Source organism: Hemibagrus wyckioides, linkage group LG07 (genome assembly GCF_019097595.1).
Source record: "Hemibagrus wyckioides isolate EC202008001 linkage group LG07, SWU_Hwy_1.0, whole genome shotgun sequence".
NCBI classification, from domain to species: domain Eukaryota; kingdom Metazoa; phylum Chordata; class Actinopteri; order Siluriformes; family Bagridae; genus Hemibagrus; species Hemibagrus wyckioides.
The window spans coordinates 12,916,282-12,986,059 of NC_080716.1; the positions used below are offsets into that span (position 1 = coordinate 12,916,282).

A 69,778-nucleotide genomic window follows, 5' to 3' on the forward strand; every position below is an offset into this window, starting at 1 on the left:
AGGCAATATAAAAACACACATGACATTCAAGTGACACATATCTTATCCAAGCCAACAGAGTGAATTCCAGTGACATAGGCTAGCATTGTTAACAGACTTATACCTTGGAAGTTCAAGGCAGAAAAAAGTTCCTCCACTCGAAATAAGGTGTTGTTGTGAGCAGGATCTGACCTGTGCACACACACACACACACGCTTTAGGTTATATAACACTCTTAGTATTCTATGGATTTCTATTCACAAATACACATGCAAACACACAGACTAACCCCGTCATGCAGTCTCCGGTGTATGGATCACAGTCACCTGCACAGTGGCAAGGTCTGCAACCATACTCGCTGAAACCCCAGTATCCCAGCATGCACTTGTCACACAGCGGGCTGGCCACACCAGGCTTGCAGGTACAGTCCCCATTAGCAGGGTTACAACTCTCAGTTCCAACAAGGTCACACAGACAAGCTGTCACACAAGCAAGAGAAAAATATAAATAATATAAAATATAAACTATAATTATGATTGTTCATGTGTAAGGGCATATGATAAGCAAAGCCTTTAAGATTGCAGTCTCAATATTGTTGGTAGTCCAATAAAAGGTGCAATATAACCTATGGGATATATATACAAGCATTTTCAGCAAATTATTAATCCAATTTACAATTTATTGCTGGACAAACAGTTTACTATCCGACTCCCTGCACTGGATCATTTGCATAGTATGGAATTTGACCCCATTGCTCTTGACACTGTGATCTAATATGAATATTTAAAGAAAACAGATCAAGAGCTGATCAAGTACATATCCTTGTAGAACTTCTTTATTTCATTAAGAATTAAAGCTACAAATTCAACAGCACTTTCAGTATGACCATAAGCACACTTGTTTCAATACTATACAAAAACTATACTCTAAAAAATGCAGTATTTAAATCTTTCACAAATATGCAAATATTCAGAGTTAAATACACCAATCAGGCATAACATTATGAGCACTGACAGGTTAAGAGAATAACACTGGTTATCTCCTCATCATGGCACCTGTTAGTGGGTGGGATATATTAGGCAGCAAGTGAACATTTTGTCCTCAAAGTTGATGTGTTAGAAGCAGGAAAAATGGGCAAGAGTAAGGATTTGAGCTGATTTGAGTTTGACAAGAGACAAATAGTGATGGCTAGACGACTGGATCAGAGCATCTCCAAAACTGCAGCTCTTGTGGGGTGTTCCAGGTCTGCAGTGGTCAGTATCTATCAAAAGTGGTCCAAGGAAGGAACAGTGGTGAACCGGCGACAGGGTCATAGGTGCATTGATGCACATGGGGAGTAAAGGCTGGCCCGTGTGATCCGATCCAACAGACGAGCTACTGTTGCTCAAATTGCTGAAGAAGTTAATGCTGATTCTGATAGAAAGGTGTCAGAATACACAGTGCATGACGGGTCAGGGCTGATTTGGCAGCAAAAGGGGGACCAACACATTATTAGGCACATGGTCATAATGTTATGCCTGGTCTGTGTAATTTGCTATTAATCATTTTTCCTTTAAACAGACATCATGATGCATTTCATAGTCTGGTGGGTGAAGAAGCTACTTGTTACCCAAACATTTAGCAGTCTTAAATCTGTGTTTATTGAAGGATTTTCATATCATATATCACTTGTAGAAATGGAGTTATTATGAGAAATGCAGTTATTCTTCTTTTACCAGGAACATACATTTCTAAAGACTGAGTTAATGTAACGACATTTACAAGTATAAAGATTTTGAGCCCAAACATTACAAAAGAAGTAGAGGAAGAGTGCAAAAAAAAAAAAAAAGTGTGGTATAAGAAAAGAGGCTTATTCTTGTTGCCAATACTCATCATAACAGGAAGTCTGGAGACATGTGTGTGTGGAAGAGGCTGCTACATGAACACACCCAAAAAGACATGATACTGATGTCTTGGCTATGAGGTGAGGCATCGCAACAGTGGTGTGTCAGTGTATGTGATGATTAATCTGTCTGCTGCACACACACACATTAACAGCTAAACCCCACCGAGTTCTTGTTATTCTGCATGTCTCAGCTCGTTAGAAGAGCCATCAGCATTCCGAGCTGGAATAGTGCTCTATGCCAAACAGCTCCCGTGTGTTTGCGTGTATGTCTGTGCGCGCAGGCACATGTGTGAATTAATGTATTTCAAAAGTACAGAGTTCCTGAACTCTGACATGCTCCTGGCTGAGCTTCATAAATAAATATTTGAACACAAAGTGCGCACATACACACTCAGTCAGCACAGCGTGAGAAAGAAAAAGGAAAAGGAAAAAAAAAAGCAGATTTCCCTTAAACCATTTAACTGGCTTCTCAAAATATGAGCTCAACACCCTCCAGCATCACATACTGTATTTATTAACTAAAAGAAGCTTTTCTGTAACGTTCTCCCCACCTTGACAACCATTGTGTCCATAAATCACATTTAAGTCAACAACTTAGGAAAGCGTGTGTGGTAAGGTGAGGTGATGTTTTACCTGTACAGGAGTTGACAGCGGTCAGTTGTCTTTCTGGATGCCTGTAAAAGCCTGACTGGCACTGCTGACAGTGTCGGCCTGTTGTATTGTGCAAGCAGTGACACACACCTCCACTTCTCTGACCAGAAAGCCGCCACAAACTTCTGTCAAAGTGGCAGCTCTCTGCATGTCCATTACACTTGCACTCTTGAAACACACACACACACACATACACATTACCACTGCTGAATTGTACATAAGGATGCTAATATAGAGAGAGAGAGAGGACAGGCAGTCAGACAGAAAGAGAGACAGAAAGAACACTCACTTGCACACTGGTGAGCTTCTCCAGTTAGGCCACTTGCTGGTCTCCATGGTTGGTCATTATAGAGATGATCACATCTCTCACAGTGATCTCCTGCTGTGTGATGCCGACACACACACTTGCCATGCACCTTAAGGAGTGAGACATAACATTCAAATGAATCAATTTCCAATCTATTAGCTCTCTTTTTTGAAAGGAGAAAACATGTCTCTGATATATGACTTATTATCAAGAGATGAAGCAAATAATCAAAATGGTGACTTATTTTTGGTGTTTTTTCAGATTTCTAAAAAAGCGCTTATAATTTTTCCCATTCATTATGAAACAGCTAACAATCTTGGGAGGGTGAAGGCATCTAACAACATGCTATGCGGACAACTGCATGTACACATTACATTACTCTCAGGGCTGAACATGCACTCTTATCTGCTTTTCCAGCTGAGACTGTGATACAACATGATATGGTAACAAACTGTTATCCCACATTTTGGTGGTATTTTCACTGCCAAGCGACCCACATTTTCATGAACTCTTTTGTTAACACAAGATTCAGAATCTGCACTACTGTACACAGATTTCCGACAGGAAAAATGACATTTTCAGCAATGGGACACAATGGCTTTTTCAGAAGATATAGTCAATGGATTGAAACAAGTTCACAGAATCCCTTCTTATAAGCTTACTCAGAAGATTTATTTTATAAATAGAAGATAATCTCACGGATGAGCTATGAGAAAAAATTTGCCAAACAAATTCTCGGCCAATTTGCTTCTTTGTGTGAAAGAGGTAGTTCAAATCAACCCCCCACCACCACCAATCTGTACACACATTGTCTTTCCTCGTCTCAAACGTTTAAAGACTCGTAAATGTTCCACATATACGCCATATAGATATATCTATATCTATATACTCCGTATATAGACGCCATATACGGAGCCATGATCTGCACACTTCTTTAAAATCTAAACCTTGTGCCCACTGCCTTATGTTGCTTTACGCCTTTGTGTTGTCTATCCGTCATCTGTGGGAGAGAGACTGGTATCTCCACTGCCCTGTACCCAAACAGATTCCAGCAAGAACAGACATACCAAACAAAACAAAATAGACTAAAAAATTTAAATAAAAAAAAGCATGCGAGTGAACAGGGTATAAAAAACTAAAATAAACACATGAAAATTTACAAACACTACATGCTTTGCTAATAAAAACATTCCGGCAAAGTGTGCAGAAGTCTTGTGTTATAAAAAATGCTGATAATCAAGCAGCGCATGCATCTACGCATGGATATCATCAACATGAATGAATGCATGCCATTGTGTTTGGGTTGGTCTAGAGAACGCATGTATTTGTTTGGTCTGCACTGTTAGATCAAAGTCTGACCCTCCCAGGGTACGGTGTTTGTGTCAGCATTTGTTGTTACTGTCTGATTACAAAAAGCAAACAATACAAAATGAATTAGGGAAAGTGGCATGCGACGAGGTCCTTTCTCTCTTCATGTTTTTCCTCTGTCTATCACTTCCATTGTTCCTTCCCTCCTTCCTGTCTTTCCTATCTCTTTTCAGATCTTGGCCCTCCTATTAAGAGTTTAGGTTTTCAGTAATGGTACCAGAGAATAGGGGAATGCTGCATAACAAATCAGGAGAGGAAAAATAAGACTAAAATAACGTATTAAGTTAGGCAAGCAGCCATTTGTATAACCATGAGAAATTCCTGTCAGAATAGCAACTATTCCTGCTCATTATTAACGGGTTAATCATTTCTGAGCAGACACTTACAGTTTCTTCAGACAATGCTCAATTGTATTTGGTGTTGCTGAACTGCTGAAGTTGGCTTACCTTACGATAGTAAAAGATCAACTCATGCTTGACCTTTGTTTAGAAGAAAAATTTAACAAGTCTCTCTGTGTCTGTCTAAGGCACAATTTCCAGAACAATAATTTGCTAAATGTCACTTGACATAACTTGGATTTTACATTTAGTATTTTGTTTGGTACAAAACAGCATACATGTAAACAAACACTTTTCAAAAAAAAAACCTCACTCACCACATGGTGGCCACGATTGTGTGTGGCCATGTAGCCACTGGCTGGCACACACTGATCAGAATGGCCGTGGCATAAGCATGCTCCCTTCAGGATGAAGTCGGAAATGGCATAGGGAACACTAAGAAGACTGGAATTGCTCTCTTTGAGCTGACATGGGCATGGCTGAGGCTGCAGCAGGCGCACTCGGAGGTTGGTGATGCCAAGTTGGGCACGAGCCTCTGAGCTGTAGGGGTCTAATTTGCCCCAGGGAGACAGAACACGATATATAACCTGGAAAGACACATATAAACACAGAGCTAGTTAATAGCTGTTTTACCAGTAGGTGTGTCACAATATGAATACAACTGCTGGTCCTTTTATTTCAATCTGCACAAGTATTACACCTGCTCTAAATAATAGACAGCATTTTTACCAATAGGATATTAGGCTTGTCAAAAAGGGAACCAACCTTAAATATACAAACAACCTAAATACTATGAATAGTGTCTCAACGAACACTAGTTACAAATATAAACCCTGGATAACCACCAGATGAAGTGAGAATCACCAGGATACCTTCTTGTATGCATGTAAGACAGGCTTTTCCTGAGTATATAATACTCCTAGGGATGTTTCAGAACTCATAAGGACAGGGAGGGACAGACAGGTTGTCCTCAAGTCCAACTGGTTGATGTGTTCTGATCTTACCCTGGATGGTCACATGATTTCTGCGCACTTATGGCTCCCTAATATGTAATTGGTGTATAGCCATGGGCTGAGAAACCACTTCTTTGGTCTTGTAAGCCTAGGAGAATTTCATCAGTCCTAGAATCCACACCAGGTATTGATACCACACCGTGGCCTAGCTTAATCATAATGTCTTCCACATGTTAGACTGACAGGGAAGCGGACATTCTCCGTGAATCTAAAGTGTGTGGCTTGTGTCTGCTCCTTGGTGAGGCATGTAGGTGCCAGTCATCAAGTATGGCAGTATCCTGTTGCATAGGATGGCATAGGAAGGTATTTGGAAGACATCAAAGGTCTGGAGCACTTCATCAGACAGCCTTAACAAATGAAAAGAGAGGGCCTTTAAGAAACACTCCCACCCATGTAAGTTTATAACTGGATAAAAAAAACATCCTTCTTCTAAACAAGGGTCTAGAGATCTTACTCCTCGTTTTGAAATGTGCTATCTACCATTTCAATTGTTCCTCTGTCCAAGTTAGAGCAGAAACTTTGACTGAGCTCAAGCAGCGGAACTGACATTTGCATCCCTGCAGCAATGGACAATGTTTCTGGCCGCAAATCTTACTGTCGGCGCCCGTGTGGGATTGCGAACATGAATGCCATTAATCTATGGCTGGATGCAGCCTCTTAGTGGGAGGGATGTGATACTCTCACCCCTATCAATCAAAGCAACACTAGCCAATAATGAGAATTTATGCTTTTATGTGTGACTTTATGTGTCTCAGAGGAAGGGTGTGATGGCCTTTATCCTCCCCAGTTGGTAGCTGTTGTGTAATATGGGAAAGCTAGCTGGTGGATTGGAATCGGAAATGCGCTAATTTAACAGATTTACCAATAAAGTGTGTGTGGCATGGAGAGTAGAAAACCACTCAGTCCTGTTAGTGGTGCATAGCCACAGGACAAGGAGTTGCTCGGAAATGTGGAATAATCTGAGGAGTAAACTTGGAAGTAGGGAAGATGAGGCAAAATATTTCTACAGTATCTCCATGATGTCTGATGTTCATAAGGCAAGAAAAAGAAAGGGAAATGTAAATGACTGAAAATATTATAAATAATATGGAATACTAGGTGACTTTTTGAAAGGTCTCCATGGTGATTCTCACTACCCCTGAATTGGATCAATGACTAGTAAATAAGCTGATGAACTTTTGTGACGATATTCACTAATTTTAATTGCTTATTCAGTTACTATTATTGCAACCTAAATGGATTATTACATTAAAACTGTCATTTCTATACCCTCTATCAATCTTGTTTCTGGGAGGAATGCTCAGCATCTTTAACATCCCTGTTAAATAGGTCTGTCACGTTTTGCATGCATTCTCACCTTTTTGCTGTTGGACAGAATTTTTTTTTCATCTTTGCACACACTCACCTCTCCACCACTACATGGCCTTGGTGATGAGTATTTCTCAGTACAGCCAAAGCCATCCTTGACACCAAACCAGGAGCTGCAGTTGTGGGCATATAAGTGCAGGGTGCTCCACATACGCCCAAAATCCCGTGAGCTCTCCACAGTCATGGCTGCAGGACGTGGTGAGTGGAATATCACAATCAGGTGTGTAAAGTAAAATTCCACCTCCAGGTCCAACTGCAACGTTTCAGTGATAGCCTCTCCGGCTGATTGCCACCATGTACGTGGCTGTGTGAAGGATGAGTCGGTCATGAAGGTGGGTGGGTGAGCATGACGGTGGCACACTTCACACTGCGGTACACAGCTGCCATCATCGTAGTTACATAAGTACTCTGGTGTAGTGGAGCCGCACTGTGTGTCCGTGAGCATGGGACGCCCAGTGGCCAGGTTGCCCATACGTGGATTACATACATGGTTCTCACAGCCTAACACACAAATGCACAAATAACACTTATTTTGATATGTGATATCAAATAAAATCTTTAAATTAACTTTTGGTTTATGTGATGGGCATCAAGTCAGCTCCATAAGTATTGGCACAATTTTAAAACTTTTGTACACCACCACAATGGATTTACAGTCCCTAAATGTCCACAGGATCAAAAGCAATTACAGGAACTAACATAATTATAAGTATAAGGATTATTTTAAATTTCTAGATGCAAATCATTTGCAGTCAATAATTGTCTGAAGTCTAGAACCTGTGGCTATCATCAAAATTCTGACTTTCCTCCCTTGACATGATTAACCAGACAGTGGCCTTCAGTTCCTGCATGTTTATGGGTTTTTCCTGTCTTTTTTTTGTCTTCAGTAAGTAAAAAGCATGTGTGGGTTGAGGTCAGGTGACTGACTCAGCCATTTAAAAACATTCCATTTCTTTTCCTCAAGAGGCTCTTGGGTTGCTCATAGCTCTCTACACTATATAGCTACTTCTATCAACACTCATATCATCTATAAACACTACTGACCGCTATACAGCTCCAGTGACAGCCATACATGCCCATGACGCCACCATATTAGACAGATCACACAATATACTTTGGAATAATGGACCCTTCTGTTTCTTCTTCATACTCTTTTCTTGCCAGCATTCTGCTACAAGGCCATCTTGGCTTCATCTGGCCTTTATTTTCGTGAGTTTTACCAGTGGTTTGCATCTTGTGTTAAACCCTCTGTATTTACATTCGTGGAAGCGTCCCTTCAATGTAGACAACGACACGCCTATCTCCTCGAGAGTCTTCTTGACTTGGTTAGATGTTGTGAACGGGTTTCTCTATACCAAGGAAAGAATTCATCCACTTTAGTTCCGGGGCCGTCCAGGCCTTCTGGTGTTGCTGAGCTTGCCAATATATTCCTTCTTTTTAAGAATGTACCAAACTGATTTGCCCACTCCAAAAGTTATATAACTCTATAAGAGATCTGGATTGTTTTTTCATCTTAATGATGGCCTCCTTTACCTCAACACTTCTTTTCTGGACGTGGTAGCTTAGTGGTTAGTGGCACTACTGATGGAAAGCTATAAGTCTGAATCCCAGGTCCACCAAGATTCCCTCTCTGGGCCACTGAGCAAAGCCCATAAACCTCAATAGCTCAGCTGTATAAAATGAGATAAAAATGAAAGTTGGGTGTCTGCCAAATGCGAGAAATGTAAATACTGGGTTTCCATTGAACATCTCCAAAATGCAAATTAAACATCTTGGAATAAACACCAGACCTTTTATCTTTTTATATCTGTTTTTTAATATCCAATAAAAAAAAAACACGGAAACAGATCACACCTAGCCATGAAAAAGCTTATCAGTCAAAGGTCCAATTACTTTTGAGTCTGCATATAAATGGATGTACTATGTGAAAATGGCTGTAATTCCTAAACAATCTCTATTTCCCTAAAAAGAAAATAGTGTTAAACCGCTTAAACTAAAGCTGAACAACTACATTTCAATCACATCTTGGCTGCTTCATTTTTGTTTTGCTTTTTTAAATCCATCGTGGTGGAGTACAGGGGTCCGAATACTTATGACCTGATTATAAATCAGAGTATAATACATTTATACAATCTTAAACTACTAGATGTTTTTTTATTTTTATTTTTTATTTTCAAACACATGTATTGTTATAATCATGATTACTGCTTTTTTATATACAGTTACGTCACCCATGCCTTCTGGATAAAGGATTTGAAAGACAGTCATGAGTGAGAATATTCTAATTATAATCATTAGAATATGATTATAATAATATGCTAATTATGAAGAAGCATCTTTGAATCCTAGCACTCTAAATGTCTTATCGTTCTGCCCCACTCTCTTAGAGTTCGTTAGGACAGAAACGAATATATCAAAACATGTGTGTGTGTGTGTGTGTGTGTTCTTGTTTTGATGGCACCTGCAGCACTGACCTGAACGCGCAGAGTAACAAGCGCCGCACGCGAGCACGAGGAACAACGCCCACCTCTCCATCGATGTCCCGTCAAAATGTCTCAAACAAACAAAGAAAAAGAAAAAGAAAAACACGTCTCCAATGTCTTAAAACGTCTGGAGTGAATTCTCTTGTCCCCAAAACAAGGCGAAGGAGCCGCAAGTAGCGCCAGCGTTTCTCAAGCGGCAAGTAGAAGCATGACTGCGTTAGCGTGGCTCGTCCAGGTGCGCGGGCGCCTCTGAGCTGCGCTGATTTGCCTCCGTGTTGAACAGAAAGCGCTCACCTGCACAGAGGCGCAAGGCTCGCGCCACGCCGCCATCTGTTTACCAGGACACTCGCGATGTCCGCTTGCCACGCGCGATAATCCAGGCGTTATCATTCACACGCATCTCATCTCATCTCATCTCATCTCACACGCTCGTGCTGCTGGATCCTCCTCGAGCTGAATTCTCTGGAATAATCGTTGAGTGACAGGAGCGTGAACTTTAGCTCCGCCCCCCCCGCCCCCCCCCCGTATTTAAAGGAGCATTCCCGGCAAACTCGACTCTTGAGTCACCCTTGAGTTTCATCCAAGCTATGCACGCGCACACACGCGCGCACACACACACACCAGGGCGCGACGCTAGGTGCGAAGCAAATATGACAGGGTGGGTTTCCGCTAATACGCATAAGCCTTAAACATGCACCTGAATCCTGGAATTCGATTTTCTTTGCAGTGTTTTTGAGTCATTGTTCTGTAGGAAGAAAGAAAGAAACAAAGTCCCATTCATCTACGCCAATTTTTAACCATGATATGAACAATCATTGTTATTACAATGTAATAATCATATTATTGCCATTACAATTATTTTGTCTAGCAACATAATCAAAGTATGCTGATTTCTTCCATACTGTGCAGACCTTCCGTACTTATAACCTACATAATTCCAAATCTAATCATGTGCGGTGGTTTAGTTTTAGAAGTGGTTTGATTGGTGTCAGATTAAAGGCTGGAGGGAGGCAGAAAGCGGAAAACAGGGAAAGCAGTTAAGTGGGAAATGCTAGTGGATCAAAGCCATGGCGTTCACTGCCCCTTTCCTGATTGGCTGTGTGGAATGCGGACAGGCTGAAAGGCTTTCCGCTCATAATCCGTTCATGTGGATTTGCAAACGTTGTCCTGTTTCTTAAATTAATCGTGAGCTGTTATTTTTCAAGGTTTTACAAGAGTTCATTGCTCTACCTCTTTCATCACTTTTAAAGCACGTGCTCAAGAGGAGATACAGCAATAATCTGATAGGCCGCACACAGTGTATTGTTTACAGTGCGGAGAGACAGTGTTTTATTTAGCAACTTGTCCTACTGATACAGCTCTTGGGTGTTGGTTGAATCACCAACCCTGATTCGATTTGGATTACCCTTGATAACGGTGAGCTTTGTGGACAATGAAGCTGACACTGACATGCCTGTCTATTTCTTGTAAGGTCAGGTGATTAGGTAAACATCAGCCTACATGCCAATCCCATATACATTACAAACTATTAATAATTTTACATGAAATTGCATTTATTCCCTTCATTCTATCAATACTCAATCATACAAGACTATTCATTCAGAAAAGATACTCACATTTCACTCAGTTTATACAAACAGAAGTGAAATTCAGACTCTGGAAGAAATATAATTAGTAGACATTCGTAGATAGATGGATGGATGGATGGATGGATGGATAGATAGATAGATAGATAGATAGATAGATTTGATTGATCCCATGAGGGAAGTTGTTGTTACATCAGCTATTTTGCTGCCAAAACAGCCCTGTGCCTACGAGGCATGGACTCCACTAGATCCCTGAAGGTGTGCTGTTGTATCTGGCACCAAGATTTTAGCAGCAGATCTTTTAAGTCCTGTAAGTTGTGAGGTGGGGCCTCCATGGATTGGACTTGTTTGTTCAGCACATCCCACAGATGCTCAAATGGATTGAGATTTGGGGAATTTGGAGGCCATGTCAACACCTCAAACTCATTGTTGTGCTCATCAAACCATTCCTGAACCATTTTTGCTTTGTGGCATGGTGCATTATCCTGCTGAAAGAGGCCACAGCCAGAATAAAATTCCAGGAAAGGGTGTACATGATCTGCAACAATGCTTAGGTAGGTGGTACATGTCAAAGTAACATCCACATGGATGGCAAGGTTTCACAGCAGAACATTGCTCAAAAAATGACACTGCCTCCGCCGGCTTGCCATCTTCCCACATCCTGGTGCGATGTGTTCCCCTGGTAAGCGACGCACACACACCCAGGCCTTCCACGTGATGCATAAGAAAATATGATTCATCAGACCAGGCCACCTTCTTCCATTGCTCTGTGGTCCAGTTGAAATGCTCACATGCCCATTGTTGCCACTTTGTGTATATATGTATGTATGCATGTATGTATACATACATACATACATATATATATATATATATATATATATATATATATATATATATATATATATATATATATATATATATATACGTATATATATATATATATATATATATATACGTATATATATATATATATATACACACACACAAATATAAGACTAGGAAGAAAGAAGAAAACCTTAAATATAACAAGTTAAACTAAACATAGTAGTGCAGATATGAAACACAATTGTGGATTTAAACATATTTACATCAGTATTTTCATCACAGTACACATGTGCAAACTGGCAGTAGATAATGTATATAAGTACATCTTTGGCCACTTGTATTAGCAGCTGCTGTATGTGATTAAAAAGATCAAAACATTCAAGACAGCGTACTTGTCTTGAATACTAACAGGTTGTCCTGAATACTCAGAGTTTGCACATTAGTACACATTATTTCAGCTAGGGAAGGACAGATTGATATTTAAAATTAATGCTTTTATAATGATATTGTAAAGGGGGGCTCCCAAGTGGTGCAACAGAACATCCAGAGAGTGCAAGGTTGAATCCTGACAATGCTGTGGGTTGAACTAAATCGTCTGTGGTTTCTCTCCTCTGTCCCTTGCCTCCTAACAATCACTGAAATATCTGTGAAATCATGAACATGGAAACCTGGTGACACAGCATGAGTCAACAGTTTCACAAGTCTCAGAGTCTTCACGGCTGGTAGCTTTTGTATGATTGGAATTTGCCAAGACCATATTAGGGAGAAAAATGCATGGGAGGAAACAAAGAGTAGCACATATAGCACATAATATTGATGTGTATGATAGGAACTAATGCTGCTTCCTTGATCTCAGTGATTCTGACTGTGGTATGGTTGTTAGTCCCAGAGAAGCTGGTTTGAGAATTTCAGAAACTCTTGGGATTTTTATGCACAACAGTTTCAGGAGTTTAAACCAAATGGTGCAACAAGCAAAAAACATTCAGTGAGAAGCAGTTCTGTGGGTGGAAGCATGGTTTTGGTGAGAGAGATCATGATTTGACAGGAAGAATAAACACTCTTTACAGGCACCTCAAAATACACAACATGTTAAACCTTGAAGAGGATTCTTGAGTGAGCTTCAGTCCTATCAGACAAGAACAGAAATCTAAGGCTACACTGGCCACGGACTCACCCAAACTGGATAGATGATAATTGGGAAAATATAGCCAGATCTTGATTTCTGTGTCAGATATTAGTGTCAAGAGTATGAATCTATGAACCCAACCTGCCTTGTGTCAGCAGTTCAGGTTGGTAGTGTAATGTAATGTTTTCTTGGCATACATTGGGCCCCTTAATACTAACTGAGCATCATTGGAATACCAGAGCATGAGTATTGTTGCTGACCATGTGTATCCCTTTAGCAACAATTTTCCCATTTTATTATAGCTACTTCCTTACAGATAATGTGCCATGTCACAAAGCAAAAGTCTTAGGTCAATCAGTAACAGTATACTTCACTGGCCTTCCCAGTCACCAGATCTGTATCCAATGGAGCATCTTTGGGATGTGGTAAAATAGAAGATTCATAGCATAAATGTGCAGCACACTGACATGGAGAGAACATGCAAAACTCCACAAAAAAAAGAAATTATTCTATGCACTGTTTGGCTTTTTACATTCCAGCGTCTGTAATATTTCTAAATGCATAATAAAAGGTTAAGCGTTTGGTCAAAACAAGTTGGCAGTCTTAACTTAGTAAATGATATAGCTACATATTACCAAAATTTGACTCAAACCATTTATTTCATGCATAATTCACTGCAAATTCCCTCTTTCCATACACAGGTACACTGTCTCTGTATCAGCTATAGTCTTTGGTATCATGTGGTATTGGATTAGTATTCCAGATGTAGTCCTCCTTTCTAGATATAACAAGCTCCACTATTCTGGGAAGGCTTTCCACTAGATTTTTGGAGTGTGGCTGTTGAGATTTGTATCCATTCAGCTACAAGAGCATTAGTGAGATCATATTTGTGTTCATTCAGCTACAAGAGCATTAGTGAGATCAGATTTGTGTTCATTCAGCTACAAGAGCATTAGTGAGATCAGATTTGTGTTCATTCAGCTACAAGAGCATTAGTGAGATCATATTTGTGCTCATTCAGCTACAAGAGTATTAGTGAGATCAGATTTGTGTTCATTCAGCTAGAAGAGCATTAGTGAGATCAGATTTGTGTTCATTCAGCTACAAGAGCATTAGTGAGATCAGATTTGTGTTCATTCAGCTACAAGAGCATTAGTGAGATCAGATTTGTGTTCATTCAGCTACAAGAGCATTAGTGAGATCAGATTTGTGTTCATTCAGCTACAAGAGCATTAGTGAGATCAGATTTGTGTTCATTCAGCTACAAGAGCATTAGTGAGATCAGATTTGTGTTCATTCAGCTACAAGAGCATTAGTGAGATCAGATTTGTGTTCATTCAGCTACAAGAGTATTAGTGAGATCAGATTTGTGTTCATTCAGCTACAAGAGCATTAGTGAGATCATATTTGTGCTCATTCAGCTACAAGAGCATTAGTGAGATCATATTTGTGTTCATTCAGCTACAAGAGTATTAGTGAGATCATATTTGTGTTCATTCAGCTACAAGAGTATTAGTGAGATCATATTTGTGCTCATTCAGCTACAAGAGTATTAGTGAGATCATATTTGTGCTCATTCAGCTACAAGAGTATTAGTGAGATCATATTTGTGTTCATTCAGCTACAAGAGCATTAGTGAGATCAGATTTGTGTTCATTCAGCTACAAGAGCATTAGTGAGATCATATTTGTGTTCATTCAGCTACAAGAGCATTAGTGAGATCAGATTTGTGTTCATTCAGCTACAAGAGTATTAGTGAGATCATATTTGTGTTCATTCAGCTACAAGAGCATTAGTGAGATCAGATTTGTGTTCATTCAGCTACAAGAGTATTAGTGAGATCATATTTGTGTTCATTCAGCTAGAAGAGCATTAGTGAGATCATATTTGTGTTCATTCAGCTACAAGAGTATTAGTGAGATCAGATTTGTGCTCATTCAGCTACAAGAGTATTAGTGAGATCAGATTTGTATCCATTCAGCCAGAAGAGTATTAGTGAGATCATATTTGTGCTCATTCAGCTACAAGAGCATTAGTGAGATCAGATTTGTGTTCATTCAGCTAGAAGAGCATTAGTGAGATCAGATTTGTGTTCATTCAGCTACAAGAGTATTAGTGAGATCATATTTGTGTTCATTCAGCTACAAGAGCATTAGTGAGATCATATTTGTGTTCATTCAGCTACAAGAGCATTAGTGAGATCAGATTTGTGTTCATTCAGCTACAAGAGTATTAGTGAGATCAGATTTGTGTTCATTCAGCTACAAGAGCATTAGTGAGATCATATTTGTGCTCATTCAGCTACAAGAGTATTAGTGAGATCAGATTTGTGTTCATTCAGCTAGAAGAGTATTAGTGAGATCATATTTGTGTTCATTCAGCTACAAGAGCATTAGTGAGATCATATTTGTGTTCATTCAGCTACAAGAGCATTAGTGAGATCATATTTGTGCTCATTCAGCTACAAGAGTATTAGTGAGATCATATTTGTGCTCATTCAGCTACAAGAGTATTAGTGAGATCATATTTGTGTTCATTCAGCTACAAGAGCATTAGTGAGATCATATTTGTGTTCATTCAGCTACAAGAACATTAGTGAGATCATATTTGTGCTCATTCAGCTACAAGAGCATCAGTGAGATCAGATGTGTGTTCATTCAGCTACAAGAGCATTAGTGAGATCAGACACTAATGCCTGGTGAGGAGACCTGGGGTGCAGCCAGTGCTTCATCCCAAAAGTATTTAGTGAGGGTGAGGTCAGGGCTCTGTGCTGGATATGCTTTAAGTAGATAGATAGATAGATAGATAGATAGATAGATAGATAGATAGATAGATAGATAGATAGATAGATAGATAGATAGATAGATAGATAGAAACTTTATTTATCCCAGTGGGAAATTTACATATTAGGTTGTCACATAAGTCATATTAGGTTGGTAGATAGCCAGGTGCCCATATGCTTTAAGTAGATAGATAGATAGATAGATAGATAGAGCCCTCTGTTGGTCGCATAATAATATATCACAAAAATCTCCAATACAAAGGCAGAGTATAGGTTAATTGCACACTCCAGGACAGGGGAGGTCGCTGGTGTTCATTTTCTCCACACTCTCGGTTCAAAGGTCACTCGTTGTCCTTCCCTTTCCTGGCGGCAAGGCATGCGAGTGCGCTTCTGAAACAGATTCTTTTTTGAATGAAGAATTATTTTTTTGGTATTAAAACCTAATTTACCTTTCTAAACATGGTAAGTCATAAAAGCTCCCTTTTCACTTTGCGCACAGCTTCATTCCTCGAGTACATGTGAAGAAGTTTTTATTCATTGCCAGATTCGTGTATTGATTAGCCGACTAGCCGGCTATGTCTTCGGCTCACAACGTAAGGTGTTCGTTTCTATCGACCAGCTTTATTTATCATCTAAACGATCTTGGTTCTAAGTACTCAGTTGTCTAGTATTCTTCGCACGTCAATCGTCCATTACTCCAGATGTTCGTATGGTGTGTTATTTTTCTTTAGCATTTCTGGTAGTAGTAGTATTAGTTAATACGGTGGGTTTTTTTCTCCCCACCTGTATTTCGGCAAACCCCGCCTCCTGCTTTACGATTGGCTAATGACTCTCAGTTCTGCGATTGAACCATGTAGTTGACCAATCAGAGCGCAGAACAGTCTCAGCGTGGAGAAACTAGTCCTGGATTCTTATCAGTCATTTTTAAGTTCGTCATGATTGATTATTTATTTATTTATTTATTTATTTATTTTCATTTTCAGAGTTTGCCACTGAATCCGAAGCCTTTCCTGAACGGCCTGACAGGGAAACCGGTGATGGTGAAGCTAAAATGGGGGATGGAGTACAAAGGTTACTTGGTGTCTGTGGATGGATACATGAACATGCAGGTACAGTATCTGTGTACAAACTCTACGGTGGCCCAGAAGTACAAAACAAAATGACAATTTAGACAAACCGTTAAGGTTAGGTATAGGTGTAGAATGGAATTCTTATCGCTGATTAGAAGAGACATCTGTCACTCAAGATATGCAGGAAGTATGGCTGGCAGTGACAGGATATGTTATATGAATGCAGCTCTGCTCTTATAGCACTCATTACAACTTTTAATCTGGAATAGTTTTGTCTTTGAAACATACCTGCCTTCTATAGGTGTGTGTTTAGAGATTGCGAACAAATCTTTATGCCATGATACAGTATATAACAGTATATCCAAAATCATGGCATGAATGTCCTTCCTCAAAGTAGTGCTGAATGAATTCCCATTTTTATATATTATATTGCCAAAAGTTTTGGGACATCCTTCCAAAGCATTGAATTCAGGCGTTGGGTTTGGCCCCTTAGTTCCAGTTAAATAAACTCTTAATGCTTCAACATACCAAGACATTTTGCACAATTTCATGCTCCCAACTTTGTGGGAGCAGTTTGGGGATGGCCACTTCCTATTTCAACATGACTTCCCATGACACAGAGTCCTGACCTTAACCTGATAGAGCAACTTTGGGATGAATTAGAGCGAAGACTGTGAGCCAGGCCTTCTCCTCCAACATCAGTGCCTGACTTCACATGTGTGCTTTAGAGGACTGGTCAAAAATTCCCATAAAAACACTCCTAAACCTTGTGGAAAGCCTTCCCAGAGGAGTTGAAGCTGTTATAGCTGCAAAGGGTGGGCCAACTCCATAATTCATGTGCATGTAAAGACAGACGTCCCAGTTTTGGCCTGACTCGCAGTCTCCACTCTAATCCATCCCAAAGGTGTTCTATCAGGTTGAGGTGCAGGCCAGTCAAGTTCCTCCACACCAAACTCGCTCATCTGTGTCTTTATGGACCTTGCTTTGTGCACTGGTTTGCAGTCATGTTGGAACAGGAAGGGGTCATCCCCAAACTGTTCCCACAAAGTTAGGAGCATGAAATTGTCCAAAATGTCTTGGTATGCTGAAGCATTAAGAGTCCCTCCAACGATTTGGACGGGTGTCCCAAAACCTTTGGCAATATAGTGTGTAAATATATAATGTTTAAGATTTAAAGTTGCATTATTGGTTTAAAGCGAAGGCAGAACTCCACACATGTACAAGACATAAAGTTAGATACACAATTTCCTGCTTCTTGTATATCTTGAGTGATGGATGTCTCATCCAATCAGCGGTAAGATTTCCATTCGCAAACTATACTGTTATATTGTTCTCGCCTTTGTTATTTTGTTTTGCTGTTCTCGGCCACTGTACAAACCAGTTAACTCCACATGACGTGTAGAACCTGACATGAAAAATATTTCAAGCAGCTAAGGTTTTTTAGCTAAGCTAATGTCAGAACAAAATTTTCTTAGCAGAAAAAGCAATTTGTATAGGGGAAAAATAATGTGTAAAGTGAAAGCCACTGTTAGCTGTTGCTTTCACTTCACTTCAACATGATCTAGGTGATGTTTGACTCGTGACTTTATGAAACTGTGCACAAGTAGGTTGTGGTGTCAACTCTTTTCTTTGTAAAAATAATGAAAGTAAAAATCTGAATTATATAATAAATAAAAATTGATGCACATCTGATTAGTATTTTAATTAACTTGGATTTTTTCCTGCATTATGTCTTTAATATAAATTCAGTTACAGTCATTTGTATTGAAATAGTGTTTTTAACAGTGTCACAATGGAGTTTTACAGATTTCCACATATATATGTAAACACCAGATAGTCCCTTTTGAGTCTGGTTTCTCTCAGGGTTTCTTCCTCTTACCATTTAAGGGAGTTTTTCCTTGCCACAGTCGCCTCAGGCTTGCTTATTAGGGATAAATACAGATAAGTGTAATATTAGTCTTGAACCTTTTGCACTGTAGTTCTTATGATCTGTAAATCTGCTTTGAGAAAATGTCTATTGTTAAAAGCACTATATAGATAAAATTGAATTGAATAGGGCGGGTATAAATCATTTCTCTTTTCTAACTGTATATTATAGAGTCGAAGTCTTCTGAAAAAATCTTAGTTTAATTCAGTAGAGTTTATAATATCCAGATGAAGTTATTCACAATATACAGAAGCACAGAAATAAACTTAATAGCTCCTCGAAGCAATATAACAAGTACTGATGTCATAAATGCAGATTTTAAAATGCACACAAATCAGAATCGCCTTCCATGACCCTGTCGCCGGTTCACCACTGTTCCTCCTTGGACCACTTTTGATACTGACCACTGCAGACCGGAAACACCCCACAAGAGCTGCAGTTTTGGAGATGCTCTGATCCAGTCGTCTAGCCATCAAAATTTGTCCCTTGTCAAACTCGCTCAAATCCTTACACTTGCCAATTTTCCCTGCTTCTAACACATCAACTTTGAGGACAAAATGTTCACTTGCTGTCTAATATATCCCACCTACTAACAGAGGAGGAGATAGTGTTATTCACTTCACTTGTCAGTGATCATAATGTTATGCTTATTAATTGGGTTAATAAAATAGCTGTAATCATACAGCTTTAATGCATGTTTATAATAATGTGCCATTGTATCTTTTCACTGATACAATAGAAAGTTATACATTTATGAGGCCTGGTTTTTGGTGTCAGATAGATGAGCATGCTTGTGTCAGATCAGCACAAAGATGTGTTTGGACAGCAAGGGAACGAATGAATAAGCATCACGCTGTAGATAAGCTCAAGAAACAGCTCCAATCTACAGCTAATCCTCAGCGTGTTTAAAATACACTTATCGTGGCACGTTGCTTTGGATTCGATCAAACACTGAGAGCTTTTCATTTTTCCCCTTGAGACGAAATACACTGGAGTTTTTTTTTTAATGAAGTACAATTCTCATTCTTTGCATTTTGTTGCTGCTCCTTCAGTAGTAATGTTTAGAGATTTTAGGTGACATTCAGTTCTTTTATAAGAGATTTCTGGGTTTATTCAGTACTAGTCTCGGAGAAGACTCCTTTGTTTCAGAGCACATTGCCTTTGTATAAACAACTATATGTCTATTTCTAACTTGCTCAAGCCTGTGAAATACTCTCATTCTAATGACCGTTTTCTTCTCCCTTGTTTAATGTTCAGTTGGCGAACACAGAGGAGTATGTGGATGGAGCTTTGTCGGGTCACCTTGGGGAGGTGTTAATCAGGTAACAGCAGGTTTATAACACTCTCCATGTATTGCATTCACATTGTTACAGGGCACAGGAAGCACCCATCACCTACGCCTCTATCAGCAGGTAGCTGAACGGCATTGGGTAACGTTGGAATCTGCTATCCCAGGTGAAAATAGGCCAATGTTTAAAGTGAAACCTCTTTTAAGTGAAAGAGGTTAATTTCAGCATTAAATAAGTGTTTAGCTGTGTACTATATGCATATTCTATATACATTATGCACTGTCCAGTGTATGAATTTTAGAGGGTTAGTATCGTCTCAAGTGGAACACTGAAATGTTTATTTACTAACTGGAAGTATAACTCTTATTCCAGTACACATGTTTCAAACACATGTATTGTGATGCTGCTATCTTTAGCAGAATGCAGTGAATTTTGAAAATTCTATTTTAAAAAACAAATCTTACAATCCAAAGACATTTGGAAGATGTCTTGTGCACTGGAGTGTAACCCCTCCTCCATTTCTGCGTAAGCAAAGCTGCAAGTGTGAAGTGTCCAAAATTTTTGGTTCTTTTTGGATTGTTCACTATGTTAATTATCTGGCAGTTTTTGAGTGTGAACACTCTACTCATAATATTTATACTACAAAACTGGCATGGATTAGTGCATTTAGGATTTGGGACACACTGTTTGAATCTCACATTAATTCTGTTTATGGTGATGCTGTGTACCGTAGCTTAACGCACATATGTCCCTGGTTATTTGTGCTGTAGCTGAGTTTGATGCATTTATCATAATTTCACCATAAAACAGAAAACAGAATTGGATTAATGGAAATATTTTAATGAGGTAATGTGAAAGCAGTTAGTCAAACACACACAGGCCCAGGAAGCTTCTCACTCACTTTGCCATGAGAAACACTTACTTCCACCATTTAATCTTGTGTACTGTTTATATTTATTTTAATTGCATTTTCTTGTAGATTTCATTACACAAATCTTTTGTTTCAACAAAAAAAAAAGCTCACTAATCCATCTCCTCTGTTTTTCCAGGTGTAACAATGTCTTGTATATACGAGGAGTAGAAGAGGAGGAAGAGGATGGAGAGATGCGGGAGTAACGTGGAATTATAGATTTGGGGTTAAAAATGTGTGGGTTAGTTTGTCTAGTTGTATTTGAAGTTTTTTGTTTCTTCATTTTGTGAATTCATGTGGTGTTTTTTTTACACTATAAAGCATAATTTCTGGATGCACAATGATGCAAATAAAATTATGCATTTTGTATCTTGCTTGTTTTCTTGAATGCACTTGGAGAACCGATGATCTCAGCCTTTGAATTTGGCCAAAATGTAATACTTTTTTTTTTTTTTTTTTTTTTTTTTTTTTTTTTTAATAAAAGACAGAAGTTTCTGAAAGAGTTCACTTTGATGGTTCACTATCTGTGGCTACACCAGCCATAGGGATTTATTTTGTAGGGTTTTTATTCCTCTCTCATGCAAACCATACAGTCAGGCTTGATGTATGCTAGTCTTTGGGGAAAGTATTTAATTTCATGGGATTCATTACACTAACAGTGTGTTGTGTCCTTTAGAAGAGGAGAGGTGTGTGCGGGGTACTGTTTTGAGCAGTGTCTTGTATGTGGCATGCAAATGTACCTGACACATTGGCACAGATATTCTTTACAAGAGCAGTAATCTAGTAATACTAGTTATGCAAAATATGATGGAACCATCGCAACTGGCCCACCTTTACAGGTACTCGGTCCTGCACCAACTGTGAGCCAGTAAGTAACATTTTGTTAAAAAAACTGGATACATGAGATAGATATGACAATTATTCAGTACTGACTTTTTTCCTACAGGAACATTGTGTAAATTTTCTTTTTGTGGTCTATAGAAGTTTTTACTTTGGATCTTAGAGTCATACAAAATAAGAGACCAACCCAGACATTATTAGTGTCTATGATAGCTTCTCTGAAATTGTGGCATACATGAACATTTTCTGTGGGCCTGTTATCATTTACAGAGAGCAAGTAGCAGCCTGCCTTTGGTTTGTTTCAGTCAGGATAAAGGTGAAGCTATATTAGGCCTATGGGTGAAACATGTTCTTTAAGTTTATTCATGTCAGCTGAAGTTCTCAACACTTGTTATATCACAGTGTTAGCAGGTGTGGAAATTTCCTGTGGCATTGAACTACTTTCGAACCTGAGGTGGGGTATATTAAAAATAAACCTGTATATTGATTATAGAGCACGGTGCAGGTGTCAAGTTTAGCCTTTATTTTGTAGCTCACTGGGTGTTGGATTGATGATCAGAAAGTTGCGAGTTCAAATCCCCACCCTTGAGAATGTGCCTCAATTCTAAACTGCTCAGTTGTAACGAATGAGGTAAGTGTAAGGACAGTGCCACGTTTTGGAGATAGACCTGATCAAGTTCCTGTAAGCCAAAATGTACAACACTAAATAACATCCACATTTATTTAGCTGTCACTCTGCCCAGGTAGGAGGAGCTAGATCAGTTCTGACTCCACCCCCTGAACTGTTGATTCCACAGTGAGGGCTTTTTAAGTAAGATTTTTTTAAAATGTGTAAACTCACCTACTTGGATTTAACGTCTACAAAAAAGTTATGATCTCATCTGAGAGAAAAACCTATTTAAAATAAGATCTAATATTCAGTAATAATAGTCAGTCACATTTCTGTAGCACTGCCAAGTTGCCACTGTCGGGCCCTTGAGCAAGGCCCTTAACCCTCTCTGCTCCAGGGATGCTGTATCATGGCTGACCCTGTGCTCTGACCCCAACCTCCAAGGCTGGGATATGCGAAGAAAGAATTTCACTGTGCTATAATGTATATGTGACAAATAAAGGCTATAAAAATGGTCTAATTGTATCACATCAATATTTTATCACCTAACCTAATTGAGAATTGGTGCTATTTATTTATTTATATTTAATCATCACATGGATTTGAGAGATTGGGTGTGTCACTGAATGTGTGCAAAATAGGTGAAATGGTTGATTTTCACATTTTTTCACTTGGAGACATCCCCCACCCCACAGCACCAACCATTTATTTTTCGTCTCTGTGCTCCTCCCCCTAGCAGACCTTTGCCCAGTTGGTTGCCTCATTTTAACTTTGCTAAATATTTACCTGCCTTTTCATGTGTCTGGTGTAAATGTGAACTCAGCTCTGATAAAGTGCTTGTGTTTTAAGAGGATAAGCTGCTACAAAATGTCTGACAGTCTTCGGCTTTTAGTGAAAAATGCCAAACAGGTGGTTATGGTGTGTAAAAATGGTGAACAGTTTCTGACCAAAGATGGAATGCAGAATCTGGCAATTCTTGAGAATGCAAGTGTGGTAATTGGACAGTAAGTGATTCCTGAAAGCATGAGTATATTTATGTAAGAATGTGTACACTTGCCTGGAATGAAAGTGTGCTCTGTTATGTTTGTGCATTGCCTGTGTCTATGTCTGTCTGTTCTAGTAATGGACTTATAGAAGCCGTGGGACCGACAGACTACATCGAATCCCACTACAGAGAAGCTGTGTTTGATAAAGTTTTGGATGCGACTGGCATGTGTGTTCTCCCTGGTAAGTACTCATTCTACTTTGTTAAATTTGTTAAATTACAGTGGTTTAGTGGTTAGCATGTTTACCTTGCACCTCTGGGAGGGCTGGGGTTAGAATCCTGCCCCCCCCATGCTTTGGAGGATTCCTCCCCCACTCTGAAGAAATGCAATTCAATGTAGCCTGATAGGCATCTGTGTGTTCTGTAGGCTGATTGGTGTCTGTAAACTGCATGTAGTGTGTGGTGTGAATGGGTGTGTGGTTATGCCCTGCATTCTGCCCTCCAGTGTATTACCCCTGCTTTGTGCCCAAATCCTTTGGAATAGGCTCCACGCTCCCTGTGACCCTGTGCAGGATAAGCTGTATAGATGGATAATATTAAGTCATCTAATTTTTTATTTCAGGGTTGGTTGATGCACACACTCATCCAGTTTGGGCTGGAGACAGAGTGCATGAGTTTGCAATGAAGGTAAACTTGTGGGTCATGGCACATGTTCACATGTGAAGATGTGGGTCATGGCATGCATACTAATATATTCTGTGTGTTTATGTGTAGTTAGCTGGAGCCACATACATGCAGGTGCATGAGGCTGGTGGGGGAATTCACTTCACTGTAACACACACACGTGCAACAGGTCCAGAAACTCTGCTGCAGGGGTTGAAGGGCAGACTGGAGCGTATGCTGAGAGCTGGAACTACACTGGTGGAGTGTAAGAGCGGTTATGGGCTGGAGCTTAATACCGAGCTCAAAATGTTGAATGTTATAGACGCAGCTAGGAAGACCATGCCTATCGGGATATCTTCAACATACTGCGGTGCACATGCAGTGCCCAGGTGAAAAGTTCTTTCTCATTATTGCTCACACACTGATCAGGCATAACATTATGAGCACATGGTAGGTGAAGTGAATAACACTGAGTATCTACTCATCATGGCACTTGTTAGGCACTTAGCGGGTGGGATTTATTAGGCTCAAAGTTGATGTGTTAGAAGCAGGGAAAATGGGCAAGCGTAAGGATTTGAGCGAGTTTGACAAGGACCAAATTGTGATGGCTAGATGACTGGATCAGAGCATCTCCAAAACTGCAGCTCTTGTGGGCTGTTCCCGGTCTGCAGTGGTCAGTATCTATCAAAAGTGGTCCAAGGAAGAAACAATGGTGAACTGGCGACAGGGTCATGGGCAGCCAAGGCTCATTGATGATTTGGCAGCAAAAGGGGGACCAACACAATATTAGGCAGGTGGTCATAATGGTCTGCCTGATCAGTGTATAGAGTAGTCATAGAGTAGTGGGGTGTTCCCGGTCTGCAGTGGTCAGTATCTATCAAAAGCATCCTTTAATTCCTGTAAGTTTTGGCAGCAAAAGTGGGGCCAACACAATATTAGGCATAATGTTATGCCTGATCGGTGTATACTGGCTCATGTTATACACAAAGCAGAAGCAGGTCAAATAAAGTGTTGAAACACAGAGGTCTTTTCATCTCATCTTTTCATCCTGTTCTTTATTTTCTTTCTGAACTGTGGTTCATGTGTTGACAGCTAGAATTGGATTAGGAACTGTTGATCTAATGCATAAAAAAACCCACACATAGTTTCTCTGTCACTTTCATATACTCACACACACTCTCTTGACTTCTGCTCATGTTTAGAGGGAAGACTATGGAGGAGGCAACTGAGGACATTCTCTCAGTGCAGCTGCCTGCAATACAAAAGCAGATTTCCGCAGGCAATCTGCAGGTGGACAACATTGACGTGTTTTGTGAGAAAGGGGTTTTTGATCTAAATTCCACACGCCAAATTCTCCAGGCTGGGAAAGACATAGGCCTTAACATCAACTTTCATGGAGATGAGCTGCATCCTATGAACTCTGCACAGGTGTGTACACATCCAGTAATATCTGTTTATCTATCTCTTTTATACCTCATATATTTAAAACTATGAGTGTTTATAGGTCAAAGAGATTCAACAAACACACTTCATGTGGCTCAAACCTACACATAATTAAAAGGAGTCATATAAGTTAGGTGCAAAGCAGAATCATTTCTTTTGTTATCCTACATTATGCTGTTGTTGCCATTGCTAATTAACAGGAATTATGGGAAAAGACTCACTGTAAATGGGGAGTTGAATATTAAGGGGAAAAATAGTTTTCAACTGTCTAGTTTAGTCTGTGTCTATAACTGCTTTTGATTCTTGTTCTTGGATGACAGGAGAGGAACCTCATCCATCACAAGCTTTGATGCTTTGTGTGTACTGAGATGCTTTTCTGCTTACCAAGGCTTAAATTCAACAACAATAAAACACATTGCCTTTTTGTCCTCACTCCTGATGTTAGCTTGGGGCAGAGCTTAGTGCTTTAGCCATAAGTCACCTAGAGGAAGTGACTGATGAGGGCATTGCCGCCATGGCAAGGGCAAAGACGTGTGCTGTCCTGCTGCCTACCACTGCCTACATTCTCAGGTAGAGGTTTATAGTAAAAACTGTCCTAAAAATGATCTGAACTACAAAAATAGATTGAAATCAAAATTTATATCATCCCTCAAACCAGGCTTCCACGTCCTCGGGCTAGAGATATGCTTGATGCTGGAGTTATTGTATCACTTGGAAGTGACTTTAATCCAAATGCGTACTGCTGCTCGATGGTAACGGACACATATATGTTTTAATGGTCTGTAGTTAAAATACTGTGTATTGTTTGTATGTGTGTAACATTTTATTTCTCGGTAGCCTATGGTGATGCACTTGGCCTGCGTGATGCTGAAAATGTCGATGACTGAAGCTCTGGCAGCTGCCACAATAAACGCAGCCTACGCTTTAAATCACTCACAGTCACATGGATCTTTGGAGCCTGGCAAACAAGGAGATCTTCTCATCATTAAAGCCCCACGGTACACACAATCAGCACACAAAATTCTTTAGATTACCTAAACTTAAGGCTATTAAATAAGCATGATTTGAGGCAGTTAGGTTCAAAAGCTTCATGCACTGTATACTACTTCCTCAGGTACTGTCACCTAGGGTGTAAGAGGTAGAGCTAGAGGTAAAACTTATAATAAATGTTAAATGGATCACCTCAGAGATGTGAAATTCCGACTCAAGTATTTTGAGTCATCAAAATTCTGTCTCATGGGATGAATAGTCTCATATTGTCTCACCATTTCTTTTTACTTTGTGCAGATGGGAACATCTTATCTACCAGTTTGGAAGCCACCAGGAGCTGGTGAGGTTTGTCATCATCAAAGGCAACATTGTTTATGAAAATGACAAGGTCTTGGATCTCTGAATGTAAATTGATTACACATTGATTTAATCAAAGAGAGTAAAAATGTATTAAACAATCTGCAGGAATAATCCTGACTGCTGTTATTAAGGTGCTATGAAGTCAAACATTAACCCCCTGAACAAAAAAATGTAGTAACATCCACCAATATGAGCAGCGTATACTACAATATCATGGCATGACTCTGAGGTTGCCTTTTGTGCTTCATGTCCAAGCAAAACAATACTAACTGCTCTCATGTTCCATTGACTGGACTGGTTTTAGTAAAGAAATGATAAATATGACTATTTTTTTTTTTGTCCAGGGGGCTTAATACACATCCTTTAGTGAAGATATAAATAATTGACATAAAATGGAGAAACAGAATTTCTTAGGAATAGTTCAATAACACCTAAGGCTATTTCTGTACTCAACAGATATACTAGCAATATTACTGTTAGTCAGTACACAGCAAGGTGTGTGAAAAATGGCAGATTAATACTTATCTTTCATTAATGCTTATCCAGAAATAGAAAACAGAATCATGAATCAAATGTATTTTATCTACATTTATATAAATAAATACTTTTAATGAACCTGTTGGATTTGAGAATAGTCAACACCTTTGTATGTGAAAAGGGTATTGTTCAGGAATAAAAATAAAAATTTTGTACATTCTTTTACAAAACCAAAAATGTCCAAGAAATTGGAGTGTGACACATTGCCTCTGTGCTTAAATTCTACAAAGGTCTTCAGCTGACCTTTAGCTTATGAGGATCTCAGCTTTAAATTTGTGTACAATCAGTTCCTCAGAGGAAAAGCACGGTTTAGGATGAGCTCTACTGTGTCTCCACCTAGCGCACATGCCTCCAGCACACACACCATCCTCTGATTCGTCAGCCGTGCTGCAGTGGCAATCAGATCAGCTGTGGGTGGAAAAGCAGAGAGGCTGTCATTAAAGAACCTTTGTGATTGTAATTCATGTTTACTTGCAAAGATATCGGTCAATCTGAATGAATTCATTTCCATCCTCATTTATATATACTCTAAACTCTAAAAGTACATTTTATAACTTGCACATTACATGAGGGCAGAGTAAAATGTATGTGTTCATGTGAAAAACATTAGCAGCAACTTTACAATAACAAGACGCATGCATGGACATCCTTGTAAAAAAGGCTCCTGACTCTTACACAACAGATTAGAAAAAGATTATGCGGAAAAAACATTGTCACCTCATTTACAGAGGAGTAATCCTCACTGAAATGGCTATGTGTACATAAGGCCATTACAGCCACATTTTATGAAAGTAACAGACAACGAATTTTGGTTTTGAGATAACAAGGAATAATGAAAGTTATGACTAGCAACATTCATAATTTTCTCCTATAAATATAACTAAATAGTCCTCAAAAACAACAAGCTCAGAACATTTGACAATACACACATCTCTAACAGGAGTTCAGGTTAATTAGTTTCTTAACACTAGAATAAAGATACACTGATCAGGCATAACATTATGACCACTGCCTACTATTGTGTCGGTCCCCGTTTTGCTGCCAAAACAGCCCTGACCCGTCTAGGTCCATGGACTCCACTAGATCCCTGAAGGTGTGCTGTGATATCTGGCACCAAGATGTTAGTAGCAGAACCTTTACATTCTGTAAGTTGTGATGTGGACCTTAAAGGATACTTAAAGGATACTTTTGATAGATACTGACCACTGCAGACCGGGAACACCCCACAAGAGCTGCAGTTTTGGAGATGCTCTGATCCAGTCGTCTAGCCATCACAATTTGTCCCTTGTAAAACTCACTCAAATCCTTACACTTGTCCATTTTTCCTGCTTCTAACACATCAACTTTGAGGACAAAGTGTTCACTTGCTGCCTAATATATCCCACCCACTAACAGGTGCCATGATGAGGAGATAATCAGTGTTATTCACTTCACCTGTAAGAGGTCATAATGTTATGCCTGATCCATGTATGTTTTGAATGAAGAATATAAAGCATTTTATAAGCTGGCCTGGATAAAGGGGTTATTTTTACCTGGGCTTGGAGGTGGAGCATGTGAAGAGAAGCCACCATGTGAAAGGACGGACTCCCATGTGTTGTCATGTGTCAGGGGGAGGGGCTTCCAGTGCAAATTCCCAGGAGTGGCAGGGAAAAAGATGACATCCAGCATCACTCCATCTGACAGAACTGCATAAATACACAAAAGCACAAATTCACATATATAATGTTGATTGATATGGGTCATGTGTGAAAACACATCTGTTTATCTTATCAATCCAACCTCTCACTGTTAAGGTGAAGTAACCAGTGTAACACTGGGCAGGGCTAAAGGATTCCAGCTCTCTGTGTGGGAGGACTTTGTGGAAACTGCTGGGCTGCAACCCCACAACCGCTGCTTGGACGTGTCGTCGTTCATAACAGAAGTGCCTCGGTAATGTCTCAGGGGCAACATGAACCATACCAAGGTGGAACTGCATAGGGCTACTGGGTGATGTGAAGAAATCTTCATCATCGTCTTCTTCATCCTCGTTGTCTCCAACCAGAAATTCCATAGCACCATCAAACAGAGAGAAATCTGCAGAAGGAATAAGACATTCCAAAATATAAGCTGCCCCAAACCAACTGCATTACTCCTTAATACAAACATTTCATTTCAAATTTTGAAATGAGATCATACGCTTATATACTTGCAATAATCAGAGACAATTGTGCTTCAACAAATTTCAGGTTTCTTTTCACATTTGGCCCTCAGACAGAATATGGCTGTTCACCTCTGCCTCATTTCCTTCCACGAGGCAAACAAACACTAGTTTCAACATGGTATTGTATTAGATGTGAAGGAGAGTTCCCTTGGGAAGCAGAGGGCTGTAATTTTAGCAGCTACTTCTAAAGCTTCTAAAAACAGTAAGATCTTTAATAAAAAGTGTGCATAGATCTCTCACCATTCTCTGTATCCTCTTCTGTTGATGATTGTTGAAAAGGTGGTGCCAACCTGCCAATAGTTGAAAAGAAACAGAAAAATCCAGAGCTTGCTTGCTTTCTTTCTCTTTCTCTCTCTCTCTCTCGTTCATACACATTACCTCTTCCTGGGGGTGCTGCTGGAAGCGCCAGTGGTAAATAGCAATTTCCTCTTTGTTGGAGTTCTAAAAGGGTCGGACCTGCAATATAAACAGTGTAGCTATCACAAGGCTGATACAAGACACATTATGGACAAATACACAAGAAACAAACACAAACCCTTCTCTTTGTCTTGCCACTCTAGGACTAATTTGAGCTGTTAGTGTGTCTGTATTCTGCATCCTCCCCATTTCCTGAAAGAAAGAAAGAGGAAGATTTTTAGCATAACCCATATATGTGAGAAATTCCTGATGCTGTGTGTGTTTGTACCCGTCTGCTGTGGTAAGACGCTGCCGTGATGGTGCACTGAACAACGAAGCGTTTTCTCTCTCTGTAGTGTAGCCTGTCACACTGGAGCTTCATTTCTCCTCCACTGATCAGACCTGCCTCACCTGAACAATACAAACACACAATTTCAATGTTAAGTGTTCTTCAAAGAGGACAAAGTGCTGCCAGTGTACTGTCATTCTATATTCCATTGATTCCATTGAAAGAAAAGAAAGTGTAGAACTACTTTTGACGTTTTTGTTGCCATATTCTTTCTCTCTTAGCAAGTATACCCATACTCACAGTGCATTCAGAAACTGCTTTCTCTTTTTTTATCCTTGGGTATGGAATGACCTTAGAAAAATACAATTACCTTATGAACACTCCCTTCTTTTAGTACTTTTAAAGGTCTTTTACAAACTTCCCTAAAGGAAACATGTTGCTGTTTTACATCATTCCTGGCCTGAGGCGAAATGTGTTCTGGATATCACTGCAATGGCCCCTGAGTCTTCCCCTTTACCCCCATTTCTCCTGTGTTGTTTTATGTATTGTATATACTGATCAGGCATAACATTATGAGCAGTGACAGGTGAAGTGAATAACACTGATTATCTCCTCATCATGGCACCTGTTAGTGGGTGGGATACATTAGGCAGCAAGTGAACATCCTCAAAGTTGATGTGTTAGAAGCAGGAGAAATGGGCAAGCGTAAGGATTTTGACAAGGGCCAACTTCTGATGGCTAGACGACTGGATCAGAGCATCTCCAAAACTGCAGCTCTTGTGGGGTGTTCCCAGTCTGCAGTGGTCAGTATCTATCAAAAGTGGTCCAAGAAAGGTACAGTTGCGAACCGGTGACAGGGTCATGGCCGGCCAAGGCTCATTGATGCATGTGGGGAGCGAAGGTTGGCCCGTGTGATCCGATCCAACAGACGAGATACTGTTGCTCAAATTGCTGAAGAAGTTAATGCTGGTTCTGATAGAAAGGTGTCAGAATACACCATGCATGACGGGTCAGGGCTGCTGTAGCAGCAAAATAGGGACCAACACAATATTACGCAGGTGGTCATAATGTTATGCCTGATTGGTGTATGATTTAAGGTGTGAAAATGCAAAAATGTTTTGCTGCCATCTTGAATAGGACTCCCTGGTACAACAGCTCTTGTATCTTAGTGGGACTTTCCTGGCTAAATAAAGGATAAATAAATATCTGACCCCATGTTCTCAAGGGACATGTGTTCTTAATGCATATAAAATATTAAATGAATCTGCACGGAACATCATTTACATCGAGACAACAGCATTGTCTCACACAAGGCAGAGGTAATCAACACACAGGATAATTAGAGACAAAAAGTCGTATGTGACGTATCATTGAAAGTATTCTAATTCTAATCACTGACAATATTTATAATAATACAGTCTATAGGCTAATAATCTTGTCCATGTCAATCTAATCCCCAATGCTTGGACTGGAATTGCTGAAAGGCTGGACTATGAGTATCTGTACTGTAGCTAATATTAAACAAACAATCTAGACCAGGGGTGTCCAATCTTATCCAGAAGTGTGGCTTCTGCTCGGTTGGAATGAAAGCCTGCACCCACACCGGCCCTTTGCGGATAAGATTGGACACCCCTGATCTAGACTGTCAATTTAAGGTAAAGAAAGTAGCCCACCTTGCACTGGAGTTAATTTCATATTTTATTACCGTGTCTGCTTTCCATAAAGCCTTGTAGAGAAACAGGCAGGGGAGGATAACTGAAGTATCCTCCCATTACAGCCCTCTCCAGCATGTTGGCCTCATCCACTTGTTTCAACCACTGCAGGAATTGTCTGACTGGACGGATCCCTCTGTATGGCATTGCAGAGTGGGAGCTGGTGCCTGTGTGCCATCAGACAATCAGAGCTCAGAAAAGCAAATGCTTTTGAATAGCTAGATGGTTGAGAGAGAGAGTGAGTGCGAGAGAGAGAGTGCATGTGTGTGTGTGCTACCTGTGCAGTACACCTGGGTAAATGAAGTGTTGCTCAGATAGTCAATGGTTGTAGCACTGCCAACTGTATTCCTTATTAGCTTGAGCCTAGTACAAACAATGAGTGCCACTGAGAATGAAAAGAGAAAAAGATTATAAAGATATTAGTTTTGCATTATATTAAAAAATGTGGCTAGAACAAATCTTACTTGGTTGGATTCGGCTTTGGATGTCTGGCTGTGATGTTGAAAAAAGCTTGATGGTGACTGGTTGATCTGTGGTCCCATCTTCCAACTGGAGCCAGCGGTACTCTTCAAATTCGGACCTCCGTCCATCTTAAAACAAAACAAAACCAAACAAAGGACTTGAGAGTAGAGAAATGGCTGTCTATTTAATACACACTGTGCTATGCTACTTCAACAAAAACACACGCCTGATTATTTTCACTTCGTTCGTAGAGTGATGTATGTGTAGTGCTGTCTCACCCTTACTTCTGATACGTTCTTGCCGCCCCACAAAAACAACCACACCAATAACATCACAGATGGTGCCAGGAGGAGAAGTTTGTAGCTCATTTCTGCAGAAGACATGAAGCACAGTGAACATACAGGTGCACAAAATAACAACCAAGGAACAATGAATATACACCATGTTGCCAAACGTATGGACATCTGACCGATCATCCCTAGATCCCTAGCTCCCTGGCTGAAGATCACATTCCAGATTTAGTCCTCTATTTGCTGCTATAATAACCTCTCCTCATCTAGGAAGGCTTTCCACTAGATTTTGGAATGTGGCATTTATCCACCAGAGCATTAGTAATATTTTAGTCAACTTTGTGGCAGGGGAGGGCATCCAAGGTGATACAAAGGTGATAAAGTGGTAAGGTGTCCCACAAACTTTTGCTCAAATCATCTTTATAAGACAAGAGATAACAGAGATTTGAAAAAGTCAAATATTCAGTGGTCAGAAGGCAGGTGGGTGTATCAGACACTGTAAAAATATTACATTTGCATCAGGAAAGAGGAACAGAGATTACAGAGAAACACAGACACAAGTGATATTTCAGTAATATTACTTAAACAACTTCTGTAATTAAAATATTTATCAGTGACTCACTTTGTTTCTAAATTGTCAAACACAGAATTTCAACACAGAATTTGCACAATTTTATGTTAATTTATCAAAATTTTACACTAATATATTTCATGGTAAAGTGCAAACAGAGTAATCATTTTATCAGTACTACAAAACTGCCAAAAAATTCACACACACACAACTTTGTGATAAAAAACCTGAACACATTGTGCTTTGCAAAGCAGTGAAATAAAAAAAACAAACAAAAAAACAGTGTATAATCTTGGAAAATATGACTAAATGTAATTAAGAATTTATGGTGATTGTTCTCTTATAAGAAGCACAATGTGATTGCTACTAGACAAACTGCAGGTTTGTGGTGGTGAAAGGCACATCTGCTGCAGTCATAGGCATGTATGATGAATATCTTTCAATGCTTTTATGAAGTTATAATATATAATATATATTATATATATAATATATATAATAATAATATACTCTCTAATACATATAATAGAGTGAATGGGTGATCTAAAGCTTGCAGAGTGGGTGCAGGTACTGCTCGACTACTCATACCAGCTCTCAGGGTACAAGGAAGGTATGCATCAAGTCTCTTCTCTGTCCTGTCCTTGAATAAACCTCCTGTAGATGTCTGAACAACGTCACTGGCTGTCTTCCAAATGTTCAGTTTATATGCATGGTTTTTTTTTTTTTTTTTTTTTTTTACTATATTACCTCACAACTGTCTGTCCAAACTGATGGTATTCTTAGTCCATGACCTAGTCTCAGTATTAGGCTGTATTTATTGACAGAGACTTCAAAGTACTTCTGTTAGTCGCTCTGAATAAGGTTTTCTGCCAAATGCCATAAATGTCTTTACAAAAAAAGCTTCAAATAAATAAATAAATAAATAAATAAATAAATAAATAAATAAATAAATAAATAAATAAATGCGGTGTACCCGCTGAGGAAGTTATGTGGCAGGTCTGGTAAGCCCCACTCTGGTGAAACTTGCTGCTTTGCGATGATGGCAACTTTAGCAGCAGGATTCCTAGAGTTTAGACTGATCTCTGATGGAAAAGGAAAGAAACAAAGAGAGGTTACAATGCTAGGAAAGCCAAATACTAAAAATCAGAAAGCAGTGAACAAGTGCCTGAATGGGATTTTTTTTTTACACTTGCGACAATTATACTTGGGTGGGTGGAAAACAATTTCAGAGGAGAGGCTTGAATAGCAGAGCCCTGTTCTCTGGTATGGTGAATGCAGTTGAATGAATTGTATCTATGATATACACTGATGAGAACAGTAGCAGGGATTATGTGGGATGTTTCTTTATACCAATATTCGGTCCTGCATCTTCTCCGCTGCGGCTGCTGTAGCTGTCCTTCACTCTGTACCGACTCAGTCTTAAAACGTGACCAGGCTGCAGACACCGGTACCAGTCTAAGCATACACTGTTCCACAGAACCACACGCACACTCATGGAGCCGTCGCCAACCTGTAGCTCGGCCTGTCACAGACAGAAGAGGTAAACTATGAGTTAGAAGCAGGAAAGAGTAAATCCGATGTTTCATGTCAACTCATAATCATAACCTCTGACCTTGTATGGACATTCACAGCTCTGATCTGCTTTCCCATAATAAATCAACCTGGATTTGTGCAGAATCCGCACACACAGAGCTCCTCTGCGACGCAGAGAGCCACTAAGGAAGCGACGACGGAGCTCTGCTAGAGACACTACGGGCTGTGCATCTGTTCAAAAGGCAAATGAATTAACTGAACATTAACAACATTAATTACTTTGCAACACAACAACACACTGGATTAACAAAAAGCATCATGTGGAAAAAAGAAAAATACCCTATCCCTATTACACTCCTTTGCAATTTCTTTTGGCTGAACCCCAAATAGCTTTCCACACAACTACTGACTGAAGTCCTGGTAATACCCATGAGTGGAAAGTGAACACCAGATATGTGAAGGAAAGGCCAGTATATGCAAAGCAGTGATACTGTGTGTTGTGTTATTACAAGTGCAATAAACTGAGCAGTAAAAGTAACAGTAATGTAATTTATTGCACACTTAAAATTTAGTTAAGTCATCTAAATCGATTTTCTTGTAAATAATTATTATGAAAATGAAGTACATCTTCAAATTTGGCACAGAAACCCATGCACTAGTCTCTCACAATGAACATAGTGTGGATGTGCATGGACTTCCATTTACATTTATTCATTTATCAGATGCCTTTATGCTAAGCAAATGAACTTACAAGTTATGGGTGGATCTTCTTTTTATACTGGGGTTTATTTCATGCAATTTATTATCACTGCATTCGTCCCATTCCATCTGTCAAAACAGTGTTTCATGAATGCAGTGAGTAGGAATGTGAACCTCAAAAGTATTAGCTGAAAATATACTTAAATAACCAACTGAATGAAAAGAAATGAACTGTACTATTAAACTAACATCTCTTTTACATCTCTGCAGCTGGAGTAATGGTTCAGTTACTGGTTCAAAACATAACAGTGTGTCTACTGGAATAGTCATTCCCCTTCCCCCTTCCTGTTCCAACATGGCTGCACACCAGTGCACAAAGCAAGGTCCATAAAGACATGGATGAGCAAGTTTGGTGTGGAGTCTTGACCTCAACCTGACAGAACACCATTGGGATGAATTAGAACGGAGACTGTGAGCCAGGCCTTTTCCTCCATGTCTTTATGGACCTTGCTTTGTGCACTGGTGTGCAGTCGTGTTGGAACAGGAAGGGATCATCTCCAGACTGTTCCCACAAAGTTGGGAGCATGAAATTGTCCAAAATGTCTGGGTATGCTGAAGTCTTAAGGAGTTCCTTTCACTGGAACTAACGGGCCCTGAATTCAGTGATTTGGAGGGGGGTCCCAAAACTTTTGGCAATATAGTGTATCTAGTGCGGGGGTCAGTGGAATTGATGATTGAGACTCTCTGCTCTGTTTGTGGTGGAGAAGTGATAAACTGTGGATGAGTGCAGATGCACTAAAGTGACCTATTATGCTTGGGTTTCCAGATAAAAGTGTCGCTTCAATATAATGTGTGTCCACAATAAAAGCACCTTATTTGGGGGAAATTATCCGTTGTTTGAGAAGCTGAGATGATCAGTTACCTTCCACAACATCCTCTTCCTCAGAGTCCTCCAGGCCGGTCTCAGAGGGAGGTGTGTACCTCCATGTCTCCCCACTGAAATCGTGATTATTCCACAGGGGGAGGTAAGTACTCCTGCGGGCTCTAAGCGGGACAAGGCTCGGCTCGTCGGTCATCACCCACGGCAGTGAGTCCACATTAACAGAGAACAGGGAGAGGAGAGCAGCGTCGCTCCTGCCTGAACTGTCCACATCCAGGCTACGGATATGAAATGTCCTGCTGTTCACTTCACCTTCATTACTTGCCGAGAACACAACATTTCTCACCACACTTCCGCAGCAGAGTTTATTTCTGTGAATCAGTCTGTTCAGGCTGGGGTCCAGAGACACTCTCACTCTGCAGTCTCCGTCTGTAACAGTAGCATCATACAGACTGTCCGCCATAGAAATACTGTCTGGGAAATACACGGCGAAATTCGGGTCTCTTCCGTAGCGCTCAAGAGAAATAAAATATAGCGGCTCTGCTTGGGTTTTGACTCTGGGAGACCCAGACGGATTCGTCAAGAGTTTATTTAGACTTCTTTGAAGCCCACAGTGCCCGGAGCAGCTTGACGGAGCGGCCATTTTACTTACACGATAATAACAAAGCAGGGCATGATGGGAAATGGAGTCAGGCGCCTGCACGCGCATATAACCACAGCGTTCCTTGGATAACAGAAGCAGCGTTTTCTCTTCTTCTTCTTAAATTTATTAAATAATCAGTTATCTTATAGGTCCAGCAGTTTGCTTGCCATGTCTCACATCTTTGCATATCTCAGTGGCATTTATTATAAATGCATAAAGCAAAAAAATTCCCGCAGTAATTAAGTGTAGGCGTGTTTGCGTGCTGTAACTATGGATGCTGAAGACAAGAGACAGGACGCAGAAACAGCACTAATGGCAAAGCTGTGCTAAATAATAATAATAATAATAATAATAATAATAATAATAATAATAATAATAATTACATTAAAAACCCATTTGTCACTGCCTCTTTACTCTTTCAAGAAAAATATATATAGCCTATACCCAGACGGACACCCAGAAATTCAACAATGCGGGCAATTAACAGAACTGGAAAAAACAAAACAGTAAGCCTTTCTGCTTTATTACTTATTACCCAAATAAATAAAAGATATAGCCTAATTTTTTATTTTATTTTATTTTGTATTCAGCATAGGCTAGACTGTATTTCTTATATAGACCTTATTATTTTATTATCATTAATATTACTGTAACAAAGTTGATAACTTTATGTAAAAACATGTTGGTGTGACTTTCTTTCACTCCATACAGAATCATAAAGGTGTATCCTTTCCACCCATTTCCAACGGTCCTGTTAAACCTCAACTACATGTGAGTTCTTTCTTTCTTTCTTTCTTTCTTTCTTTCTTTCTTTCTTTCTTTCTTTCTTTCTTTCTCTCTCTCTCTCTCTCTCTCTCTCTCTCTCTCAAGCACCTTAAACCTAAATCAGTGCATTGTGTGTTTTCTTCTCCCATAATAATCATGATCTTAATGATCTTATTAATCATAATTAAATTATTATTATTATTAATAATAATTACATTATAATTAATAAGATCATTAAGATCATGATTATTTTTTTATTATTTTATATTATTTTGATTATTTTATCACAATTTGTTGAACTACTTGAGAATCCTCACTGAAAAATTATTAAAAAAGCATTATAGGAGGCTAACTGCTTCTCACAGACGTCAAAAGATTTTCTTCTCCCAGGGTTGAAATGATTATAAACTTTTTAATAGGACAATCACGAACAAGATATAGGACCAGAAACACCTGATTTACCAAGACTAATTAATAACATTAAAGTTATTGAACAATATTAGTTTATAGGTATATTTAGATGTTGTAGCACATTGTGTTTACATGAATGTCTTATATAAACAGAAACTGATCTCAACGTATCAGGTCACTCCTTATTCAAAACTGAGTGTGGAGATCGATCAGAAAGTCACTGCCTACCTCAAAGTAAGCACTCTTTAAAAAATGTAACACTTTATTATTTGTTAATGTACCAAAGATCAGTATGGGATATCAATAGTGAATGGATTTTAAAGACATTTACCATTTCTCAGTACCATTTACAACAACGACATTTGAAGACTTCCTGCCATTATTTAACTCCTGGAAAGGAGAGAACTGAAGATGTGACCTTAGTGACCACTAAAACATTTTTGTTGAAGGTGAGGTACTAATCCTCTTTTAGAAATATGTTTTCAAACAAACGTTCCTCTAATCAATTATGTTTCAATTTGAGGACAAGGATCTGAAGACCTCATTTAAAATCAGTAGTGCTGCAGGCACACTGGACACTGAGCCACAGTTTCTGCCAAGCTTAATTATGGAGGAGAAGTGGGACAATGAAGACTTTCCTGCTTTGACAGTCAAAGCATCCCATCTGGGCTCTTCTCAGAGAACACGTGGAGGATGTCCTCGAGAGAAAGGAGATAGTTTACCTTCTAAGAAATGGGATGCAAAAGGCTATTATGTGCAGGACTGTATAAGAACAAATTCCCTGCAGTGGGAGACAGATAGACTTTGTCATGTCAAAAGAAGGATTATGATCTATTTGTGTGGGGGATATAAAGGTAAGGTTGAAAATGAATAATGGATACATGTAATCTTACAGCCTTAATTGTTTTTCTGTCCCTTTTGGGATACCTTTAAACATTCTACACAACTCTACAATAAAGGTTCATTAAAGAAACTCTTTAAACAGTTCAGAATCCTTAACCATCCAAATAACCTGACTACATTCTATGAACAAACGGCATCTGTTGGCCGCCATTAACATTTAAAGAACCATTGGTTTCTGGTCTATTCAGGGGTGGACACTAAAATCATGCTTAAGGGAAAGCATAAATGTTCAAGAATTTTATTCTAAATTGTAAAAATGCAAAATTGAGCCAATTTGAGAGATACATATTGTAGTCATTGGCTGGATGACTGAAAAAGTGACCATTAACATTTGTACTTTGAAGGAATAAAAGTCTAAGACGTTAAAAGTATATTTTATATTGGAAATGTACCAAAATATATAGTAAAAAATACGTAAATTTACACCAAAGAATTCATTTATATGTTGCTTCAGTGCTTCAGCTTTGAATAATCAATTTTTTTTTTAAAGATTTTACCCCAGAGTGTAAGAGAGCAGTTCCATTGTCCATTGTCATTGGCAAGGCTAATAGATTCACATGCTGTTTTTGAATTGAGATTGAATATGATTTTTTTAACATGTGTAGATACAGTTGCAGAGCGCACTGCACTGATGGAGAGTGTGTATCCTCAGTTGTACCTCTACTGTAAGCAGAGAGGATATGATTTCAGAATGATTGACCTGCGCAGAGGTGTGGAAGACCCTGTTACTGACCACCATGAGTCAGTAGAGTTACATTTAGAGATGCTTAAGAGGTGTCAAGAGACAGAGGGGCCAAGCTTTTTTGTAAGTCTCTCTGAGTTCTTTATTGTAGTCAACAAATACAATGAAGATACTAACATACATTTTTATGGACATACTGGCTTTGCTCTTTTTATCTCCTTCCTTCCCCTGCTGTATTTCCACAGCTGTTCACAGGTCAGAAGCACGAGTTCCAGTCATTACCAACCATCATCTCCCAAAAAGACTTCGAAGCAATTTTGAATATTGTTATAAGAGACAGGGAAAGAGTTTCCAAGAGAAAGTCAGACTTGGAAGAAACACCCAGAGAAACTCAGTCCAGCATTACCAATAACAGCGATAATAATTTTACCCTGGAACCAGAGAGGCTTGAAAATGAGAGGAAAACAGGAAGCACTGCTTTAATGAGCGAAAATACTAATTCCTTGGAAGAAGATGAAGAAGAGGCTTTCTTAGCGAGATGTTGGGCAGACTTTGATCGGGATTTGACTCTCTTGCTGACGTGGTACCGGCTAGATGAGAACACAGTTCCACCTGTGTACCGCCTGCTGCCTGTCAGGTAGAAAGGAAAGAATTCCTTCAGTTCATCCTATTAGTTTTAAGAACTTAGATATAAAATTCATTTTACTGTAAAATTTATTTTTGTCATATTAATATCAATTTATTCTGGGTGCAGTGAGAATAAATGCTTGTTTAATAGATTTAATGATCTGATGTTTTTTTTTGCGGTTGACGCGGTTTGGCTTAAAAGGCTTATGTGGGTTAGGAATAGAGATAAATAACAGAACATTGCTATACTAACATTGCTAATATTACAGAGAAAAAGTGTCACTGAATGTATACACAGATATTGCTTGCATACCTCATTTTTTTAATTGATCTGTGATGTATTGTCATAAGTTATGCTTATCAACAAAGCAGTTATCTGTAACATAAAACTTTCCATATATAGAAGGACTTTGTATGGTGTAGTATTACAGTTTCCCTTTACTGGAACTAAGAGGCCCAAACATGTTCCAGCTTGACAATGTCCCTGAGCACAATTTGTGGTCTACAAAGACATGGTTTACCAAGGTTGGAGTGGAAAAACCTGTGTGTCCTGCACAGAGCCCTCACCTCAACCCCACTGAATACCTTTAGGATGAACTGGAATGAACTTCTAAACTGACATCAGTTTCTAACCACACCAGTGCTCTTGTAGATGAATGATCACTAATCCCCACAGCCAGATGAGTAGAAAATATTATAACAGCGAGTGGGATATTCAACAAACTCTGTATAGTTATAATTGGTCAGGTTTCTACATACATTTGGTTAGGTTACCTTCTCAACAGTTTTTAGAATGAAAAAGAATGAGTATAAGGATGCATTTATTGATAGAGACTTTTATTTCAGTAAGTGGCTCTGGATAAAGGAGTCTGCTAAAAGACAGAAATGTGAATGTACTTTTGACCAAAATAGTGTATGTGTTAATCAGGTTGAAATTAATAGAGACAGAAATGGTTTAAATCAATTTATTCCATGTTTTCTAAATCAATCGCTGTGTTTTAACTGATAGGAATGACTATTAGAAATGTTCAGAATAAACTGACTGCTTTTCTGTTGTTTCTACGCACATCAGTACAAACCACCCTGACTTCCTGAGCCGTGATGGGGAACGTAGGAAAGCAGCGAAGAAAGCATGGTATTTTACCTGTAAGCGAATATGTCGGGTATTGCAGAGCAATGGACCAGAAGCCATTGGAGATGCAGAAACTTTGTTTCTGCTTAGGACAGGTATGTGTTTCACATTCTTGCCATGTGAAATACACCCAGTGGACATCATTTATTTCAATAAATATACATTGATTTTTTTTGTATTTCAGTAATGGACTGGGAGGTAGAACAGGGTCTAGGAGCAAAGCTCCCAGCTGAGGAGTACAGTCACTGTTATAAGCGCACCATCACTGACCTGTTGTATAACTTGAAGAGTGAATATGCCTCACAGTTCATTGACCTGCTTAAAGGCAGAGCAGAGCTTAACCACACCCTGTATCAGGCACAGCAGACCTTCATCCACAACATACACAGGAAGGTATAGTAGAGCATCTGCCTAACAGTGATAATAGGAGATAATTAAGCCATAATATTATATTTAAATCAAAATAACATTTAAAAGTGTTCCGGAAAGGGATTAGACCTCCATGAGCCAACAGAAGTGTGTCTTCAATGTGTCTTGTAATGTGTCTTTCCATAGATTCTATACATATCTACACAATTTTTCCGAGAGATATTCCCTCAACTGGTTGATGTTGATGAATCATAGAAATGCAGTTGTGTATACAGTATGTGTTCATATAAACTTGTCTTTGTGTGTATTTTCATTGTGAAGCTCCGACACACTAATATCTACGAGGTTAATGTGAGCTGGGGGAAGAAAGGTCTCAGCCCCAAACATAACAGATCACATCAGTTCTACACAGATCGTCTCTGTTCTCATTTCCTGCGCACAGTCATGGCAGCCTTCAACAGGTATAAATGTACAAAGATGAGCTATTTTTTTTACCGAAATGTACAGGGAGCTGTTTAAGTATGTACCTTTGTTGCAGGGTGATGCATGTAAGACCAATCAAAGGCTCTTTTGATATCATGAGAAAAGAAGCTTTACGAACTCAAATTCAGGAGGAGATTCAGCTTCACCTCAAACATGGAAAAACACTGTGAGTTTGTTTTTTATTGTTTAATTTGAACGGACATATGATGTTCTTTTCTCATAAAATAGTAATAATATAATTTCCTGACGTATCGAATTGGTTCATTTATTCTTTTTCTTGCAGAGCACAGAGCTTTGAGCTTAGGCAGAACTTTCTGCTGGAAGTCAGGGATGCCGTGCAAATGTCAGCCTCCTCCCAGAATGCTTTGCTGCTGTTAGGAGAGCCAGGTTTAGGGAAAAGCACCATCCTGGCCAAAGTGACGGAGCTTTTACCAACTTGGATACCTGGGTATGCAAAAAAAGGACATCAACAAAAGTATAAGTATAGATGAATGTGGTCCCTCAGATTCCTCAGTTGGTTTTAAGAATGTAACATTTAGTCCTGTTTATACTCAGAGATGTGACAGTGCTGGGGTGTTTTGTTGGACTGACGTCAGACAGCAGAAATATGCGACTTCTGCTGCAATCTCTTTGTACACAGATAGCAGAGGTCTACTGCAAAAGCACAGAAATATCAGAGGTAACTGAACATTCCAACTTTCCTAGCATTGTTTTATCATTTGTATTATCTGACTTGGCCCAGATAGGCACTTTTCTATTTCTATAAACTCTCTAAGGCACTCTTTCTTAAATAATCCAGGTGTACAACAGTGGCCATTGATTTTTTTTAATCACACGACTTCTTTTATAGTCTACTTTCTAGTTAATTTTTAGAATTGTCTCCTAATAGACATAAAACTACTAACTCATCTACTAAGTCATTTGCAAAGGATCTAGAGGTACCTTTGTCCAACTATGTTTAATACAGGAGGTGTGATACTCAGTGCAACTGTCCTATTGTTTAAGATGCATACAGAAGTATCTATTTCCCCCTTATGTAATTCCCCCTTATCCTCTACAAATCTTTGCAATGTATAGTATCTTACAATAGAAAGGTTTTTGTACATCCTGGATACATTGTTTGCTCTTACACTTTGCCTATATATGCAGAAGTATATTAGATTTCATTCATATTATTTGCTATAAAACAAGACCTTGGCAGCTGAAGCGTATATTTAAACTAGCTGAATTTGGAACAATCGTGACACTGGCAGATATGTTATTAACTGTCCTTATGGGTGATTGGCTTTTAGGATCAGCGTTATTCCTGCCCTAATGGTCCTCAATTAGTGCCTGTTGCAGTTTCCATTTCTGGATATTATATAAAATTATAACTTTATAGAACTTCTGTCCTTTTTCTATGGAAGTGAGCATTTCGCCACACAACAACATGTACAACACATAGAAAGGCAACCAAATCAAATAAACATAAGCTTAAAAGGCATGGAGTTTTGAATGAGCACTTGAAAATTAACCATTTGTTGAATGGTTGATATAAATGCTGAGGCTCTGCTGCACCTGCCCCTGTGCACATGCTGCCACTGTGGTGTACTACAGTTGGTTCATTCAGAGTGCAGTGTCTATGATGCTCTGCTTCTCACCCCACAGTCTTTGGCTCAGCTGTGCAATGAGCTGCATTCTTTGCTGACGTTGGTGAATGAAACCAGGCCTCTGGCTCTAGTGCTTGATGGTCTGGATGAGCTGAGTGAAGAACATGAAGCAGATTTGTCCTGGCTCTACACTCCTCTACCTCGACATGTCTACACTATTTTATCTGCCAACTCACAGTCCACTTCTGCCCACTCGCTACAGGTGCCTCTTCTCCTCACTACTGAGTATAACATGGGAAAATGGATATTATTATTATTATTATTATTATTATTATTACTATTGTTGTTGTTGTTATTATTATTATTATTAATACTTTCTTTCTTTCTTTCTTTCTTTCTTTCAAATATCTCAGGCCCACGCTAAAGTCTCAGTTCTTACCATTCCTCCTCTGAGTAGTGAGGAAATCAAAGCCACTCTGACCTCTAAGCTTCTCTCTGACACTTATCAGCTTCGAGAGGACCAGTGGAGCCTCTTACTTCGCTCGTGTCTCTTCTGTCCTTTTCCTATGTATCTTAGATTTGCCTACACTGAAAGCAGAAAGTGGACCTCCTTCTCCTCACCAGAACAGCTCTCACTTCCTGGAGATGTGAGAAGTCTATTCCTGACCCTCTTGGCACATTTAGAGCGTGAATATGGTGAGAATCTGGTGCGGCGTGCTACGTCACTGATCGCACTCTCACGTGGTGGAGTAACAGAAGAGGAACTGTTGAAACTGTTAGGACATGACAGGCGGGTTTCTCAGGAGCTTACACAGTTACACAATCACATTCCAACCACCTCCGGATTTCCCAGTGTACCTTATGGTATTTTGGCCCGGCTTAAGTGGGAACTCAGGTCTCACATTATGGAGGTAGAAAGTGATGGGACATGGGTATTATGCTTTGCCCACACCGAATTCAGCCATGTCATACTCCAGCGCTATTTGAAAACTGAAGACTTAGTAAAAGCTATCCATATAGACTTTGCAGATTATTTTAGCTGCAGTGCTTCTGACAGTCACATTTTCCAGCCACTTGCATGGAGTAGAGATGAAGATGGCAGGAAATGTTATGTGTTTAATTTGCGTAAGCTTCATGGACTGCCCTATCATCTTATACATTCAGGACAGATTCTGTCTCTGTTCAGCAAGTGCCTATTTGACTATGAGTTCCTGCTGCATAAAGTCTGGGGTCTGTCTATCAATCATGTAGAAGAGGATCTGAAAGCTGGTGTCATGCCAGATAAGTAAGAACTATGGGCCAGGTAGAATTATACTGAGTTGTGTAGTAAAGATGTAGTATCCAAGATGTAGTAAAGTGTAATCAGTTTGTATGCATATTTTTGTGTTCGGGCTACAGAGAGTTGCCTGATATAGATATTCTGGCCCAGGCTCTCTGTCTCTCACGCCCTGTGCTGTTAAAGGACCCATCCCAACTAGCATCTCAGTTACTGGGGCGTCTTCTCCATATCGCTGCCCAGGATAAGCCTGTGGCTCCAGGTACTGTGAACAGGCACGTGAAACTTCTTACAGCCAGTGGTACTTTTCTCTGCATTGACATTCTCAATTGCACTGGCATTCCACTACAGGTGACCCTCAGCACTTTTCTTACTTGCATAAGCTGTTGACCCAGTGCCAGTACTCATCAGTGCCTGTCCTGGTGCCATCGTATAGCTGCCTTCTGCCCCCAGGAGGAATAATACACACACTACTTGCAGGTAGAACTGTGCAGACATGTTTTCACTTTCAATTAAGCTTAAGCAAAATATTCTTGAACGTACATATTACATGCAATACATCAAATATTAGTGTTTATTAGCCCAAAAATGAGACTAAACACATGTAAGGACAAGCACAATATCGCATCATCTCCCAATGATAGAGCAAATGCTTTTCTGTTGCATGACTTGGGAGCTCAGTATTTTCAATATTTAATTATAAAGATTAAAGAAAAATTATATTTTAAATTTGCTACCTCAAGTGTTTCTATCTGCAAATTTAACCACAGCCACACACCCACACAAAAATATGAAGTTGAAAATATGTAACAGGAAAATATTCAGCAACAATATTTTGTAGTATATGTCGCAAAGCAGCTATGGAAGCAAATGCAGGTGTTTAATGTTTTTATTAAATATGCCAAACAAAACAGATTACATAGGACAGACACGAGCCAGATCAAATCCAAAAAGATAATCAGAGGCTTGATATTGGTAAAAAAATAGTGTGAAGTGAAAGTCCTTACATACTAGGCTTTGTAAAAAAAAAAAGTAAATGATTTAATGAAACTAAGTTCCCAGAGGAAATGAAAAAGGTTTGCTTGAATATGTCATTATACTAGTAATTTAATGAAGCAACTTGCTCTCAAATCGTGGACAACAGTTTTATTGTTTTGAAATAATCTCATTTAGATATGATTGGCACTATACCTTGTCTACAGGTCATATGAGTCCTGTAAAAGCACTTGCCCTGGGTCATTATCATGCAGTGTCATGCTCTGCGGATGGAACCCTCAACCTCTGGAAGATGGAGGATTCAGTAACTCTTGTTAAAACTATACCTAGTTCAGTGGGCTGTAATCTAAACTGTGCTCCTGATGCACTCATTCTCTGTCTGGAGGACACTGTGTTGGTATTAAGGATGGGACACAGGCTTCAGGTGCAAGAGTTGGACTCTGGAAAGGTTCTTTACACAGATGCAGTGTCTATGGATGTTCCTGTTATCACATCTACCTGCAATGGACGACTGTTGGTGGTCTTTTACGACGGCAGTCACTTAGTCAAGGTAAGACACCTTCAGTACACCATTTATTTAATGTTTTATATGTTATATATGCGTAGTAATTTTGGGGAATTCTGCAATGAACTCTTCTTGTTTTCTTTATTATGTATTTGTTAGGTGTTTGATTTAGCAGTGTCCTGCTCACTGCTTCACTGTGTGAACCTCACTCTTGGTTGTGACCCCATGCACAAAGACAACTCCATTCTGGTCTCCCACAACTATGTTAAAGATTATGTCCTCTTTGGGTATCGGTTAGTATCTATTGAGCAGTAAACCACACAGTCTATATAATATGAGGCTAGGCTTAATTTTACAAAAGCTCAACCAATAATATTCTGAAGAATTTCAAGTTTATGCTTTTGAATCTTTCTGTTTTAATATTTCTTATGACATCCAATACCAGACATGTTTAATATAACACTGTTGCAGTTTCTAAACTGATTTAAATTGAATAGTCATGCAGAGACTTGCTCGAGTATTCATTTTCATATTTCCCAAGTGTTTGTTTGCATCATCACTTCAAACAGGTCTCAGTCACATCCATAGTAACAGAGTGCAGAGCTAAAGTGCTGGGCTTTTCCCAGAAATATTTATCTTTATTTCAATTGTGAATGACTGATAGCATTAAATGAATGTGTGGATGATTAAGTTATGATATTACCTTTACTAGTATAACATAACACACAGGAAGTGTCTCACACACACTTGAGTGTGTTATAAAGGTGTAACTATTGCAAATAACAGATCAGATTGTAATTTTAATCTCTGGAGATTTTATACTGTCCAAAATTATATTAATAACTGAAACTCGTTTGGAAGCATTATGTTATTATAAATGCAGTGAGAGTTGTTTTGGAATGGCTACATTTGTAGATGCCATATAGGCCACATTATCAGGCTGTTTACAGCATTTACCTTTGTTAATGCACTGCTCTGGCAGCAAAGTCACAGTGATGGACTTTTTAATAGACTCTGAGCACCGGTGTCATCATGTATTTGTCTGTTTCTAACATTTATAGTCATTGTCTTTTTCTCCTGGCTGTTTTTTCTCAGGAGTGGCAGAGAAGCAGCTGTTTTCAGTGCTAGATCAGGGTCAGTATTGGTTACTCTAAAAGCTCAGAATCAAGCTGCCTCTATTCAGGCTGTGGAAATGAACTCTCAGTACTTCCTGCTATTCTGCAGGTAACAGGATGTTTTTCTACTGAACTTTATATTGCATTTTCAATGAAAAGAAGCACCCTGTTTGCAATGTTGTTACTGTAAAATCTTTAACCGTTTTAAGAACTTGTATAATGTTGGTTAAAATGTATTAGTGTAAAGAATATGCATTTCTCAAGTAACCATTTGCACACATTGTTATTCTACCCTTTATTATCATGGATCTGTCAAAGTATTAAATTCTCCATGAAAATCCTAAAATCTGTCCTTTTCTTTCTAACGTAAGGTATCCCTATAAGAAACACGATGATATAATACACATCGAGCTCTTCAGCACTGCTTCTTTCCAATATCTGCGCTCTATTACTGGCTGCAGTCAGGATTACATTTCCCATGTTGCTATCAATAAGGGTGGCACCCATATAGTGGCCTTTTGCCCCTCACCTCATAACGGCACCACAGAAATCAACACCTGGAATCTAGAGACTGAAGATCATAAACATATGACACGTTTTCCTGGACATCTGACTGCAGGTTGGTCAGGACACACTTTATACAGTATGGACATTAAAGTATTACTGACTTCTGATAAAGTGCATGTAATTTATTTTTCATGACCTTATGAATTACCTGACGGACATATACTTAGAACATGAAACCAGTATATTTATTTAGATAACAATAAACATATTTTGATGCATTAAAAATGGCACCCTATGTAGAGATTCATTACAAATCCTTTTTTAGGCTGATCTAATGGCTTTCCTAAGGCAGCAGACATAGATTGACATGAAACAAAAGACAGCTATTTACTATTTACTTTACAGCAACAGTAGCTATAGCTTAGTATGACAGTAGCTATAGCCTAGTATTTGTTTACAGTTATTTTATATGTACAGGCATATGTTCTGACCTGCGTTTCTGTCTGGGGTTCTGTATGGGAGAGCGGCACCTGCGCCTGTGGAATCTGGCGTCCAGAATCAATGACCAGTCTCTCACATACAACATCCATAAAGTACAGAGTGATGGCATTCAGGAGATTATAGCTATGGATAAATACCCCAGGTAGACACATAGTAACATCCATTCATCCATTCTATACACCATGGGGAACCTGGAGTGTATCCCAGTAGGCTTGGGGCACTAGGCAGGGTCCATCCTGGACAGGATGCCAATCCCACACATACTCACAGACCCATTTACACACTACAGACAATTTAGAGATGCCAGTCAGCCTACAATGCATGTCTTTTTGGCTGGGGGAGAAACCAGAGGAAACTACCCTGAGGCATGGGGAGAGCATGCACATAGTAATATAACTATTATTTTACTAACATACCTTAATTATATACCATAACTGCCACATTCCCTGCAATGGAATGGATGAACAAATGGATGAAAAATGTAATATAAGATGATTCTAAAAACTTTTGTTGACAGCTTTTGCACATGCTGTATACAGTTATGTAGTGTGTCGTAGCACACGACCTGGTACAGTGCGGGTGTGGAACATAAAGCGAGCACGGTTCAGAGCTCAGCCTGTCCATGTGGAACACAGCTTATTCAGCAGTGCTGATATTGCATTGGTGCGAGATCTCAAACTTTACATCCTGGCTGACCGTGGCACTGCCACCTTCACTGATACACCCACACCAGTTTACCAGGTAGAGTAAGGCTATCAAAAGCATCTGTGTCTTTGTCAAGTTTAAATGTACCATACTATATTTTGCATAATGTAATTGGATTCTGTAACTGCTTTAATATTGCTATGATATCTATCTATCTATCTATCTATCTATCTATCTATCTATCTATCTATCTATCTATCTATCTATCTATCTATCTATCTATCTATCTGTCTGTCTATCTATCTGTCTATCTATCTTGGATTGATTGTGTTTGGAACTCTTGGTAATATTGAAATCTCCAAATTGTTTTACTCTTAGTCATTTTTTTTCTGGGCCTATCTAGACCCTTCTGGTGTATGATCTTCTAACAAAAAGCTACATTAAGAAGCAGTCTGGTCTTTTCATTGTGCCCTGCCCTGAACAGGACTACCGACTCATGAAGGGGGAGCTACTGCTTAGTCTCTCAGAGACTCGGTTAGTATTCTCTTTAGTAAACTAATTCAGGGGTAAATATTTTTAAACATGTATAAAGAGACCACATTTAGACTTTGATTAAAATTAAAGTTTTTGAACGACAAACATTAATGAAAGATTTGGCAACATGTTATTTTGTGTGTGTATTGCTTGTTTTACATACAATGAACATAAAAATATAATTTGCACACTCATATCACAGTGACAGGTTATTGTGATGTCAGATATATTTCCACCTTTATTGTGATGCAACACAAATTAAGGGAATAACAAATAGAAACATTTTAGGGGGAAAAAAAGAAAAAGAAAGAACCTGATAGCATAAGTGTTCAACAAAAAAGTGTACATCAATGACATGATTCTTATTAACCGCAAATTTCTGTCAGACTTTTTTGCCAACTGCTGAAACCATGGTCTGTACAGAGCTTTCAAAACATGTATGATATCTCATTTTGAAAACATATCAGTCAGGGGAGAGGTATAAAAGAGTTTCCAAAAAACACCATGGAACACCATGAAGGCCATCATCCACAAGTGGAGACAAAGGGGCACCACAGTGACCGCAAAAACAAGAAGATCCTCCAAAATTGATGAAAAGGACAAAGTAAAAACTACAGGCTTCTGTTAGTTTAGGCTGAAGAAAAATTAACAACCAAAGGCACAAATATAAGTCAAAAAGTAATGGCTAGAGGCCAGATCTAAATCATGTCAAGAAACATGGAATGATTTGAAGAGGGAAAAAGGTCTGTGTACCGGACACTCCTTTGAAATGTGTTAGATCTGGAGCATTTCTGCCAAGAAATGTAGAATCAATTGCAAAAACAAGGTGTGCTAATTTGCCCAAAATACTGAGTGCTATATTATAAGCAAAAGGTGATGTGCACCAGGTGTGTTGTTTTCTTTATCTTTTTTTTTCACGTCTATTTTGTTGCTATATCACATTATAGGAGGAAAAAGATTTGACATCATTGAACTTGGATTTTTTATATCACACATACCTGCAATTTTAACAGGGGTGTGTAGATTTTTTTAAATCCACTGTAGAAAATGCAAGCATAGAATAATATGGCAGTCTGCTGTTAAAGGAATTAGACACAGAGTTTCTGCGTGTTTTACCTTAGTGACCACCTGATAATGTGGGACCTGAACTCTGGCTACATTAAAGGCCGCATTAAAATGAACCATAAGGATTCTTTGCTGCCCAGCTCCTTGGTTGATGATAGTGAGCCCCTGAACATGCCTACTGGAGAGAGACCAGGTGCGTGGTAATCTCCATGTTAAATGAAATGAAATTGAAATTGAAATGCCACCATCATGCTTGCGTTATACCTCTGACTTTAATTATGCCTAGAATGACAACATATTCACTGATTGCGAATGCAGTAATCCTATTTACTCAATAAAATGAATTTCATTCAGATACCTTATACTTACAAAGCATACTATTAAGATTTGATGCATGCTACTTAGCATCAAGTTTTGAGTGATGACTGATGCTTCTGGTAAAATCTGTTTATTGAAAATTATTATTCATTATTACTTAAGTTCTTCAAAAACAGCTATATAGTCTGTTGTGTGCTTCTATAGAGCTGGTGATGCCGTGGGACCGGCGCACAGAGAGCAAGACTGCTAGAAAGAGGAGACAGGAAAGTGAGCTACAGAGAGAGAAAAATGTGCAGGAATGTTTAGAGAGGGAGAAATACAACTCCATAGACCAGTACCTCCTCAGTGGAGATGAAAAGGTAAAGTTAGAAGCGAACACTCTGTCGGAAACTACTGATTTTTATTAAACCATATTTTGTAAACATATAGCCCTGTGCACCTCTCCTTAATCACACACTTATGGAACTCTGTTTATTTCCACTTCCATTCTTTCTCTTGTTCAGGTGGTAATATGTTCCTACTTTGCCCACCACCTGAATGTGTTCAGTGTCGTCTCTCAGGAGCACCTGCATACACTGGAAGATTGTTGGTCCCTTCTGGATCTCCGTACTGCAGCGCTCACATACTCAGGAAAACATTTAATCATTTCTAACTATAGTGAAGCCCAGCGATCTCCTTATCTTACTCTCTGGGATACACAGAATGGCAGGGTATGTTGGACTCTGTAACTTTTCAAATAATGTCTACCAATTTTCAAAATAGGCCATAATTATACTTTACTAGTTCCTTATGAAGGTGTTTCTGGAATTGTAAGGCACTAAAAAAGTTGGTCCAATACGTGTTTTTATTGTTCATATGAATAGTTATTATACTATAGTACTATAGAATCCTAACACTGACCCTTTAATTAATAATAAAAAAGGCAAATTTCTGTGGTATAAGAAAAATTTAATATTAGGAATTGAAGTAATTAGAAAATAATAACTAAAAAAACCCAGTTGCTGATTATCTCCATATTCTAGTGCATACTGTCCTATTTTATACACTAACCAGGCATAACTTTATGACCACCTGCCTAAAATGATCTTGGTCACCCTTCTGCTGCCAGATCAGTCCTGACCCGTCATGCACTGTGTATTCTGACACCTTTCTATCAGAACCAGCATTAACTTCTTCAGTAATTTGAGCAACACTATCTCGTCTGTTGGATCAGATCACACCGGCCAGCCTTCATTCCCCACGTACATCAATGAGACTCGGCCGTCCATGACCCTGTCGCCGCTTCACCACTGTTCCTTCCTTGGACCACTTTTGATAGATACTGACCACTGCAGACTGGGACCACCCCACAAGAGCTGCAGTTTTGGAGATGCTCTGATCCAGTCGTATAGCCATCACAATTTGGCCCTTGTCAAACTCGCTCAAATCCTTATTTTGCCAATTTTTCCTGCTTCTAACACAAACTTTGAGGACAAAATATTCACTTGCTGCCTAATATATCCCACCCACTAACAGGTGCCATGATGAGGAGATAATCAGTGTTATTCATTTCACCTGTCACTGCTCATAATGTTATGCCTGATCAGTGTACATTATATATCAGTGATAATCCATAAACTTTTGTAAAGAAATAATGCAGTGTGATAAGTTACATGGAATCAGCAAGTAGAACTATGCAATTAAAAAACAACATAAAAAGTAACCTCTTAATATTAAAAATCATTTTCTGATTGAATTTTTTGTTCATCCAGGTGCAAAAGAGACTGAAAAACGAACCTGGGATTTGTTGTGTGGCCATTACAGACGATGCCAGCAGAATTGCCTTTGGCATTGCAGTGTCTAATAAGTATGTGGTAGCTAAAGTTTCTTATGGGGTTCATTTCCATTTAAACAGACTGCATAAGACATCTGCACATGCATTCACACCGTTTAGCACATGTCCTTATACATAATGACTTAGAAAAGTGTTTTGTAGTCTCTACCAAAACATTTTCATGCTAGTTTACAGTTACATCATCAGCATAAGTGTGTTCAATGCCACAAATATAAATATTTAAAGATAAATATTTATCAACTGTACACTATACTTGCCAACACCAAGACCTGGTTTCCAGCTGATTTATGATACCTTGCATAAGTATTCTCCTCAGTATATACAGACCAGTTCCTGGAAGGCCCCAAAGTTAATTAGAGAACATACTAGACAAACAGTGAAAGTGTCTATTAGAGTTGGGGCCTTCTAGAGAATATTGAGATCACATGATCTAAATGTAGTAAATGTAGATAGATGCTAGTCAACTAAATATGTGATGGCGACTAGTTGCACCAGAACTAATTTAGGAGTTTCACAGGAGTCGGGGTAAATACTTATACATACTTTACAATCAGAATAACCCACCATTTCACTATGATGGGTTAAGTCCATTTCCAAGTTGTAATAACAACATGTGGAAATGTTAGAAGGTGAATGCACAGCTGTTATCTGCCTACAGAGTCGTAGTGTAGGTTTGGTTTAAGTATTCAATTTCATTTGTTTCATAGATTAAAAGTGTGGGAGCCTTTTAGGAGAAAGCACAAGACCATCTTGGGATATCGGAGCCTGAAGCTGAGTGTGTCCAGCAAGCTTTACATCACAAACGGAGGAACCAAAGCCATTTTGCTAGCAGGTAATATCAAGCACTAACCTGTGTTACAGTGGCCTTTGGAGCAGTCTCTAAGTGTTTTATCTCGAATAACACTACAAGCTTGCACATAAAATTGTCTTTGAAGTTTAACACAGATGTTTATCTACCCTAGAATTATTTAAGAGCCATAAAGTTATTTATTTATTATTTAATAAAACATGGTTAATGTTAATATACTTTACCTTGGGATTTTATCTAAGGTTTTTAAAGTACCTTTTAACTTGCTACCATCTAATCAATAATTAAAAAAAATGCTGCTTTTATAATAGAAGGGTAACAAGACAAAGTATGGCTTAAACATTCCTTGTAGTTGTGATTAAACCAAAATGTGATTTCAGCCTCTATCACATTGTAGCCATTACAAACACAAAGATCTGTCAGGATTTACAGACACGGTATGATGTTATGTAAGACATTTTCCATAAATTACTGCTAATAACGTGAAATGAAATTTTAAATTGTATTGCTGTAAAATCAAAAGACCTGGCCTGAAACCAGGAAACTTCCATTACTGCACTTAACAGAACATAATGTTATGTTCCATGCACTTGTTACATGGCCAATGGTTTGTGGACCCGCATCCCTTCATATTTGTTAAAGATCCCAGTTCAAAAGATCCCAGTTTCTGCTACAGCCTTCACTCTTTTGTTAGTGCTTTCCTGTAGATTTTGGAATGCAGCTGTAGAAAAATTTTCCCAGTCAGCCACAAGAGCATTAGCGAGGTCAGGAAATGATACTGAAATGAGAAGGCGTGGCATGCAGTTAGTGTTTGTCTCAAATATGTTTAACTGTTTTGAGGCCTGAGCTCTGTGCAGGCCACTCAAGATCTTCTAGACCAACCTTGGCAAACCATGTCTTCATGGAGCTTGCTTTGTGCTGGAAATTGTACTGGTGGGGCATATTTCGGCCTCTTAATTCCATGTGACAGGAATTCTTCATATTACAGCATAGAGAGACAACCTTTACAATTGTAACTCCAACTCTGTGGTCACATATGGGTGTGATGGTCAGGTCTTCACCTACTTTTGGCCATGTAGTTTATCTGTACTAAATAGATGACATCAGCAAACTGATTAACTTTCAGTCTTCTTACAGATGAGTTGAGTGTGTGGGACCTTGAAGCTGGGACAGTTTTGTCTGTCTTCACTCCTGACTCGAGAATTCAGTGTGTATCTGTTATGGGTGATGAGAGGTGCACTGTTCTCCTGGGTTTCAGTGACATTTCCACCCTTATCTGCATGACTCTTAGCAAACAGGGGGTCACCACAACAGATAAAATTGTGGGCCATGACCAACTGTTCGGGGAGTCCAGCAGCAGTGAGGAAGAGGAGGACTGAGAGACACATACACTATATGGCTGATTCATGAAGCTTGAGGAAGTAACGCTGAGCAATGGAAGAAAGAATACTCGTCAGCAATGGGATCTGTCATCTTTTGTTCCTTTATGAGTCACAAGGCCCTGAGGTTATAACAAAACTACAGATCTCAGCTATATAGAGTGGCTGTATTGTAGTACTGTGCTCAGATTTATTGTGAGTTATTTTGAATTCAAAATGTCTTTGGATTGTGGAAAAAGACAACTTATTTTACATAAGATGTATTTAGTAGATTTTAGTTTGGTGTTAAGACATTTGGGTATAAGTTTCATAGTCATGCTTACATGATCGTGTCACCTGATTTGTGTTTTTGGTTCTGGTGGCTATTACTATGCACATTTTGCGACTAGGCTTTCCTGTTTCTTGTCACATGAACATCATGAAAGAGAGTCGTCACTAGAACAACTTCCTCCTGTCTGTTTCAGCTTTACCACAATACAAATCAATTCCTATACATTCTGTTGTTGTTTTGTTTTTGTTTTTCAAGTATAATTAGTATTAAATGTATATATATGTCATGCATGGTATATTTGCTTTACTTTAGTATGCTTTATATTACTTTAGTGTGCTTTATGCTTCACAATATGAAGATCAGTAGCCTATAATGACTTTATTTGAGATTTAAATGGCAAATTTCTGACACAATAGATGAAAATTATAAACTTGTTTTTAAAGGACATTTGAAATAAATCACAAAAGTATTCATATTTTAGTTACTCTGAGGGCTCTATAATCAACAACTAAAACAAGTGAGACAAATTAACTAGAAGCCAAGAGCTAGCTTTATCAAATTAGACCAAATCCTACTGACAGTAATGTTATAAATTTGTCTAATGGAAGCAATGGAAAAAAGGGCTGTTGTGCAACCAAATCATCGAGATCTGCTCTTTCCACCACCAGCTTACACTACAAACAAGAAAAAAAAGAGTGTGTGTGTGTGTGTGTAAAATTATTTTTTTACACTCTGATTTAACATGTACCTTAGCTATTCTGTTGTACTTTAGCCAGACCTGTCTGTTATCTTTAGCTATGTTAGGTATTTGTGAAGCTAGCTCCCCCCAAAAAAAATCTGAAAATCAATCAGAAGGCAATGCTAAGTAGAAGATTTTCTTTACAGTAAAGTAAAATTCTTTCTTCACATATACCAGCTTGTCAGGAAGTTGGGGTCAGACCCCAGGGCCAGGACAAAGGGTATGATCAATTATAATAATCATGAATCAATAATCATTTATTTCACTAAACTATAAAACTATGTTATATTGTTAAGTTGTCTTTATTTGAAACCTATACATTACTACACAGTGAAATTCTTTCTTCGCATATCCCATCCTTGGAGGGTTGGGGTCAGAGTGCAGGGTCAGCCATAATATGGCGCCCCTGGAGCAGAGTGGGTTGTGGGCCTTGCTCAAGGGCCCAATGGTGGCAGCTCGGCAGTGCTGGGAACCCCGATTTTTCAGTCAGCTACCACCGCCCCCACGGTATATATTATCATACATACACACACAAATCTCAGTAAATAGCTTTGATTTTTGCATAGGGTACTATATTTGTAGGGAACACTTTTGCCTTCAGTGGAGGAAAGGATTAAAGTGGGAAGTTTTCATGAACAGCTAAGGTTGCTTACAGCAGCTTTAAGAACATGGTTCAGTTATTTCAAACCCATGTGATGTTTTCGCCTCAGTTTGGCGTGTTTGGGCAGGTCCAAACAGGTCAGGAAAAACTCAGATGTGGACCAGATTAACTGTATAGAGACACGAGGTGTAGATTTAACAAACAGGCATAAATAACACATACAGTAGTAGTTTTAATGGTTTGTCTTAATTTGAACCAAGACTCTAATGAAGGTTAAGTCAGCCAAATGAGTAAATGTAATTTCTAAAACAAAGTCATTAAAATGTATGTCATGGGTCTAAGTACTGATCTTGTAGATGAACTAGCGACTTTCATTTTCCACAGAATGGTTTGGAGGACAGTAAGTTTGTCATCGCGCCACAACGCCGTGGGTTGAACTCGGCTTGTGCAATTCCGGGGAGATAACGTGATCTTACTTCCTTACTTCTTCTAGTTTCGTTTCTGACGGTTTAGCAGAGGACACAAGAGGTTCGACTACTGCATCGACATTTTTTTTTCTCTCTGCTCTGTGAAATAAAACTAGGAGTTGCGGGACACACAGTAGCACTTTACTGAAGAAACTCAAGTGTAAAAATGAGACACGGATCTGCGCGCTTGATAGTGGCTGTCTTGGTGCTGGTAACAGGTACATAATTATCTTCAGTATCTTCAAGGACATCAGTGATCTTGATCTTTTCCACAAAATCTTGCTTTGAAAAAAAATGTATAGCTTTTACTTGTTTTCATCTGTTAAACTTTTACAAAAAGGCGTTGAAAGACACATTCACTGGAACGTTCACGCGCGTGAAAAAGAAAAGGCAGAGGTGAAGGTGTACACGTTAATGTGTCCTAACATGGATTATGACCGGAAAATCTGTCATGTTTTAGATTAAAATACCTCTTCGGCACCTTAGATTTAACAATACGTTTGAGCATTAAATGTAATAAAATGTGTTCAAAGCTACTTTTCTTTTCTTTGATTAATTTTAACTACAACTTCAGAAGGAAAGACAGAAAGGAAGGAAGGAAGCCGCCGTGTTTGTTTTCATATTAAACGGTTCAGTGCAGAAAGACAGTGAATTTTATAACAGCCATAAACTGTGACATGGTTTTTCCCCACCATTCTGGTTTCCTTACAAACTGTTTGGAGACCACATTATCTATCTATCTATCTATCTATCTATCTATCTATCTATCTATCTATCTGTCTGTCTGTCTGTCTGTCTGTCTGTCTGTCTGTCTGTCTGTCTGTCTGTCTGTCTGTCTGTCTGTCTGTCTGTCACTAAAAATGACATGAAAAATATTAGCAAATGTGTTCAGGCACCGAAGTGTCTATCATGAAAGTTTCCGTCGGTCATGTGCTACTTTCTCACGTGATTCAGTTTCGACATGAAAAGCTACAGGACCAGGTTATTAGCAGATATAGTCGAGCTGTGTTTTTATTTATAGATTTATACACACAGATAATGTGAATGAAATACATAAACCACCAAATAATATCAAGAACCATGTGCATCACTTCATTAACTAGGCGAAAAGTGGCTCGTGACTGTTTAAGGGCCTCATCCTGTGCTGGTGCATGTGTCTCTGTTAAAGGTGGAGGTGTTTTATTTTTGCGTTTTCACTGTACGTACACACAAAGAAAGCCTTCGCTCACTCATTTTCACTTTTCTCAGCTCTCACTTTAGCCGAGGAAGATGCTGGATTCCGCAATGCGCCTGCCAGCATGCTACCTCCTGTTCCATTTCCAGATTCCACCACCTCCTCTACAGCGACGACAACTACTGCCCAAACTCCACAAAATACTACAATCGCCAACACAACAACTGTTGCCACAACTACCCACCATACTACAACCACCAACGTAACTACTACTGCTCCATCTCCTCAAAATTCTACAACCGCCAATATGACAACTGTCGCTCCAACAACCCACAATACTACGACTGCAAACGCAACCACCCCTAATACTACTACAAAACCCACCCCAAAACCTGAACCAACGGGAACAACCAATGTCACAGTGGGCAACTACACTGTGAAGGTTGGAAACAAGCTGTGCGTTATGGTCCAGGCATCAATAAAGGTTCACGTCAACAACAGTAAACAACATGTAAGGAAATTGTCTGCATTGGTGATGATCAATTTTATGTGTCACTAATTGCTTTTTGTGATTTTTTTGTTATGCTCTTAAATATCAGTGCTCCACCAATAACAACATGCTATAAATTTTGCCTCAGTATGTTTAATGGCTAGTAACATTTTATTTATTTATTTATTCATTTATTTTTTAATAAACCCATTGATTAATCTATTTTGCAGATGGAAGGTGAATATATTGTTCCAGGAGATGTTCCCAGTACTGGCAAGTGTGAAGGCAATACTGCCAGTCTCAGAATTACTTTAAAAGAAGGATACATCTCTATGGACTTCACCAAGGTGTGTCAAACAGTAATTTGTCATATTTAAAAATATGTAAGCTGACAGTGGTGTATTGTATTCAGCTGTGTGATAAGTTTTCTTCACAAAGTAACTCTGTTGTTAACAGTTGTATAGTTGCCAGTTTTCTCAATAAGCATAAAATAAAAATGAATCTGTTGAATGCAAAAGAATGTAAAGTCAGAACACAATGTGCATGTTGGCCCGTGAGAGTGTAGATTAGTTGTTGATTCGTATGGCGGTATAAAAAGGAAGTTAAACTGGAAGAGGAAGTAGGTTGACACAGTGCTATTTATTCATTTGCTACCTTAGGCAGTCTAGTAACCACTCAGAAACCACCTGATGAATATACAGGGCAGGTGGCTTACACCACTGTGCTTCAGATACTGCTAAATCCTGATGAGAGTCTGGAGTTAGATTAATGCTATGATATTAAGATTGTATATTTGTTTTCAGTAATATTGCGCAAAATATTTCTTCTTCAGATAGTTCTACCGTCAAACTCTGCTGGTAAAGCATAACCATATAGTTTGCCTTATGGAGGCGTGATGTCTCAGATGAACAAGGCAGAGTCACATGCAGTATGAAGCACTTTTCTGGTGTGAATCATCATCTGATTCATATAACTCTTAGGGTGTGTTTGTGCAAGCGTGTATTTCTGGGGGTCTGCTTGATTGTTCTCACTTGCATATTGCTCCTTTTTTTTTTTTTTTTTTTAAGAATGACACCTCAGATGCAGTCTTTGTCAGTGCTGTGGCTGTTAACCTGACCTATGCCTTCAAGCCAGGAGGTAGGTGGAACACTCTTTCCATTGTCAATGATCATGCAGCTGATGATCAGCTTTGTACATTTTGCATGGTTCCTTGTGTGATAGAAGAAAATGTATTAAACCACATTTTGGACAGTTCACCTCAAAACAGTACTTTATTCTTTCATCCATATGTATTTACCACAGTATACAGGGTGTTTCCTCATGTGTGTTGCATGTTGTGGTATGATTTTTGTGTTTACCACCATGTGTTCTGGTTAAATGATACCAAATAGAAAGCTTGCTTTCTTCAAATACATGAACTTTGCTTCCAAAAAAACGATAAGCAGAGCAAACAATCAGTGCACTGTATACAAGCCAATTTATTGGACCTGTCTCACTGAACTTCATTGTCTTGTATGTCCAGTTAATGTGTAACTTGATGCATGTTGTTGAATTAACATTTGAGTTTGTCAAGCAACACATTTGTGTGCTTGGAGCAGTAGCATTTTAAAAATAATATGGCATTTTATCAATACAGATTTAAAAGTGTGAATTGATGTGTACTGTGTATCGTAATAAAAATGTTGCAATATATTCTAGGGTAGTTGTTTTGCATTTTACCTTAATGTATGAAGAATTGAACAAGTGATGTCTGAATGATAAGGGCTATGTTGTTTAACCAGTTTGCCCACACAAAGCTGCGGAGTCAAGTCACAGTGTCATAATTTCAGTAACAAAACAACATGCATTTTAAAGACACAGTGCTATAAAAACAGCTTGGGGGGGTAAAAGAAAAAGTATATGAAATCAAGTATGTATAGTTTTGCATTGTTCAAAAAAAAAAAGTCTTTGCAAATTGCAATTTATTTACCGTGGCTGAAAAATTACAAAAAACAAGCATCCAAAAAATCTCACTGACATGCTTCAACCTGATGTATACTTTAGTGATCTGGCTTTAGTTATATCGATGTTCTTTTTCTCCCCCTCAGTATGGTCACAATTGGATAGGAAGAGCAACAAGGTGCAACTGTTCAGCATGAAAATAGGTCACTCCTATTCCTGCAAGTCAGAGTTAGTCTTACTGGGTAATGACACCTCTCTGGAGTTCAATCACGAGAGAATGCAGGCCTTCAACTTAACCAACAACCAGTTTGGTCCCCGTAAGTAGCATTTCATCATGTTTGTCATCACCTTGAATGAATACTGTATATACTGGATATGCAGTTAAAGAAAGTCTGTGTACACTATGGGAAATGGCTCTTTTGTCCTTGCACAATTTGGTCTGGAAAAATGATTTTGGTCAAGACTTGAGTCCAGCAGTGTGTAGTAAATCTTCCAAGGATGCCTTTGTGCTTTTCACACTGTTATAATTCTGAGTATTTGGGTAGGTATGTTGTTTATGGATTAGATAAATTGATTAACTATATACAAAATATATATTGCATTTCAACCTGTGAATATATTCCAAGCTAATATACTATAGTATATTCTCGATATGTTCCACAAAATGTTATGCATTCTTCAGTTTTATTCACCTCCTTGCCTTCAACTACAGTAATTCTTTACTGACTAAGTCAATGTTAATAAGAAAACCAGTTTCTTGTAACCTTTGTTCGCCAAAATATTTCATATTTGTAATGCCCGATTTGTATTTTTGGGGTAATTATCTGCCTTTAAAAAAACACCAGTTTAAAGCATCCAAGCTCATGTTGTTTTCCATGTTGTGCCTTTAGTTTCTAACTTTAGTTTCTAACATTTCTAACTCAAATAACCAAGTTGTAACAGTTTGCATGCTTGTTTTCAGAGGGGTTTTTTTTGTTTTGTACTTGGATTTGAGTAACCAGGCATCTGTTTGTTTGTTACTGTAGTCGACCTGTGCAAAGCTGACCAGCCGGACTACCGAGTAGCTATTGGTGTAGGTGTGGTGCTGCTCATCCTCATCATCATCGTAGTCGTGGCTTATCTCATCAGTAGAAGAAAGAGAACAGATGGTTACCAGACTCTCTGATCCATAAAAAGGCATCCTAATATCACTAATATCATCATGTGCAAGATAAATCTAGCTTGATACACAGGTGATTTTATGAAGCACACCTTTCATTTGGGGTTGTATTGTCGAGGTTTGCTCCATAAAAAAGTCATGACAGAATTTCTCAGATTAGAAATATATATTATAAATCCAATTTAAAAAATACAACAAAGATTCGTTTCGTTTTCCACTCTGCGATCACAGCATTATTTTGTCAGTCGTGGAATGTGAGTGCAAACTGTCTGTGCTTTCTTCGCTGTGCTCAAGTGTCTTAAATCAGATCAATGTCGAGCTGTTTGGTCAAAATGCCACTCTATTAAAATATTTTAGACTTTAATCCCCAAAATTTACAACAGTGTTTTAGATTAAATCTTTCCCCTTGCCCTAATTAAATTCATTCTAGTTTAATGGCTCACTCTATGAGGTTTGGACATTCAAGTAACCTCATTAACTAGAAGAATTTTCAATGAGTAGTCTAATTTATTTAGAAAAACTCCAAGTTTTACTTTCCGCCATTTTTAAATGACTTCTCTCTTCTGACAGGTCTCTGAACCATTTTAACTGAATTTAAGGATATAAGGGAAGATTTTTGTTTGTTTGTATATTGCAAAAAATGTTTGCTGTTTTGATCAAGAGCATTTTGAGAATAATGATTAGGCATTTATGATATAATAAAATTAATTTAAAAAATTAGGTTGGACAGAGAGGTTTTGAAAATATTGGCGCAAAACTGACAGGACCTTATTTTTTAAAATATTAAATATAGATAGACAATGATTTCTAGTTCTTTTTATTACATTCAAAATTAGCTTGAGATATTGTGCTAGTATGAATTGTATGAATGATTGTCCTGTTGAAATTTTCCTCAGTGTTTGCATCTGTGTTTTATGTAAGGCTACAGCTTAATATGTATAAAAGAGAATATTTCCTAAACTCTGTGTAGGTGTGATTGTTTTGAAAGAACTGATCCGCATAGCCTTTGTAAATAGCCTTAATATTGTCCTTTGACCTAATATGATTTTTTATTAAAATTCCAATTATAAAATTTTACAAAAGAATTACACCACAGAAAGCTATTAGAGTATGCTAATCAATTTCCTCACAATACCTGGTACCTTTTTTCAAATCTTCCATCATAAGTGTTTCGCAATTACCATTGCCCTTATACCCCATCAGTGATAGACACTTTACTAAATTTACATTTATGGCATTTGGCATAAACCAACTGCAAAACCAGATAATGCAAAAAAAAAAAAAGAAAACATAGGTGCCCTTACATTATTCATTTACAAGATGTGTTTTACACAACCCAAACATCTGACACTGTGGCAGCCCTGGGGTCTGATTTTAAAACCTTAAAGCCAAATCAATTAATTTTGTTCCATATATTCAAGTAGCAATTTAGAGCAAAATAATTAGGTCTGAACCCTGAAGCTGTGCTTCTTGGGAAAAACTGCTACAAAAAATGAATAATGATACAATCCAAAACAATTCCCTATGCTACATTTTTCTACATATACACACCTGGAAAGTACAATGAAATCTCAAAACTATCAAGGCATTCTGGAGTGAAATGTGCTGCCCAGTGTCAGAAAGCTTTGTCTCAGATGCAGGTCATGGGTCCTCCAACAGGATAATTACCCAAAACACACAGCTAAAAACACCCAAGAATGGTTAATAACAAAACATTGGACTATTCTGAAGTGGCCTTCTGTGAGCACTGATCTAAATCCTACTGAACATCTGTGGAAAGAGCTGAGACAGCTAGAGCAGTTTGCTCACGAGGAGTGGGCCAAAATACCTGTGGACAGTTGTAGAAGTCTCATTAAGAGTTACAGATATCACTTAATTGCAGTGATTGCCTCAAAAGATTGTGCAAATAAATATAAAGTTAAGGGTACCATCATTTTTGTCCAGGCCAGTTTCATTAGTTTTTTTTTTTTTAATGCTTCTGTTGAACCACAATTCAAAAGCAATGTCTAGTTTTCATTACTCAACTGTCAGTAATTTTTTTATTTATTATTATTTTTGTCAGTTTTTTCTTTATACACCTTTCAAGTTAACATGTCTTCTCGATACATTTTCCTCTATTCAACCTTTTCCTCTACACAACAGTCTTCTCTAAACAATATTTAAAAATGTAATATAATACATTTTTTTTCCTACACACAGGTGTCTTCACTATACAACATTCATTTTCTAATAATACTCTAATAATACAACTGTGCTCCTGACTGCTACTATGTGTCACTGATGTTATGTTTCACTGAACAAGATGAGATGAAGAGTGTTTTCCATGCTGCCCTCAACATGGAGTGAAACAGGAACACTAGCATTTCTGGAAAGTTTCTGGGAAAAAACCCTATCAGGCTCAAAAGTACCTGGAAGCAGAACAAAAAGCCTTACACGTTTATTGCAATTATTGCTCATCATTTTTTGACTAGATTGTTTCTTTGCAAAACAGATTTATTTTGAGTGCCATAGGTTTCTCTTGCTCTCTGACAGATGAAGGCCTGCTTGGGGATGCAGGTTGTGGTATGTATGTTTTTAGTGTTCTGCTTTCTCATCAGTTCAGCTCTAATGGTAGAATAATGTGTTCCTCACTACTGCTGCGACAACTACCACAATGGCACATCACAAAAGCGTGTGAAGGACTGCAGGCAAACCAGCTTTTATAGCCTGTGTCTCATTGAATTCAGGTGGTGTTTTTCAGGGGTTGGGCTTGGCCCCTTAGTTCAGGTGAAAGGAACTCTTAATGCTTCAGCATACCAAGACATTTTGAACAATTTCATGCTCCCAGCTTTGTGGGAACAGTTTGGGGATGACCCCTTCCTGTTCCAACATGACTGTACACCAGTGCACAAAGCAAGGTAAAGCAAGGAACTTGACTGGCTAGTCCTGACCTCAACCCCACAGAACACCATTGGGATGAATCAGAGTTAAGACTGCAAGCCAGGCCTTCTCGTCCAACATTAGTCACAAATGCGCTTCTAGAAGAATGGTCAAAAATTCCCAATGACACACCTAAACCTTGTGGAAAGCCTTACCAAAAGAGTTAAAGCTGTTATAGCTGCAAAGGGCGGGCCAACTATATATTACATGTTTAAGTAAATGTACTATTTGCCAATATAGTGTATGTATACTTTGGAAAAAGATTCAACCGACATTTGATAAAGTATATCAATTAGGAAACTTAACTGATGACTGAAATCTATAGCTACAACCAAGTAAATGTGCATCAGCAACTTTTTGAGCATTTTATATCTACAGATTATAGTTTATATATTTTGCTTGTATATTGTACGTATAAAACTGTCTGAATGAGTTTTTCCCAGCAGATGGCGTTGTAAGGTCTAGTTTATATTTTTTGTTTCTAAAGTTAAAAAAGTTGAACTTTTTAAGTTAAAAATCACGAACCACTTTGTATTATAAAATAACTTAAATCCTGCACATAGTCCAATCATGTTCTTTATATGAATTGGTCCTTCTTTCTTTTGTACTTGCTATTCATATATAACTTTTATAACTGGATTTTTTTTTCCAGTTTGCTGAATTTACCTAAAAATATCTAGTAGCTGAATAATTGGAATTGCATATGAAAGATGTTTTTACATAAACACAAATTCCCCGAATCCATGGGATTTAACCTTAAACCCTTCCAGTAACGCACAATTGCGTCTAGTTCACTGTATTTACATAGAACCATATAGCAACGGAGCTGTGTTAAAGCCTTACAGCTGTGCTCTCACGCCAGATGTTTTTGGGGGTCAGATTTCTCGGCGCGGGGCGGAACTGAGTAACAGCGAATCCAACAACAAGCAGAGCCCCGCCGGACACACAACAGTCTTCTCCATACAACATTTAATCTCTTTGCAAGAGTCTTATCTATACACTTAATTTACTACAGGATAAGCAAATATGGCGGGTAAGTTCACTGACTTCCAGGCAGCACTTCTTTGTTATTTAAAGCTATAGTGTAACTGGGTCTGTCGGATCTGGACTGTTAAGCGACAGACACTCATTGTGTAAAAGCCATTTTGTAATCAGTTACACAGTTGCTGGGATTTGCAGAGTTGCATTAACATTGGACATTGGTCAGTAATGGGGGTCTGAGCTTTTAAAGAGAAACAGCGTTGTTCAGAGTATTTTAGTGTGAAGTCAGTTTCTATAAATTGATGCACATTGCTCCGAAACACTGTTTGTCTATCGATTGCGAAAGTTTGCTCCCGCCGCAAAATCCCCCAAACATGTCCTTCAACAAGACAACTATCTGAAAGGCAAATGCAACAGGAAATAGATCTGTAATTAGGGGTTGTTCTGACACAAGACAGATCCCCTTATCCAGAGAGACAGAAAAGTCATTTGGTTTACATAACTGCGCAGTTGAGGGTTATCCTTTCCCAGCAGTGGGATTGGTGGGGTTTCAACTAACAATGTAACAAATAGGAGCTCTTTGGATTATTATCTAACTATAAAATGCATGATACCAGAGTGTCTGTTGAGAAGAATGCATGGTCATGGGAAGTGGTAGCTTAGTGGTTAAGGTGTTGGACTACAGATCAGAAGATTGTAAGCTCAAATGGCAGTTTACCAAGCTGCCACCTCAAGAGCAAGGCCCTTAACCCTCAATTGCTCAGTTATATAAAATGAGATACATTGCAAGTCACTCTGGATAAGGGTGTCTGTCAAATGTAACAGATCTTTTCATCTAATGTTAACACTTAATCAGGGGTAGGGTTGACAATTGTTAGGGCACAAATGTTTGAATTCACTACAAGTGAAGGATAACAGTCCACTGCAGGGCAGCATACAAACACACATTCACACCTAGGAGCAATTCATAATAGTCAGGCTACTGGTATGTTTTGGGAGATTTTTGGGAGAAAGCCAGAGGAAGCCCATACAAACACACAGTGCAGTACTTTCAGTAACCCCAGCTCTGAACTGAAGGGGGGCCCCTTGGGGACACTTTCAACCCCATAACTTTGGTTACAGAATAATTACAGAATATATGTAAATGTGAATAATGGTTGCTTTTACCTCAACAGTTTACCTCAGAAGTACTGTTTCTAGCAATATGTCTACCTGAACACTGTACTGCTGATGTCTACTTATTGTCACTTATCTTTCACAGATGAAAGTGAGATGGAGGGAATTGCCGCCAGGGCCCTCAACACAGGGAGTGAAACAGGCGCATTAGTGGAGGTCATGTTTGAGAAAAACCCCTATCAGACCCAGAAGTACCTGGAGGCAGAACCAAAAGCCTTAGGGGTGTGTGGGTAAAATCAAACATGGAGACTTTAGACCCATAAATATTGCTCACCACTTGCTGAAACAGCTGTTTCTGTGACTCTGTTTTTCTCAGGTAACACAGATTATGTTGGCTCTCTTTTACTTGAGTGCAGTATATTTGAATTGGGAGTCCAATTATGGCCAAACTGCAGTCATCATCAGCGCTAGCCTTTCTCCAGCTGTAAGCATTAAATCAATTACACTTTTCACATTTTAATTCTTATACTGTGTTTGATAGCATGCGTTTGTTTTTCGTACTGCAGAGCATAATAGCTGGTAGTGTGGCAATAGCAGCACAGAATCTTAACCTTACTACAGTAAGAAAAAAGCCTACATATTCAGCAGGCATACACATTTACATATTACAATATCTTTACAATATACAGTTATTTCATATAATTAATTCTTCTCTTGCTCTCTGACAGCTGAAGGCCTGCTTGGGGATGCAGGTTGTGGCCTGTGTGTTTTCAGTGTTGTGCTTTTTCATCAGTTCGAGTCTAATGGTAGAACATTCCTTCCATCACTACTGCTGGCACTACGTTGACAATAGCACATTAGAAAAAAAGATGTGTGAAAGACTGTGGGTAAGACAGCTTTTGCAGTCCAGGTCTATACATATCCTGTATATTCTGTATAACCATTGTGTGCTGTTGTAGTTTTTTTTTCTTTTTTAAAGATTGCTTAGTGATGTACTGATGTAATTTATACATACATTTTTTTGAGGAACAGAATCACAAACAAAAAAGAAAGAAAAAAGTAAAAAACCTGTGTAGATTGATGAAGATTTATGATTTTATACAAGTCTGAATGATTTCTTTTACTCATCTACATTAAATGCTGTATCCTAGTCATGGTTGATCTGAAAACAATGAGTAGGCAATACACCTTGTATGGGATGCCATGCCATTGCAGGGCACTGTGCAGACACACCTAGGGGAAAATTAGTGTAGTTCTGGAGGAAATTCACACAGAATTAGGAAGAACATGCAAAACCTACACAGACAGTATCCCAATCTGTGAGGCTGGAGCTGGAAGGCATGCCATGCAATTGTGTTGCCTCAAGTGAATTTTTTTTTACCAACCCATCATAATGAATTGTTTAGCCCTTTCTCCAGTACACAGTTGTTTCATAGTGCTGGTAGAATTGTTTATGAACAAGCACCTCACGGGGTATCTCAGAGTGGGTTTGATATCATCATTTACTTTAAACATTTGTGTGCAATGTTTTTTAACTGTTCTATGAATATATTGCCCCTAATTGGCTAGGTAAAAACAGAAATATGCATGAAAACCTACGTGTGTCTACTTTCATATGAGCCATTAACCACCACTGTGGAGTGTGACATGACAAACTCTGGTAAAAACAATGTTTGTTTAATGGACAAATTATTTCTGTGCACAAATGAAGTCCTTGAATATGGTTCTGATATCATAACACCAAATACTTTAGTTTGTTTCTAAATCTTGTTAAGAAAAATGTAAATATTCATGAGACGTCTTCACATAGTCTATCCGATTCACAGGACTACACATTTACACCCGATTCATATGCAATCTCATAAAGCAAAGAATGATTACTAGAAGTTATTATTTATGATGAAGATGAACATTTACATATCATTTGATCTGTTTCTGAGTTATAGGTTATTATTTTCTATAGTGTACTATTTCATATGGCTCTGTTACAGACGATGCTCAGAAGTATGAAACCTTTCAAAGGATTTTATTCCATGTCTTGTATTGGAAACATGTCAGCCATTTAGTTAATGTCTTTTTTATATTGTTTCTTTTATTTATAAGGAAAGGAAAAGGTTAGTATGTAATTAAGAAGACAGTGTTTAGATTCCTATTTGCAATTTATCCTGTTTTTCACAGTCCATTGCTGAGCATATCACCGGAATAGAGTTGCTTGTGCAGGCGACACAGATTGCTCTCTCTGCCACCCTGGCTGCTTTCTGCTGCAAAGTAATTCAGTGCTGCTCACCAAAGAGGAATGTGGTAAGAAATACCACACCTGTTACTGCAAACTTGATTAGAGCTCAATATCACTATCCCTCTGTGTTAACTTCACTTCTGCTGCGTTTTCTTCTTTCAGCCTGTTGTTGTGGTGAACACACCCCCAGGTCCACAGTGATGGAAGAGTCACAACCCATGTAGCTACAGCTT

General features: G+C 38.7%; 7 protein-coding genes and 2 long non-coding RNA genes across 9 annotated transcripts in view; 7 read left to right on the top strand and 2 right to left on the bottom strand.

The window, feature by feature from the left end:
• ntn4 (netrin 4) overlaps positions 1 to 9,870 on the bottom strand; it is an 11,160-nt gene extending 1,290 nt beyond the window's left edge. Inside the window, exons 1-7 of the mRNA XM_058393837.1 lie at positions 9,384 to 9,870; positions 6,947 to 7,410; positions 4,846 to 5,115; positions 2,805 to 2,931; positions 2,498 to 2,683; positions 269 to 458; positions 104 to 171 (exon numbers count right to left, since the gene is read on the bottom strand). Of these exons, the coding sequence (XP_058249820.1) occupies positions 104 to 171; positions 269 to 458; positions 2,498 to 2,683; positions 2,805 to 2,931; positions 4,846 to 5,115; positions 6,947 to 7,410; positions 9,384 to 9,444 (1,366 nt within the window). The 5' untranslated portion in view covers positions 9,445 to 9,870. The remainder of the gene's footprint in view (positions 1 to 103; positions 172 to 268; positions 459 to 2,497; positions 2,684 to 2,804; positions 2,932 to 4,845; positions 5,116 to 6,946; positions 7,411 to 9,383) is intronic.
• A 6,160-nt stretch (positions 9,871 to 16,030) lies between these two features.
• Positions 16,031 to 21,365, top strand: snrpf (small nuclear ribonucleoprotein polypeptide F). The gene is made up of 4 exons (XM_058394003.1): positions 16,031 to 16,173; positions 16,695 to 16,820; positions 19,966 to 20,030; positions 21,047 to 21,365. Exons 1-4 carry the CDS (start codon positions 16,171 to 16,173, stop codon positions 21,111 to 21,113), a joined length of 261 nt encoding a protein of 86 aa, XP_058249986.1. The 5' UTR covers positions 16,031 to 16,170; the 3' UTR covers positions 21,114 to 21,365.
• A 1,789-nt stretch (positions 21,366 to 23,154) lies between these two features.
• On the top strand, positions 23,155 to 27,413 carry amdhd1 (amidohydrolase domain containing 1). Its single transcript, XM_058395759.1, has 9 exons — positions 23,155 to 23,361; positions 23,478 to 23,584; positions 23,965 to 24,029; positions 24,117 to 24,394; positions 25,208 to 25,433; positions 25,894 to 26,018; positions 26,107 to 26,200; positions 26,286 to 26,446; positions 26,736 to 27,413. Exons 1-9 carry the CDS (start codon positions 23,225 to 23,227, stop codon positions 26,839 to 26,841), a joined length of 1,299 nt encoding a protein of 432 aa, XP_058251742.1. The 5' UTR covers positions 23,155 to 23,224; the 3' UTR covers positions 26,842 to 27,413.
• si:ch73-71d17.2 (RPA-related protein RADX) lies at positions 26,849 to 37,019 on the bottom strand. Its single transcript, XM_058395758.1, has 15 exons — positions 36,407 to 37,019; positions 34,865 to 35,016; positions 34,603 to 34,774; positions 34,226 to 34,334; positions 32,673 to 32,764; positions 32,397 to 32,522; positions 32,210 to 32,317; positions 31,926 to 32,099; positions 30,221 to 30,342; positions 30,071 to 30,144; positions 29,914 to 29,991; positions 29,776 to 29,825; positions 29,115 to 29,408; positions 28,868 to 29,020; positions 26,849 to 27,743 (listed from the first exon to the last, which is right to left on the bottom strand). Exons 1-15 carry the CDS (start codon positions 37,005 to 37,007, stop codon positions 27,619 to 27,621), a joined length of 2,430 nt encoding a protein of 809 aa, XP_058251741.1. The 5' UTR covers positions 37,008 to 37,019; the 3' UTR covers positions 26,849 to 27,618.
• Positions 37,020 to 37,348: 329 nt separating this feature from the next.
• LOC131355862 (uncharacterized) lies at positions 37,349 to 38,417 on the top strand. Its single transcript, XR_009204955.1, has 3 exons — positions 37,349 to 37,513; positions 37,719 to 37,778; positions 38,337 to 38,417. It is a non-coding gene; the product is annotated as an uncharacterized LOC131355862 (long non-coding RNA).
• Positions 38,418 to 38,691: 274 nt separating this feature from the next.
• LOC131356228 (NACHT domain- and WD repeat-containing protein 1) lies at positions 38,692 to 47,966 on the top strand. Its single transcript, XM_058395158.1, has 13 exons — positions 38,692 to 38,947; positions 39,692 to 39,891; positions 40,014 to 40,405; positions 41,468 to 41,622; positions 41,712 to 41,920; positions 42,218 to 42,357; positions 42,435 to 42,545; positions 42,663 to 42,827; positions 42,935 to 43,058; positions 44,027 to 44,230; positions 44,382 to 46,790; positions 46,905 to 47,038; positions 47,841 to 47,966. The coding sequence occupies exons 1-11, from the start codon at positions 38,692 to 38,694 to the stop codon at positions 45,255 to 45,257; spliced, it is 2,832 nt and encodes a 943-aa protein (XP_058251141.1). The 3' UTR covers positions 45,258 to 46,790; positions 46,905 to 47,038; positions 47,841 to 47,966.
• A 4,008-nt stretch (positions 47,967 to 51,974) lies between these two features.
• Positions 51,975 to 54,096, top strand: LOC131355755 (uncharacterized). Its single transcript, XR_009204912.1, has 3 exons — positions 51,975 to 52,140; positions 53,182 to 53,276; positions 53,972 to 54,096. It is a non-coding gene; the product is annotated as an uncharacterized LOC131355755 (long non-coding RNA).
• Positions 54,097 to 57,485: 3,389 nt separating this feature from the next.
• cd68 (CD68 molecule) lies at positions 57,486 to 63,253 on the top strand. Its single transcript, XM_058395611.1, has 6 exons — positions 57,486 to 57,747; positions 58,778 to 59,214; positions 59,424 to 59,540; positions 60,261 to 60,330; positions 61,281 to 61,451; positions 62,160 to 63,253. The coding sequence occupies exons 1-6, from the start codon at positions 57,696 to 57,698 to the stop codon at positions 62,297 to 62,299; spliced, it is 987 nt and encodes a 328-aa protein (XP_058251594.1). The 5' UTR covers positions 57,486 to 57,695; the 3' UTR covers positions 62,300 to 63,253.
• A 2,833-nt stretch (positions 63,254 to 66,086) lies between these two features.
• The window catches only part of LOC131356544 (uncharacterized), a 3,905-nt gene continuing 213 nt past the window's right edge, over positions 66,087 to 69,778 (top strand). Inside the window, exons 1-7 of the mRNA XM_058395639.1 lie at positions 66,087 to 66,245; positions 67,455 to 67,591; positions 67,686 to 67,793; positions 67,876 to 67,929; positions 68,038 to 68,196; positions 69,488 to 69,610; positions 69,708 to 69,778. The exon at positions 69,708 to 69,778 is cut by the window's right edge and continues 213 nt beyond it. Of these exons, the coding sequence (XP_058251622.1) occupies positions 66,239 to 66,245; positions 67,455 to 67,591; positions 67,686 to 67,793; positions 67,876 to 67,929; positions 68,038 to 68,196; positions 69,488 to 69,610; positions 69,708 to 69,746 (627 nt within the window). The 5' untranslated portion in view covers positions 66,087 to 66,238 and the 3' untranslated portion in view covers positions 69,747 to 69,778. The remainder of the gene's footprint in view (positions 66,246 to 67,454; positions 67,592 to 67,685; positions 67,794 to 67,875; positions 67,930 to 68,037; positions 68,197 to 69,487; positions 69,611 to 69,707) is intronic.

Excerpts from the sequence above, each read along its gene's own strand:
- snrpf (XM_058394003.1), top strand. Across the intron at positions 16,821-19,965 it reads ATGGATACATGAACATGCAG|TTGGCGAACACAGAGGAGTA; the intron begins GTACAGTATCTG and ends TTTAATGTTCAG. Across the intron at positions 20,031-21,046 it reads CTTGGGGAGGTGTTAATCAG|GTGTAACAATGTCTTGTATA; the intron begins GTAACAGCAGGT and ends CTGTTTTTCCAG.
- amdhd1 (XM_058395759.1), top strand. The coding sequence starts at position 23,225 with ATGTCTGACAGTCTTCGGCTTTTAGTGAAAAATGCCAAACAGGTGGTT. Across the intron at positions 23,585-23,964 it reads TGGCATGTGTGTTCTCCCTG|GGTTGGTTGATGCACACACT; the intron begins GTAAGTACTCAT and ends TTTTTATTTCAG. Across the intron at positions 26,019-26,106 it reads ACCACTGCCTACATTCTCAG|GCTTCCACGTCCTCGGGCTA; the intron begins GTAGAGGTTTAT and ends CCCTCAAACCAG.
- si:ch73-71d17.2 (XM_058395758.1), bottom strand. The coding sequence starts at position 37,007 with ATGGCCGCTCCGTCAAGCTGCTCCGGGCACTGTGGGCTTCAAAGAAGT. Across the intron at positions 32,523-32,672 it reads AGAACGTATCAGAAGTAAGG|ATGGACGGAGGTCCGAATTT; the intron begins GTGAGACAGCAC and ends TTTTGTTTTAAG. Across the intron at positions 29,409-29,775 it reads AGAAGAGGATACAGAGAATG|ATTTCTCTCTGTTTGATGGT; the intron begins GTGAGAGATCTA and ends TTCCTTCTGCAG.
- LOC131356228 (XM_058395158.1), top strand. The coding sequence starts at position 38,692 with ATGTTTCAATTTGAGGACAAGGATCTGAAGACCTCATTTAAAATCAGT. Across the intron at positions 42,546-42,662 it reads CTCAAACATGGAAAAACACT|AGCACAGAGCTTTGAGCTTA; the intron begins GTGAGTTTGTTT and ends TTTTTCTTGCAG. Across the intron at positions 44,231-44,381 it reads CTTCTGCCCACTCGCTACAG|GCCCACGCTAAAGTCTCAGT; the intron begins GTGCCTCTTCTC and ends CAAATATCTCAG.
- cd68 (XM_058395611.1), top strand. The coding sequence starts at position 57,696 with ATGAGACACGGATCTGCGCGCTTGATAGTGGCTGTCTTGGTGCTGGTA. Across the intron at positions 59,215-59,423 it reads TCAACAACAGTAAACAACAT|ATGGAAGGTGAATATATTGT; the intron begins GTAAGGAAATTG and ends TCTATTTTGCAG. Across the intron at positions 61,452-62,159 it reads CAACAACCAGTTTGGTCCCC|TCGACCTGTGCAAAGCTGAC; the intron begins GTAAGTAGCATT and ends TTGTTACTGTAG.